This window comes from Fundulus heteroclitus, chromosome 19 (genome assembly GCF_011125445.2).
Source record: "Fundulus heteroclitus isolate FHET01 chromosome 19, MU-UCD_Fhet_4.1, whole genome shotgun sequence".
Classification (NCBI taxonomy): domain Eukaryota; kingdom Metazoa; phylum Chordata; class Actinopteri; order Cyprinodontiformes; family Fundulidae; genus Fundulus; species Fundulus heteroclitus.
In genome coordinates, this window is record NC_046379.1 from 22,970,408 (window position 1) to 23,042,496 (window position 72,089).

At 39.2% G+C, this 72,089-nt stretch overlaps 1 protein-coding gene across 1 annotated transcript; it reads left to right on the forward strand.

Moving 5' to 3' along the window:
- Positions 1-11,477: 11,477 nt before the first annotated feature.
- Positions 11,478-19,212, forward strand: LOC105932430 (MAP3K12 binding inhibitory protein 1). The gene is made up of 9 exons (XM_012871603.3): positions 11,478-11,635; positions 13,047-13,163; positions 13,424-13,630; positions 14,192-14,288; positions 14,653-14,718; positions 15,039-15,197; positions 15,504-15,601; positions 18,937-18,975; positions 19,060-19,212. The coding sequence occupies exons 1-9, from the start codon at positions 11,516-11,518 to the stop codon at positions 19,165-19,167; spliced, it is 1,011 nt and encodes a 336-aa protein (XP_012727057.2). The 5' UTR covers positions 11,478-11,515; the 3' UTR covers positions 19,168-19,212.
- Positions 19,213-72,089: the final 52,877 nt, after the last annotated feature.

Here is a 72,089-nt window from a genome sequence, read left to right on the forward strand (position 1 = left end):
AAACAAGTGCTGCTCCTATTGGCTGTTCCCTTTTTTTTGTCATTTATTGCTTGTTTACCTTCATGCATTACAGATTTCTCCTATGTTGTGGTGCATGTCTGGTGCTTGGCAGACAGCCATGACTCCAATGGGTCTCTATAGTTCTGACTGAAGATGTAATAAAAAGGAAACTATCAACATAGAGCCTCTCAGGGAAAGACTGCTGAGTGATTGGAGCACTCTGAGTCACTGCACTTCACTGCAGCCATTTAGGCTCCACTGAGTACCATCTCAGCTGCTTGGAGGACAACATTCGCAGACTGAAACATGTCATATGGCAACCTGGTCATTCCTCACTTAAAACATTGGACCTGGGCAGTGGAGGAATGCCATTTGTAGTGGATTCACATTAAAGATGTTTTTGAAACACTGTGTAGATTCACATGAGTACTTCCAATTCCCCTGCTTTTAGCTACTATGAAGGGACAGGCTGTGGTTTTGATTATCTTAAAATGTGGATTGATGACATAAAAAAAAATTTCATTTACTCTCACATACTTCTAGCCTCTATTAGTACAAGATCTTTCTTTCTCTGTCATGATTAGAGCGGCTCTAGAGAGGGGTTTCCTGGGTGGAAACCACTATTAATCTTTTTCCAATTTTTAGAAAATAAATTCAACTACATTAAAAAACTTTTGACATATGTTGCTACAAATGTAACCTAAACTATCCAATTATTCTGTTAGTTAATGTTTTCAATTACATCTACCAAGCTCAACTGATTTCAAAAGTCACCACAAACTTCTTTAGGCCGTGATGCTGTTTTTTTTCCTAGTGGTGTAATTCTCCCAATTTTTTTGCCAAGATACTTGATCCTGGTATTGTTTGAAAATCCATTTTCAAATGACATGATCTCTCTTTTGACATAAAACTGTTCTGGATATTTTGCTAACATGTCTGGTTTTATCCTATGGGGCTGAGTGACGATCTAAGAAGCACACCAATATGTGACACAAGCATATTTAAACAGGCAAAAAGGTAAATAAAAAAAAATTAAACAGATACAGCTTTTAAAACTTTTTACAAATAACAATCATGAATGTAGGACACGCATTTGTATTCCTCTGAATAAATACCTGCTACCAGAAACACTTTTTTGTGTAGCCTGTCTCTCTACCAGATTTGCACATCTATAGACATCCAGAGTTTTTGTTCATTCTTCTTTGCACACTAGCTCAAACCCAGTCAGACTACTTGGATATCATCCTTGAACCAAAAATTAAATTATTGCCACAGATATTCAGTTGGACTCAGCAATGAACTTTGCACCATTCTAATAAACTGATATGCTTCCATCTAAACCGTTCTATTGTATCTCTGGTTGTATGTTTAGGGTTGTTGTCTTGCTGAAATGGGATTTTCTTGCCCAGTTTTTAGTCTTTTGCAGCCGCAAACAGGTTTTCTTCAAGCAATTGCCCTGTATTTAGCTCCATCCATCTTCAAATCAGCTCTGACAGCTTTTCCCAGTGCCTGCCGAAGAGAAGCATCAGCACATCATTAGGCTGCCATCACCATGTTTCACGTGATGCGCAGGGTTAGTTTTCTTTCATACATGGTGATTTGCATGCAGGTAGAAATAATAGCATTTTGGTTTCATCTGATCAGAAGTTCTTTCACGTGTTTGCTGTCTCTCCTAAATGGATTTGTGGCAAACTGAAAACAGAATGTCTTATCTCTGTCTGTCAATAATGGCTTTCTTCTTGCCATTCTTCCATAAAGACTTTCATGGTTGTCTTGTGTACAGATTCTGCAACCTGAGCTGCAGATCTCTGGAGCTCCTCAAGAGTTACCATTTGCCTTTTGGTTGGTTCTCTGATTAAATCTCCTTTTCTGGCCTCTCAAGTGAATGACTCAGTCTTTGTAGATATATATTTGTACCATTTTCTATTTTTTTTGGACGATGCACTGAACTGTATTCTGCAAGATGTTTACAGTTTGGGAAATTGTTTTATAACCTAAGGGAGGCTTTAAACTTTTCCATGATTGTCTGACAAACATTTGAATCACACAGGTGGACTCTATTTACCAATAAGGGGACTTCTGAAGGCCTCTGGTTACACTGGAATTGTTTAAAGGTTTAAAAGTAAGTGGGATAAATGAAAATGAAAGCCAAACTTTCTAGACTGTTCTTAGCTAGAATTTCTCTTAGCAATGTATTATTTCCCTTCCCCTTTAACATTATGCACTAGTTTGTTGGTTTATCACATAAAATACCAAGAAATTACATTGAGTCTTGTGGTGATGGTATATTAAAAGGGATTTTTTTTTTTTTTTTGCACAAAACAGCAAAAAAAAAAAGTTTAAGTTGATGATCTCATTAATTGTCCCACGTGTGAAACCAACCCAGGGCTATAATAAAAGTGTTGCTTTTTCCTCCATCTGGTTGGAAAGGCAGCAGGGATAGATGTGTGCAGGAATGTAAAGCAGGTTAATAACATGAGGATCTTTAGCACTTTGTTCATATTATTAACGCTCTTGACAGTCAGAAGTGGTTTAAAGCAATCACCTGCCTACCACCTATTAAAGTTAACGTTCAGTGGAGGATGTACGGCAGCACTGAGAGTCTTGTGTTCCTTTCCACATTAACTCATTCATTGTAGATGAATGGGTTTGCCTCTGTTCAAATAGAAAATACTGGAACAATTGTTATTTGTAGCTTTGTTTATAGTGTTGGAGGTTAAAAAATGCAAAAGTCTTAAAACCTCATTTCTCTTTTCTTGTAGTGGTCTTTAGGGTCAAATTATGTCACATGATAATGACATTTTATAGATTTGATTCAGAACACCTTTAATATACTATCCTGTGATAATGAACTATTATATAGGATACATAAAATGAAAGGTCTGGAGCTCTTTTATCAAACTGAATTATATCGAGCATATCTGACCAGTGATGACATGTTTAGCCGCATGTCATCATTCAACCGCTGGTTGTCTAGGTGGTGTCCAGAAAACGACGTGGGCTACATTGATAACTGGAGAACTTTCTGGGGAAAACCTGGTCTGATCCGGAGAGACGGCATCCATCCTACTTTGGATGGTGCAGCTCTTCTTTCTAGGAATCTGGCCGGATTTATTAGTTCTCCTAAATGCTGACAACCCAGGGTCCAGACCAGGAAGCAGAGCCGTAGTTTAACACACCTCTCTGCAGCTTCTGTACTGTTACCCACCCATTATCCTATTGAGACGGTGTCTTTCCCACGGCCAAAACTTAACAGATCAAAAACTGATCTAAAAGGAACAAATCATAAAAACCTAATAAAAATCAATATGGTTTACCTTGAACCTAAAAATAAAATAATAAAATGTGGTCTATTAAATATAAGGTCTCTCCCTCCAAAGACTTTGTTAGTTAATGAATTGATTTCTGATAATCAGATTGATTTGTTTTGTCTCACAGAAACCTGGCTACAAGAGGACTATGTTAGTATAAATGAGTCAACCCCCTCCAGTTATTCAAATTTCCACATTCCCAGATCTGTGGGAAGAGGAGGAGGAGTGGCAACTATCTTTCAGTCTGATTTATTAATTAGTCCCAGGCCAACTAATAATTACAGTTCTTTTGAACATTTAACCCTCAGTTTCCCTCATCCAAACTGCAAAGCAATAAAACCTCTTCTGTTTGTTGTTTTGTATCGTCCACCAGGCCCTTACACTCAGTTTTTGGATGAGTTGTCAGATTTCTTATCTGATTTGGTGTTAAATACTGATAAGGTTATTATAGTGGGTGATTTTAACATCCATGTTGACACTGAATGTGATAACCTTAGTGTAGCCTTTAAAACTATCCTAGATTCAATTGGTTTTGCTCAAAATGTGCATGAACTGACGCACTCTCGGCTCCATACTTTAGACCTTGTGCTGACATATGGCATTGATTGTGAAGAATTAACAGTATTTCCTCACAACCCTGTCCTGTCTGATCATTTTTTAATAACATTTGAGTTTAATCTAACTGAATTCTCCACCCCCAAAAGAGGGTTCCATTATAGTAGATTTTTATCGGATAATGCTGTATCAAAACTTAAAGAGTCTGTCCCCTTCTTAATATCCTCAGTATTGCAGAAATGCCCTGTAGATGGCAGCATTGCTGTTTCTTCCCATTCACAAATCGATACCTTTGCTAACAATGTGACTTCCTCATTGCGTTCTGCATTAGACAATGTAGCTCCCTTGAAAAAGAAGGTGATTATTCACAGGAAGCTGGCTCCTTGGTTTAATTCAGAGCTGCGTTCCTTGAAGCACAATGTTAGGAAATTGGAGAGAAAATGGCGCTCTACACACCAAGAGGAATCCTACTTAATCTGGAGGGACAGACTATTGTTGTATAACAAGACCCTCCGCAGAGTTAGAGCAGCATATTTTTCATCATTAATTGAAGAGAATAAAAATAATCCTAGATTTCTCTTTAGTACAGTTGCCAAACTTACCCAGAGCCACAGTTTTGTTGATCCATCCATTCCCTTAGCTCTCAGTAGTAATGATTTTATGGGATTCTTCATAAATAAAATTGATGCCATTAAAAATAAAATAATTGGCATCCTCCCAAACATGATTACCTCGTCCTCAGTAAGTGAGGCAGCATTGGAGGAATCTTTAGAATCTGCGCAGTGTTTGAACTGTTTAGAAGCAGTAGAGCTTTCTGAGCTATCTAAAATTTTAGCTTCATCTAAACCTTCTACCTGTATGTTAGACCCAATCCCAACCAAGTTGTTTAAGGACATATTCCCTTTGATCAGTGGCACTATTTTAGACATGATTAATCTATCCTTAGTAAATGGATATGTACCACAGGTTTTGAAAGTAGCTGTTATTAAACCTTTACTTAAGAAACCTTCTCTTGATCAAGATGAGTTAGTAAATTACAGACCTATATCTAATCTTCTTTTCTTATCTAAAATTCTTGAGAAAGTAGTTGCTAATCAACTTTGTGAACATTTACAAAGTAATGACCTACTTGAGGAGTTTCAGTCAGGCTTCAGAGCTCATCATAGCACTGAAACAGCTCTGGTGAAGGTCACTAATGATATTCTCATGGCCTCAGATAATGGACTTGTGTCTATACTTGTCCTGTTAGATCTCAGTGCTGCGTTTGATACAGTTGATCACAAAATTCTCCTACAAAGACTTGAACATACTGTAGGGATTAAGGGGAAAGCATTAGGCTGGTTTAAATCTTATCTGTCAGACAGATTCCAATTTGTTCATGTTAATAATAAATCTTCCTCAAACTCAAGGGTCACCTGTGGAGTACCACAGGGTTCAGTCCTTGGACCAATTCTCTTTACTATATATGCTTCCGATAGGCAAAATTATCAGACAGCATGGGATTAATTTCCACTGTTATGCTGATGATACTCAGCTATATTTATCCATAAATCCTGATGAATCCAATCAATTACTTCGACTGCAGTCATGTCTTGATGACATCAAAAGCTGGATGACTTTAAATTTCCTGCATCTAAATTCTGACAAGACCGAAGTTTTAATCTTTGGGCCAGAGTCCTCAAAAAATAAACTTCTTAACCAATCACTTAATCTGGGTGGCATTAACCTGGCCTCTGGTAATAAAGTAAAAAATCTTGGTGTTATTTTTGACCAAGACATGTCATTTAAATCCCATATTAAACAGGTTTCCAGAGTTTCCTTTTTTCACCTCCGGAATATCGCCAAAATTAGAAACATTCTGTCCAGGAGTGATGCTGAAAAACTGGTCCATGCATTTGTTACTTCAAGGCTGGACTATTGTAATTCTTTACTATCAGGAATTCCACAAAATGCAGTTCAAAGCCTTCAGCTGATCCAAAATGCTGCAGCAAGAGTTCTGATGAAAATCAACAAGAGGGATCATATTTCTCCAATTTTAGCTTCCCTTCATTGGCTTCCTGTTAAATCAAGAATAGAATTTAAAATTCTTCTTCTAACGTATAAAGCCCTTCATAATCAAACTCCATCATATATCAGAGCTCTGATTACCCCGTATGTTCCTAACAGAGCACTTCGCTCTCAGACCGCAGGTCTGCTGGTGGTTCCTAGAGTCTCTAAAAGTAGAATGGGAGGCAGATCCTTTAGCTATCAGGCTCCTCTCCTGTGGAACCAACTCCCAGTTTTGGTCCGTGAGGCAGACACCCTGTCTACTTTTAAGACTAGGCTTAAAACTTTTCTTTTTGACAAAAATTATAACTAGTGACTCATGTTACTCTCAGCTACCTTTATAGTTTTACTGCTATAGGCTTAGGTTACTGGAGTATATCAGGATCTAATTTTCTCACTATATTGAGTTCTACTGTTCTTCAATTATGCATTATGTGTTGTCATTTCTGCTTTAACTTTCTGTTCTCTCTCTTTTTTCTTCATAGTAGGTACACCTGGTCTGGCGTTCTGTTAACTGTGACATCATCCAGAGAAGACGGCTCACCCGCTACTACCATCTAATGTAGAACAGATTACTAGATCAATGTGTGCTTCTGTGCTTTTTTGTTTCTCTTGTTGTGTCTCTGTTCTGTCTTCTGTAACCCCAGTCGGTCGAGGCAGATGACTGTTCATACTGAGCCCGGTTCTGCCGGAGGTTTTTTTTCCCGTTAATGGGTGGTTTTTCTTCCCACTGTCGCTTCATGCTTGCTCAGTATGAGGGATTGCAGCAAAGCCATGTACAATGCAGATGACTCTTCCTGTGGCTCTACGGTTCCCCAGGAGTGAATGCTGCTTGTCGGGACTTTGATGCAATCAACTGGTTTCCTTATATAGGACATTTTTGACCAATCTGTACAATCTGACCCAATCTGTATAATATGATTGAACTTGACTTTGTAAAGTGCCTTGAGATGACATGTTTCATGATTTGGCGCTATATAAATAAAATTGAATTGAAATTGAATTGAATAAGGTTGTGTTTGTGACTTTCTGATTAACATCACTGCATCTGTTTTATTACAAAATGTGCTATCATGATCCATTAAAGCCTTCTCTCCTGGTGTATCATAGTTTATTTTAAAACAATTATTAAAAATCGTTGAATGCCATACTTAAAAAAAAAACATGAACTCAAGTTGACTTTTGGGACCAAATGTTAGGATGACGACCAAAATCAGACCAAAATCAGACCAAAATTAAACCTATGAGGTTCCCGGCTTTTCTCATGCTTTAACTGTGAATCAGTTGAGTTGTCAGAATTCTAACTATGCTTTCTAAAAATAATGAACACGTCTTCACTGCAAACATGTTTACAAGTATCACTGTGACAAGCTCTGTCTCATAAAGTTAGTTGTATGACTTATGAAACGAATGAACTTAAAGAACTGTATGACTATTCAGGGGGGATAGCTCTTTCACAAACCTTTTGTCAGTAGAGTAGTCAGACTCAACCCCATAAGAAAATAATATTAATCATCCTCCTCCGAGTAAAACAAGGCAAAAGTTTTTTTTTTAAAACAGAAATTTTGTATTGCTTCATTGGTTGTTCTGCCTTTTGGTTAGATTTACCGTTTTGATCGATTGGTCTTTTCTTGTCCTTTTCTCTGGATAACATGAAAATACATTTCAACAGATAAAAACAAGAGATCATTGCATCTATTTTTTTAGACGACAAACCGATCACAATACTATCTTTTTTTTTTTTAACCCTAAGTGAACATCTGCTAATAGCTTTCTACATTTTCCTTCAGGTCGTTTCACTGGTTGAAACTTTGCATATAAAAAAACATAACTAATAATGAATTGTTATAAAGTAAGTGGAAAGCGTGAGATGGGGAGGGGCTTTTGCACAGATGTTTATTAGGCACCAAATTGATTGCTTTACCTCAGATGGCTTTAATATTTGTCTGACAGGGGTACAAATCTTGTTATATATTCTCTATTTTAAACATCCTTTGTCTAATATTGGTTCATGTCATGATTTAGGTTTTTGTGTGTTTACTTTGGACTTTTCTGGGATCAGCCTTCACCTCTCAGCCACTATCCAATCAGTTCAGTCTCCTTCCAGCCAACACCTTATTCTTACATTATCAAGCTGAGTTATGGAAAACAAAGCCATATGTTTTAGATCCCTTTATATATTCCTTATTCAAAACAGTACATGAGCCTTTTGTCCAACTGTTTGGGAAATGAAGATGTTCTGTAACCGGCACTCATCAATGATGTAGCAAATCATTAGAACAACTTGTCGACATGAGATTTACATCGTTTTACAAGTTCACTCAAAATCAAATTTGAAAGCCTCAGTTTTGTAATGACTAACACGTTTTGCATTTCTTTCTCAAACATTGGGTTACGCAGAATAGAGAAACTGTATTTTTAAATATCACTTTAAACTCAGTTGCTCAGATGGTGGCTTGCATTAATGTAATTGTGTCTTTAACTGTCAGAAAAGAAAATATATATTGAGTGTTGCAAGCAGAAAGGTAAAAGCAAAAGGGTTCACATATGATTCAAAGGAATTAAATGTCTCTTAAAATCTTAATAATTACATATTTAAAGCACTATATCAGCTATATGTTGAAACATCAGTAAACTAGAAAGTATGTTTAAAGAGGACTTGTGATTAAAAAGGACTGGTATGTCAAGTGGTACATAATGACATAAATATTACTGTTTTCCCTATTTATAACCAGATAAGATCATGAGGTGAAAGCCCTAGCTTGCAAATGCCTGCAATTTGGTTTTAAATGTTAAAAAATAAGTACAGCATATCAATTCATTCTTTAGGCTGCAGATGCACCTTAAATACCAGGTCTAGGAAAAAGAAAATCCAGCTCTTGGTTCTGCCACCAGGCAAATTAAAAGAACATTTTCTCTCTTTTTTTTTATTTCAGAGCTCCTTGCTGTGTGGGAACATTTAGCAACTGCTCAGCATGTCAAACCATGTCAAGTGTTACAGTTCCTTTCCTGTTTTGGGGTGAAAAAATATCACCCTGCAAATGAATTAACCGAAAAAGGGCTTATCGTCAGACCCCTTCCTGAAATGATTAACCCTTCTAAAAGAGCATTATTGAGTTTTGAGTGCATGTGCTGTGCCGTCTCTTTGCCTGTAATTGTTCTTTTTCTGTTGTTTCCTTCATCAGTCTCTCTCCCCATTATATGAAAAGAAGGGAAAAATGTCTGAATAGGGGAGGGAGATTTTCCCACAGTCACTCAACTCAGAGAAATACACCATTGTGGCCAGGTTCCCATCCCACTGCCCTGCTGCTCAGTCCACCGTTGTCAGAGGCACAATGTTCTTATAATTAAGTACTCATTCTTTCGCGTCCTTGAAAAGTATGTGATGGAGAATATAGTAAAATGCAGCAAGAAAAATTCTTTGTGGTCCAGTTAACAAGGAGCCAAGGAGTACATATATAATGTTGGGTGAAGATCATGAGCAGCTGTTTTCCTCATTGTACTGGCATAACAAATGTATTATTGCAGCTACCACATAAACCCTGAGGTAATTTTTTTAATCAAATTGGGATTAAAGTACCTTCTATTTTACTTATAATAAAACATTAGATTTTATTTCAATTGCTTTAGCGATCAAAGCTAACTAGTTAACGTGACAAATCTCTTAAAAAGTTATGCTATCATTTCAACTGGGCTCAGTTTTATTTGGCTTTTTTCATCATTGAATGTTTAAAAATATTTAAGCCAAACTGAAACATTATATGGTCATATTCATTACATTTTAATATTCTTCAAAAGTTCATTTATTTCAGTCACCCAATTCACTGAGGGAATCACATTATTAAGATTAACACAGACTGATGATGATTTAAAGCCTTTATTTGGGTTAATTGTGATTTATTTTATCCACCTCCAGCTAATAAAAACACATCCTTTAAGATTAGAATATTGCGTCAGACAAATAAAACAGCAACCTTTTTCCATGCAGAAATGGGGGCTTAATGAAAATAATGTTTAATACTAGCTTGAAACAAGCCTCTTAGAAATGCATATTCTAATTTATTTAATAGGACTATACAACATTTCTTGAGTAAAAAGTTGTAGCAAGAGGAATGCGTCTTACATGACATGGTTCTTTTAAACTGCAACAAAACAAGTACAGGTAGCGTATTTAAATATGTTTACAAAATCAACTTAAAAGGAAACATTTGCATACATTACCATTTTACATTACCATCTTGCTCAAGTAGTGTTATTCCTTAAGAATTAATAAACCAACAGGAGTTTGAAAATAGAACAACAGATAAACTTTTTTAAATAGTTTTCAAGATTTTTGCATAGTTTCACTCCATAAACTGATGTACACATCTAATTTAATGTAGATTACAGATACACACTTTTTGTTGATTTCTATCATTGGATGTTACAGAGATTCAACAAAATGTTGGGCAAAACTTTCAAACTTTTTGCCAACTATATGCCATAACTGAGAAAATATTACGTTTCCTCTTTCCTTTAAAGACTAATATATGTGACTTAATTAAATAGGCTTTTGTTAAGTTGTCTTACATCTACAATTTTCTTATCTGTAGATAAAATAAATTGTAGTTTTCTACTGCACAAAGATAATTAAAATATAACTGAAAAATATTTTGTACCAACACTGAGCCTTGTGGAACTCCACATTTATTGTCCTTCAGCTGCAGTACTTCACCATTAAACATTAGAAACATGGTCTTTATAGTTGTTGTTTACAATTTGTGTACATATTAAATGTTGTGTGTTTTATAATCATATCAAAAAGGCCAACCTTGTCATGTCTTGCAAAATTATCATACTAAAATAATGCATCCCTTAAACTAAACATAAAGCTTGCATGTATAGTTAAGCTATTACAGCACTTTTATATAGGCTTAATGTTTTTAAGTGTGCAATTCTGATAAACCAGAACCACGAGTAAGAGACAAAAGAATGGCTTTGTGTATTCTGGAAAGTACAAAAATAAAAGAGATATTAATGATAAAGTTGAAAGGAGAACCGGCATTATTTTCAAAAAGAACATCCAATAAACATCTGTGATTCTTTTTTAATAGAAAGACGATAAAGGAGCTTAAATTGTCATCATTGTGCATCTTTTCTCTTATACACATTCTGTGCTCTATTGTTAATTTTGACGTTTCTGATACTTTTCACGTGAGGATGTTTTAAAGCATTTGTCATATTTAAAATTCATTCTGTTTTAATTACAACACAACCAACAAATAAATAAATAAATAGCTAAACAAATTCTGCCGAGTAGCCTACTCAAACGGTGTCTAGTTTTCAAGTAGAGTTCGCTCAGGATTTTTGCAAAGGGCATTTTGAAAGGCCTTGTCTATCGCGTCATTGGCTTGATTTCATCTCCGTATAAATGAAGTATAACACATGATGCTGTTAATTTCCATTTACGCCAAAAAATGACAGCTTTAGAAATATCCTATTATCAGCAAGTGCTCATTCTTTCCCAGCTGTGGAGCTCTGACCAACGGGGCCATCCGTCACGTGACCAGTTTCGTGCTCTTCCAACCAATCAGCGCATCGTAGTTTGAGCTCCTCGAACAGCAATGGCGGAAACAACAAAGCTAAGTGGAAATGACGCTCCTCCCAAAGAGCGCACCGAAATGTCCAGCTACAGGGACTGCGTGGATGTGATGCTGAGGCTCCTTTCAGACTTTGGAAAACAGGTTGGTTAACAAGGTTTAAGTTGAGCTCACTCCGAATAGTGGGCCTTTCAGTACTAGCCGTTAGTTAGCCTCATGCTAATGCTTTTAGCAACCTGACGCTAGCCTCGCTTAGCCACCCCGTTCATTCATTGTTTTGATGCTGTTAACATGGTTGTTGCTTGGTTCTCCGTTGCCATCAGGAGTGTGGATTTTAATACTTGTAAATACTTGCAGTTAGATTTGTGTTAAAGATTTCTACACAAATACTGTCACTCAATTTTGTTGTGTTTTTTTCCCCAGACAGTCAACTTTGTAATAAGTACTCACATAATCGTAACCAGTTTTATCTGGAGCCGATTCTGAAACTCTTACTTTGTCTCACATACTGTAGGAATACTTGATTTTCGTTTTTGAAAAGGCGTATAAATCTTTTTTACTGGATTCCCGCAACATCGTCCGTCCAAACAACTTTGTCTTTCGCATTTTAAATTACTGGAGATTTTAATATTTTAAACAGTGAGTAAGAGGAATGTACACACATAGTACCTATTTTCAGGTAACCTGTCGTTTTTAGGTCATTCATCAGGTTGTTTGATTTTAGTGATGTAAAAGAATTGGCCATAAAATGATCAACGGGACACCATGTGTTAGATGAAAAAATCCGCATTGCAAACATACTTGTTTTTTATATTTTAAAGGAAAAATGCAATACACATGAAATCAAATGTTATATTACATAAAGTCTTATTTTTCTGTATACATTTAATACATTTTGTTAAGGATATGAGAAAACTATTTTGTTATTAAAGAAAGCTTGTGACTGGAGCAGTAAAAAAGGTTACCAGCAATCTAAGTGGCTATCTAAATGTATGCAGGGTACTTTTCTTTCAAGCAATTTTTATTCTGAACCGATCAATTTACAAACGATCAGATTATTACTAATGTTAAATAGAGTCAATTTTTTTTAGTGATGTTTAAAAAATGTTGTGTTGATACACCAATCAGCCAGATATTTGAAAAGGCCGATATTTACCTTGATCAGCAGGTCCTGCCCGGGAAAGGATTTTTTTTTTTCATTTATTTATTTTGCTTTTGTATTTGCATAAAAACTAGGAGTTCACTGTATTTTCGTATGATAAAAGCATCAATATGCCCCTTTTAATTAATATATATATTATGTGAGAGACATGGGGATGATCTTTTAATTCTTGCGCTTTCGGAATAAATCAAAACTACTGGCATTGTGTTTGCTCTGTAGTCTTAAAACAAAATTGGAATCAGCATGTCGGTCTTCAAAGAGAACTAGAAATCAGTATTGGCCAAAGAAACCATAAGAATTGTATGAATACAGTCTGCATGGATTTTTTTTTTGGTAAATGAGTGCTGTACATCTTTCGTTAAACTTGTGTTTGTCATTTGTTTTCAAATGAAGATCAGATTAGGGGATGCTGCTTTGAGGATAGAAGTCAACCACGACGCTGTGAATCTGTCGTCATCTTCAGAGGCTCATGTTCACAGCTGCTTGCAAGAGCACATTGCTAAATTACAGGTAAAACGGATGTGTGTCTGCAAGTTTGTGTAATGATACAACTCCGGATAAGTTGTCTCAGTTGTCTGTCTGCTGGATGAAAGCGTTTGCACAAATTGTTTTGAGCTGATAACTACGAAATGGTTATTTGGAGTGATGAAGGGTTATTTTAATATTCCATGGTGGGATTCTTTTCTGTGTTTAAAAGATACATGCATTTGGTTATATGTCAAAGTCATTTATTTGTAGTTAGATTGGATGTTATTTCTGTTTTACTTTAGGCTGTTTCAGAAAGCCTGAGGTCGCTCATGGAGTCTGAGGGTGTTACATCTTGGAAGGAAAGCACATCGGATAAAGCTGTCACGTCACCCTCACCCAAAGAGCAGACAGCTGCGTTGTCGGAGCACCGTCGGCCCGACTCGGAGCCTGCGGAGAGCAAGACTCCCACTGATGACGTCATGGTCCAGATCCGAGCCGGAAAGTCGGAGGTTGGTCCGTGTCAGCGGATCTGTCAGCTGTTCTGGCTGTGACATTTTAGAGCCCTTAACACTCTGTCAAGCCAAATGAATAATCATAAGTAATTGCTCCCGAGGATGTGAGCATGACGTGCAGCGAGCGCTCGATGGAGACCTGATAGACCGGGTTCGACAGAGAATGAGGGGCGCTTTAGTGCTGTGCTGGGGTAGAACAGACCACATTGCTGGAGGGTTTTGAGAGAGGGCCAGGTCCTTGATGGATTATGAAGTGGATGCTCATTACTCTGAGATTGCATGTGGATGAAGGACAAGAGGCGGCATTCTGTTGTGCATTTATTTTGGTAGCCAAGCAAACCGTATTCATATTCCATCATGTAACGACGGAAGAAATCAAATTTTGTTTCCAGCTGCCGGGATTAATTTATTACGCTGCATTTCTCATTCTATGTAATATAAATCACCACATCACCCTGTTCCACAACATTAAGTAGGAGAAAAAAAAACATTGCATTCTTCAAACCGATCAGTACCTCATCAATCTATTGTGTCCTATTATCTTTGTTGTGTCTCCAGATTGAGCGAAGAATATCTGCATTTATGGAACGCAAGCAGATGGAGATCAATGAAAACAATGTGCGCGAGTTTTGCAACGTGATCGACTGCAATCAGGGTGAGAACGGAGGAGAGGTTGGGGGTGGGGGGGGGGAGAGGTTTGGGGGCAGGGTGGAGAGGGAGCCTGCACACAGATTGCCAATGTTTGGGAGAGAGCTGATTTCCACAGGCGAGAGGTCAGGCTGAACTGCTCCAAGAGTGGGCCTGAAGTAGCTAACACGCTCGGCCTTAAAAATGCAACCCGTTCTGTGCAGAAAAACATGAGACGGGGGACCTGCTTGAAATTCAAAGCCTGTCTGAGACACCAGTAACACAAAATCAGGAGAAGCTGCAGTTCTTCTGTGATATATACTATTTCAAAAGAGATTTCATTAAAATTGGAAAATCTGAATGCCAGTTTTGTGGAATCTTATCCTCTGTAGAAAACAGCTGCGCGAGGACAGATGCAGTCTTCACTCCCTACCCAGGTTTTAAAAGCCATGTAAAAGGTAAGAACGTCTGAAATTTGGCTGGCACCACTTCCACTTAACAGAATATTAACGCATGCAGTATTTCTACATGAATGGTAAAGGTACGTCCAGCTGGCTAGATGTATCACTTGCATGCAGAGCGTTCGTGCATGTCTATCGATGTATTGCCGCCTACCAAATGTTGCGTTCGAGCTGTCGTTTGCGAAATTGCACACACTGATATGTGATAGCAATTGTGATTCGATATAGTGCGATATAGTTTGCTCTCCTGAAATTGTTCACCTCCCACCAACTTGCCCTGAGTTGCAGCCTTATTTTTCTGTTTCTTGGGTGGGCAGTCACACGAGTAGTAAACACTTATGGGCCTCAGACTCGTACCATCGGGGGCCAAGGAGAGGCCGGGGAGCATCAGAAGGGGCCAACGGTCAGAGACTGTGGAAATGCAGCCACAGAGGAGCGGCTTCAAAACATCGAGGCTCACCTCAAACTGCCGTCAGGTGAGAGAACCATAAGAAACTTTAATTTATATATATATATATATATATATATATATATATATATATATATATATATATATATATATATATATATATACACACAATAACAGACATACAGGTTTTAAAAAGTGAATTGAAAACTAGTAGTTGTACTGTCATAAAAAGTAGAAGTTTAGACAGCAAGTTTATATAGCAACAATGAAATATTTCTTGTGCTGAAATTGCCAAATTAAAGCTGTGATGCAAAATATCAAGTATATAAAGGTATTCCTCATGTTTTTCTTTTTGCTGTTTTCTCTTTTTCAGTGGGGCCAGTTCCTTTAAATGTTTACCAGAGGCTCAAAAAGCTGGAGGATCGCATCCTAGAGTTAGAAGGACTCTCGCCCGAGTACTTTCAGTCCACAGTGAGTCTTTAGGATATTTTTGAAGAGAAAGCCTTTTCCAATTAATTCTTCCTATTAGGGCTGGGCGATGTGGCCTAAAATCAATATGTTGGCAGCTTTAACTATGTCAGACAGCATAACCAAAACAAGACAACAACTTTTAATTATTTTAATTTTTTTTAAACACAAAAAATGCCAACACTTTTCAGTTTATTGCCCAGGTCTACTTACTATTAGTACACAGAGAGTAAATATTTATTTCGGGGACAGAAAGAAAATGTATTTAATTAACTTAATGTATAAAATGTAGTTTCCCATGAATACAGGTTTTCTAAAGTTTGTGGAGAAGGTACAGTTTTAGACCCATCTGTGTCTGTTGCACACAAACTTAAAAGACAAATCTGTGAACTGAACAACAACAGATTTGGCCTCTATTAAATGGCAGCAAAGTGTCTTAAGAAGCCTTGTTTTCACTGTGCCAAAAGCCATGTAGAAGCAGACATGTGGAAGGTGTGCTGCTCAGATGAGTCCAAACCTTCTTGTGCATGTGTCATGGAAAAAACCATGAGCATACAATCCCACCATGGAACATGGCGGCATCATCATCATGTTGGGGGGGGGGGGGGGGGGGCAAATGGACAGAGCTATATACAGAGCAATCCTTGAAGAAAACCTGCCAGCAAAATCCAGAACGGGGGCAAAAACGACGTACAGCCAGATTTTCAGTGGAGTGGCCTAGTCAAAGTCCTAAATCAGACCTAAATCTAACTTTGAATCTTGTTGCTCACAAATTCTCCCCATTTTGTCTTGAGCTGTTCCACAAATTATAGGCAACAAGTTTAGCTTCTGAAAACATGCAAACCCATCCTCAAAAGACTTTGACTGAACACAAATGTGCACGACGCATATCATTCTCCTTCAAAATGCAGAACCACTCTCTGTTGGTCAGTCACATGAAGTACGCTGAAGCTTGTGGCTGTAATGAGACAAGACCGGAAAACGTTTAACGGCTATGAATACTTTTGCAGGAGCAGTAAACGTAAGGGACTGTGACCTATTTTCCCCATTTAGCGGCAGCGTTTAAATCACACATAGCACATTCAGATGTACCTTCCAGCAGCCACTCCACGTTCCCAACACTTAACCGTCCTCCTTTAGGAGCCCAGGTGTCTATACCGTTTCATGCAATTAGCACAGCTTGTAGTGTCGCATCTTGTGTTTGAGCTGAGGGTCTTTGCAATAGATCATCATAGTGTCACTATATATGTGTATATTACTGCGATTTTTTTCACCTCCATGTTCTTTTTTTTTTTTTTTTTTTTTTTTCTGAGCCCATTTAGCCCACTTCAGTCTCCGCTATTGTCGAGCGACAGTCACATGGCTGCTCGGATTTAAGTAGTCAGCCGGTACATTTCACCTGAGAAACACGCTCACTAAGCTAAAGTGATGTCGCTTTGCATCAACTTTTACCTAACATAGTTGTTTACCTGACATGTAGTAAGGAGAAACTTGGAGATTTAGCGAACAGCTAAGCTGGGCATTTAGATTTTGTATTGACAGTGTGCCGTTGTGTGTGAATGGAAAATGACAGCATATGCAAAACTAGGCAAGGACAGAGATTCACTGCGTTGAAAAGATGCTTTTAAAGAACATTTCCAAAAGCGTGTGATGCCCAAATTACTATGTGGAGTAGTGGTTCACATTTGTTTCAATCCGAAATCTACTCACTGAGAGGAGTTTGTGTGAGACGCTAATGGAGTTTACTCTTTTATCCTTTATTACTTCAACACATTTCAGGGCTTAAGTTGTGCTTAGGTGGATTACAAACAAAAGGCGTTTGCTTTATTTCGATGTACTCAAACATTAAGGCCAATGGCAAGTCAAGTCAGCTTTATTTGTTCATGTGTCAATCATAAAGTAGTGTTTTTAAAAGAAAGTAAAAAAAAAAAAAGAAGTAAAGTACAAATCCAAAACAACAAATGAGGACTATTAAACAAGTAAATGTTTTTTTTTAAAACGCAAGAAACATCACATAAAAAATCCAGAGAGTAAAAAGATTAAAAAAAATACAGCAAAAATAAATACAATTTACTAAAATATAATAAAATGAAATAAAAACTTTCATTCAGTGAACTTTCCTGGTGACGGAGTCCGATTTTGAGTTGATTCCCTGTATAAGGAAGAAGCAGCGAGTTCAAGTGAGGTTAAATAAAACCTTTCAGGTTACCAGAAAAATGCAAGAAGAATCTCTGTTTTGACCTCTGTTCAACTTCAGGAAGATCCTGGACAGTCAACCCTGTTACTTCTGAAAGTAAATGTGCAGAGTTACTCGAAGTCAATTGGTTCTTTTGATGCTTTTCAGTGAATGTTATTCAGTAGAACCAGATGTGACCAATGGCGTTGGTCTGTGAAGGGCAAAATGGGTATAAAAGGTTTATATCCAACAGCAACATGGCGAATAGAAGAGAGCTAATAACTCAGCCATGGTGAACTCCATGAGCGACAATAATTTGATCAAAATTACCAATAAAAGCTGAAAATCTTCTCCTAATTTGCTACTAAGATAGCCAACATAAGTAAAATTAAAGACGCTGACATGCAAAACATCAGCCTTTGTTTTTGGTGCAGATTCTCAGCTGATTTATACATCATATTAAACCTGTGAGAGTCCATCAAACTTTGATTTCCTAAGCTAAAGGAGTCCATCCAGCGCATTAGTTATCCAAGTGTGCTTGAGATGCTGCATGTCTTCTTACAGTAGTATTTCTCGGCACAGCATGCTGCTTCTGTGCAAGTGCTGCTCTCCATCTGCTTTTGACTCGCTGCATGTTTGTGTGAGCGGAGCAAGAGATGTCGAGTGTCTATGAATAAATGGCTGAAGATGGGGAGCTTTTATTTTCAAAGTCTCCTCCCCCATCCCTCCTCTTGTTTTTTTCCCTGCTGTAGTTTGGTGTTTAGTGAAAAGCGGCACACAGTTGGCCCATGATTTTAGGAACAACATTCTGATACTCGGCATGGAGCAGGCTCCATAAGCAATTCTAAAGGATTTTATAGACGAAACGAAGCAGAAACCAATTGCTATGAGCAGTAGGATATCTTTTTTTTTTTCTTTTTTTTTCTCGACTGTAACTAAGGATGCTAATATTCCCCAAACTCAGCCTATGTTTTTAACTCCCTCTATGGTTGAAAAATCCAATAAAAATAAAATATCATGGGGGGTTTTCTCATACATCACATGCTGTGCCTGTTTTCTTTAAATAAATCCCTCCTTTTTGTTTCGTCAAGTAGCTTAAAGTTTGGATTCTGTTTAGAAGTTGCACAAATCAACAAGTTTCAATGTTTGCTTGCATTTGCAGACTCATCTCCACAAGCGGGCGAAGACGTCCCCGGCCCAGGTTAGTACGTTTCTGCTTTCTTCTCAACTGCAGTATATTTGTTAGTGAGCACATTTAAGCGTCTGCCTTGCTCTCGTCTTTCAGGCCTGCACTCTGACAGAGCTGGACGAGAAGATTAGTGAAGTGAAAGCAGCGCTCCTCAAGAGGGTTTCAGAATTTGGGCCGGGATACGGGACGGATTGTCCACTCTGATGCATGTCCAACCGCAATAAAACCATCGTCGTCCATTTAACATAAGCGTTGTGTGCCTTTTTGTTAATGCTCGCCAAGCCCTCAGTATTGTTACCATCACGTCAAAAACATTCCAGTTTGTCCTGCTGACTCTCAGCCCCCAGGGAACGGCGCGTTTATTGGCCTACTGTTAGATTTCATTCACTGAGTTCAACTCTGAGGTTTGTATTGGTCCAGAGCACAAATAGATAGATATATAGAATCAGATCCAATTTCAGTACATTACAATTGTATCTTGAGGTTCTGATCCAAATATACACAGTCCAACTTAATTCTAAATTATGATCAAACTCAAAGATCAGTTGAGCATACAATTAATCTGTAGAAAGTAAGCTTTCTGAGGAAGCCCAGCTGATTGCATTGAGTCACTGACTTTGCAGCAATCCCTCACCTTAAGAAACCATGTGGTAGTAGAATTGCTGGCTCTTTTTTTTAATGTTCGGATTTCTGGTGTTTAAGTTAAGTTTGTGATGGCCCTAAACTGGATCCACATACTTTTTATTTGTGCCATTATGTACCAGGTGTGATGTTGATGTCTTGCCTTTTGATTCATACTTTTTGTGCCTTTTTAGTTTTTATTTCTGAAAATAAAATAAAGTTATGAATACAGTTGTCATCAGTTGGGGCTCAAACCTGAAAAAAAATTACATTTTTGCTTTTTTTAATTTTTAATATAAACTATTGCATTTTATTAAATAGTTTAGTTGCTAAAATACACTCCTCAAAAAAAAATAATGAGGCACTTTTTAGTTGGAGTATTGCCAAGCCAACTTTATTTATAAGCACTTTTTGGTCAGCCGTGCTGTTTTTAGTGCTGCACAGAGATATGTAGAGCACAAAAGATGTTATAAGCAACTACAGTAAAACACAATAGATGCTTTAAATAACTCGAATACAATGCTGTGTCAAGAGCTAATGAGAAAAGGTGGATTTTCAGAGCAGGTTTAAAAATGCAACAGTGAAGAAGCCTGTCTGCGTGTGATGGCAGTAAGTTCCAAAGCCTTGGAGCTGCTGCTCACCTGAGTCAATGCCCTTGCAAAAGCTCAGAGAGGTAGGGCGGGGCCAGAACATTTAAAAACATAATATAGTCTTAAAATTAACCCTAAACTGAACTGGCAGTCAGTGCAATGAGGCTAAAACATGAGTTTTGTGCTCTCTGATGTACCAGTGAAGAAGCGGGCAGCTGCGTTCTGCACCAGCTGGAGTTCAGACAGGGTTGTCTGTGAGACTCCATAGTGTAGAGAGTTGCAGTAATCGAGGCATGTTGTGATTAAAAACATGGATTCCAGTTTCAGTCCTGTTTTAAAAGAATATGTTTCAGCTTCGATAAGTTGTCTCAGTTGATTAAAACTGGATTTCACCCCTGAATTGATCTTCCTGGCAAGATTATAATCAAGCATCAAGCCAATTAATCTTCTGGGGTATTGATCTAGTCAGTTAAGATACAGATTGGTTATCGGTATCAATGAAACTAACAACAGGTGTACTAAGTGCTACAATGGGGGGGGGAAATCCTTTTACTGGTGGAGACGAATGGCATTTTTCTTTCTCCATCTTCTTTGATTGTTTTACATCTGCCAAAAGTAAATGTCACGTCATGAGGGAACCCCTGGATCCTACTGAGGTTGCACAGGTAGTCCACCAGGATGCCACGTACGCCATTGCCAGAAGGTTCCCTGTGTATCCCAGCATTGTCTAAAGGTCAATGAGAAGTTAACTTTAGGAGGGTTGGACAGGGATATAGGTGGTTTTTAAGCTTACATCATGACTGGTATCTGTCTGTAGAGCATTGTAAGAGCCCCTATGAACTGCTCTGACCAAATAATCAGTCCTCCAGTGGGCCCTGTCCTCACTGTCCACAACCTCTGGGATTTGCTAACAAATATATATAAAAAAAAAAAAAAAGATTTTGAGAAGTGACATCAGTTCCACCCTGAGCACACATACAGACATGAAAAAGTCTGGAGAACACAACCAAACATGCAGCAACTACAGCAGCATGTTTGATGTTTGGTGGTGAGTCAGTGATGGGTGCTCTGGGAAGGTACGTCCATGGAAGGAAGTGAGGACTTCTAAAGGTTGAGGTATCGGGATGGAATCCTTTCACCCATTAACGGACTCAACGCTGGTGCAGCAGGTCTTGGGTTTCACCTGGAGTACAGCAATAACCAGTTTTAAGAGAGAGCGTGCAGATGGGTCCTGGAAGATAAATGAATTGATACTATTGTCTGGCCCCGTGATCTAAATGGAGCACCTGTGGGACATTATGTTTTCGTTCATCCCGAACCCCCAGATTGCACTTTAGACTGTCCAGGAGCTGAGTGATCTCCTGGTTAATATCAGGAAAGAGAGCCCTCTGGCTTTTATTATTAGTAGTATCAGTAGTAGTAATAGTATTATTATTAGGGTATGGTAGGGTCTCAATAAGAGCATGTCTCAACACTCTCAGGCCTTTAGACAAGCCATTGAGCATATTACTGAGTACCATTTGGAGTTGTGTTGATTAAATCTGTTAAAATGGTCTGTTCTGACCTGCCCTATCAATATCATTGGGATGTTTTTTTTAATTCAGTCCTCTGTTGCAGGATAATTTTCATTTCCATCAAACAACACGGCATCACTGCCCTCCAAACACATTAGTCTATATTACTGTAGATACACCACTTGATTTTTTTTTTTTCATTAATCAGGTCAGATGCATTTTGAAAGGGTTCCTTTAATTTAATTGAACAGTGTAATTGTTAAGTAATGTTTTTAGTTTGTCGTTTTTCTTCTTTTTTTTTTTTTTTTTTTTTCTTTTTTTTGCTTAATACCTGGAACATCTAATTTAATCACGATTTAGGAATAACGACTGAATAATTTAATTTATTCAGTCGTAAAATAATTAATTTAACTTTGTTCTTATTTTTCCTTTTAGCCATGTTGCCCAGAAACTATTTGGAAATGGTTAGAAGGCCATCAATGTTCAAATTAACACAGTCAAGTGCATTATTAATATTATTGCTATTATAATTATTATTTTTATTATTATGTAATAGATGCAAAACCACTCAATATTTAGCGTGCTGTATAATTCATATTAAAAGCCTCAGGTTTGGTTTTCAGTATTAAGCATCAGTTGCTTCAAATTAAGTAATTTTGTTAGTTTAAAGAGAAACTGTAACAAACCAAATTAAAACACACCCTTAAATAATTCTGAAAATGCTTTTTTAAAAGCAAAGGCTTGGTAATTTAATCTTCAGTAATGATGGGAAGGTTGTGTGTATGTGTGCGCGTGTGTAATCGAGATGAACCTCTGTGAGAGAGCACCTGATTTATCTTCCCGACCGCTGTGTGACGATGATCACCCCTAATGGTTGTCATTATAACAAATGACCTGATTACTGCAACTCTGTTTGGAAAGCATACTGGAGACCCAACAAACCAGCATTAAATGGGACGCCGCTGCGTTTGACACTGTGACATGTACATAAAAGGCTTGCGCGCAGAGTTTTGACTGAGCAAGTCGCTGAAGGAATAATTATGCATTTCCTCTTCATGAGAGAACCTGAAGAGCTGCTGTATGTGTGGCCATAAAACTTTCTAACCCTGACTGAAGCTCAGTTCTGATGATTATTTTTAGGTTATTTTACTTGTTCATTCCCAGCCAGAACATTCACTTCGCTAAAGTGTCACATAATGATTTCTAAGAAATTGAAGAGAGTTGAAGGTTCATCATGAACCATTTTACCGCTTTAATGAGGTAATTCTTTGGTGGAAGTACTAATGGTCTACATACAGTACCCTCCACAATCACTGGAAGCTCGGCTATTTGTCAAAAATATCAGTGGCAGGCTGACTTGGTTGGAGACCAAAATACATTGGCATAGCATCCGATACATAGAAAGTCAATGTTAAAATTAGATTACGCTCTTCTTTACTCTGTGTGATGGGAAGATGAACCTTAATCTTCATCCAGTCATGTTTGTTCCGGTTCCAGTTCTTTTGACTACAGGGGCAAAGTAAGGCGAGTAGCTGTTTTTGTAATTGGCCATTTCCTGATTTATGAAGGTCAACTCTCTACTTAAGTGTCATGCTCTCTTGTTTTTTTCCCATTTTAAAGAGCAAGTAGCAAGGAATTGTGTATCTGTGCCACAGAGGGAAGAGGGAAGCATTGGGGGGCATTAATTAAGTTAATATACATTGTGATGAACTTAAAAGGGTGCTCGTAGCTGAGGCAAATTCAACATAGTCTCAATGTTGTAGTTTTCCAAAAAAAAAAAAAAAATCAGGGTGAAAATATGTTACTGCAGTAAAAGATAAAAAAAAAAAAGTTTTACCAGTGATCCCAAAATCAATCAAATCAATAGAGTAGCCATGGAGCAGGTTAAAAGAAGTTTGCTAGAGACCACTCTGCAGTACATTAGGAGTAGACCTACTCAATTTAAAGGTTTGGTCTCTGTACAGTTTTGAGTTTCCTATTGCACAACTGCATCTTTACCAGGGATTCAAATAGTGCAGATTTAAACCCAACATTGCTATTTTGGGTAATACCATATTCCAAACTAATTGTCTCTACAAAGCATTTTGTGACAGTTTACTCAGCTTTAAACAGATCAAGACAGGCATCTTTTACTCATAAATTAAACTCAAACCTGCATAACCTTTAGGTAACACATGACTCATGTCTACTTGTATATTTTCAAGCGGTTGTCATCTAATTTCCCCTTTGTCCTTTGGTTTTTCTGTATGTTAGTCACCATTCTTGGAATTGGGGGAAGTGGGATTTATTTAAAACATGTATTTTCTCTTTATAATTTATCAGAGTTAGAATAATAACAGCTTGTACAAGTACTCAAAGTACATTAACGCATGGGGCTTAATCACTACACCCCAGAATATTTTTTATTGAGCAGACATAATAAAGGCAAACCTGCCTTCTCCCTGAACAACATAAAGTTGTCGTTGATGGTCAAAAAGATATATCTACATACAATCACTACTGATGTGTGATTATCAAAGGGTGGTTGGAGTTGATCAAATTAACTACTCAAACCTGGCTTTTATCAATATTGTTTGACCCAATTGTTTTTTAAGAATTGCACATTTTCATTGTATTTTGGGGTTATGGCTGTGGGAGGCAAGGAAAAACCTCATGTTTTATGTCAAATGCATATGCTGCCAGCTGATTCATTATAACAACAGAAAAAGTAATTTGAAACATATTAATCAGTTTACAGTTGACAACCAGAAGCCTGGCTTCAGGCAATAACTTTGACTCTTCTTGGAAGTTAGTTGTACTTCATTAAAACTAGTTAAACTGTTTCTAGTAATAAAATGTACTTTTTTTAAACGAATGATGCTGCAGGTGTGGCAAACTGACAAGTACAGAGAAGTCCACCCTCCTCACGTCTTTGGAAATTACTGTAACTCCCCTTCCTCTTCTTTGTCTTTGCTCTTTTTACATCCTGTCAGGATTTATTTCAGACTTGATTGATGGAGTGACCTGAATAAAACAGAGGATCTTGCATTGTGATTTTTTTTTTTTTTTTGGGAAGATATTTCATTCTTGAAGCGGAAATGGGGACGTTTCTTTTCACCCCGTCTTTCAGGTGTACCCCGCTTGTTGACGGCTCTGTCCGTCTCTTGCTCATAGAGCTGGAACCCTTGGAGCAACAAGGGGGCCACATTGTGGGGAGAAAGGGGGGGGGAACACTTGAGCTCTGTCGATGTGAACGTGGGGAGAGGGTTGGGTATTCTCATTGTTCCCTGGAAGCTTTTGTCTCAGACACAGCCCCCTTATGAGGGTTAATGAGGACAAATTGGTCTGAGTGTAACAAATGGATTATGGTGCGGCACAAAAGCTTGTATTTGGTGTGCTGCTTTTGTTGGGATCCACCCATCATCTGCCTACTGAGCCAAATGTGCAGACAGGAGCCTGCAACGACATGGATTGCGAAAAATCCTATTACCTTTATCCGGGCATATTATGGAGGATGCATGTTGCATGAGACTTTTTGAGGTAGATTTCATTAAAGTGTAATTTAAACAACAACAATATAGTGTGTTTCCTCAGATTTTTACCTATGTTACTGATTTCCCAAAGTCAATATGTCGACATTAGTGTCAGTGGTTAGTGCTCCAGGGTTGGATGTGCATGGGGTATCCTTTTAAATCCACAATGAGCCACTCACTTCGTATTGACTCTATGTAATTCCTGTCTGTCAATCAGTCCCTCTTCTGCTCCGTGTCTTGAAATGTACTTGGGAAGCTCAGTGAAAAGACACAGAGGTGTTCCTTGTCTTCTGTCCGTCCAGTTGTATTTTTTTTTTTTTTGTGGGGTCGAAGGAGAGGTTTCATATCCATTCATATCTCACAAACTCTTAATGGGCTCCAAGCCCTCCAAAAAGAAAGCTCTTTCCTGTGACTAGTCAGCTCCAGTCTTTATTCATCTGTGGCTCCGTGTCAAAAAAGACTGTTGCTCGTTTGTGCCCCGAACAATGAGGAACAAGGCTGAATCTCTGGCTGGGAACAAAAGACGGAAAACAGGCTTTTCACTCTGCAGAACATTAGATTCTGACACATTTTGCCATGGCAGTTTTTTTTTTTTCCCTCCCCATCCTGAGTGCTCTGGCTCCAGTCTTATAAAGAGACCACCTGTTGGCAACAAGCCTGTTCTTCATTACTGACAGGCCTATTATCGCAGGATGAGGAGCACCACAGGCTAACTTTTTTAAGTTAACCCTGATGCAGTTTCTAAACCTCGCCAATTGGGAAGCACAGATTACGTGTTAGCACTGGAAAGTCTATTTCTGCTCATAATTTTGTATTTCGCGCATGAGTAAGGGCTGGGAGGGAAGTACTTCATTCATGTCCTTGTTAGTCACAAATGTTACAAACAGTGGGGCTCGGATGTGGACGGATTAAATCGACCACAGAAAGATATTTTGAACCACGTTCAGGGATTTTGGGTGATTCTTTTCCCCTTTACAGCTATTAAAAACAAAGGAAACATCATCACTTAGCTACTGTTTCAGTATGCTAAAGAGTCCTTATGCTTATGACTTTTTCACAGTCTATTAGATTACAACAACAAACATAAGTTTGTTTTTTGAGGATTTTATCGTATGTGATGGACCAACACAAAATAGTCCCTCCCCTCTATCCCTCAGGGCACAAAGCAGAAAGGACTTCTTATGTTGTTGTTTTTGATTCTTTCTAATAATCTTCCTGTCAAAAGATTTTCCCACCTGAGCTGTGAATCGCTGCTGCTCCTCCAGAGTTACCATGGGCCTCTTGGCTGCTTCTCTAATAATCATCTTACATGTGATAGCATCATTTTCTCCCTGCCCAGTCAGGAAGGCGCCGAATACAAATGTGTGCCACATTTTTTTTTTTATTGACTTGTTTATAAAAATGGAAAATTATATTTTCTTTCCACCTCACAATAATTTGCTACTTTTTGTGGGCTTATCACATAAAATCTTATTAAAAGACAGTTTGTGTGGGAAAAAAAAGTTTGAGGGGTTTGAATACTTTTACAAGTCCCTGAATGTACAATGACAAACACTGCGATGGATATAGGACGCAATCAAGCATGTAGTTGTTTTGAACTGATTCTCATAAATACATTTTGGTGGAAAGAAAGACATTATTTCTTTGTCTGATTGTGTGAAGGTTTCAGGGTTAAATTATTTGTTTTTACAGAGCTCTGAAAAACCAAAGACTTTTATTGGGTGACGCATCGAATTCGAGTCTGGTTGTGGCATCAAGGAAACCCAGGGAACTGTTTATTCCCTGAAAGGCACCGTTAAAAACACTGAACACCTTTGTCATGCTCATGTCAAAGCACATCCAGCCCAGTTGTTGCTTTTTCACTAATATCCAGAAGAACGCGGGCGTTTGCACCTGTGAGCATCCCCCAAAACGCAGACAACACAAGAGAGGATCCCCCTGCAGCCCACAGGCTTACAACAAGAGGCAGTCAGCTGTGCGCTGTGGCCCTGCTGCATGGTCTCCAGGCACTCTGGAGTTAAATGTTCCTGTGATATTGCCAGGAGGGAGCAGCGGGAGTTGAATTCAGGCAATTACAATCAAGTCAGGGCATAGTTAGTGCGTGGGCCCTGGCAGCACCTGAGCTGGATGCTGATGAGACACTTAGCCCTAAACCCTCATGCATTGGCCCAGGCACTGCGTCGAGCAAGCCCCCCCCACCCCCAGCTTCCCCTTCTCTCGCTCTCCTCCCACAGCAGCAGACCCCCTACTGGACACTTCCACTTCCCTTCACCTCATTTAGGCCTCTAGAGCTCTCTCACCCTCTCCCTCTCTGGCCCTCACATTGCAATACTTCTGCTTTATATAGGTGGCGTGGAGTACTGCACTCAATCACTCTTCATTCATTCACACTGTACAATAATAGACTACTACTTCGATATTGTCCTTCAAGCACCTGTGCATAGCAGAGCTTCAAACCTGTGCTGTGTCATTGCACGTTCTTGAGAAACCCTGTATGTGAAGAGTTACTTCTCTTAACTGTGCATAAAGCAGCAGGAAAATGTAGAAAGGAGGAGCCTCTGATCATTTCAGTTTTACCACAGGGCGCACGAGAAAAGACCTTCCTGGAGATTATCCCTGCCCGACCCTGTTATTTTTCCTCGCCAAGATGTGATACGCAGGACCCGTCACACATTGTATTAATTTGCAGGTGCCGGGTACAGATCTGCGCACCCCACCTGATGTGCTGCAGCAGCAGAAACAGGGAGAACAGGGCGATGCTCCTTGAAGGTTCAGCATGCTGTCATAATACAATTGCAAACTTCATTGTATTTAATTAAGATTTTTGGCATACACCCACACTAATTCTTGCGCAATTATGAAGTGAAAGGAAAATGTTGTCCTTCACAGTGAACTAGGATGTTTTTAATCATCCTAGTTCACTGTGAAGGGCAACATTTTGGTGTCATTGTAGCTACAACTCTTTTGAATTATGTCTCTATCACCTTTGCATATCTAGAAATTGAAAATTTTTCCATATTTGACTTTGCAAATTATCTCCAGTTCAGATAAATTGGATGAAAGGCACCTAGGCACTGCAGTTTTTAAAGCAATTGGATTGGATTCATGTCTGCATTTGGATTTGGCCCTCCTGTCACGGGGATCTTTTAAAAATCTAAACAATTCCCGTCGTAACGCTGACTGTACGTTAAAGGTCTTGCTTCCAGCAAAAAGCCCATCCCAGTTTCTGTTTTTTTGCAGCCTCTAAAGGTGTGTTCACACCAAACGCAAACAAAGTGAACGGAGCGAGTGATTTACATGTTATCCCTATGTAAAGGCACATAAGGAGCAAGTTAACGGTTGGCGATGTGAACGATGCATTTCGAATGATGCACAAATTGGGTGAATACAGTGAAGGAAAACTGTTAACGGTGCAGTGGACGCACAACTAGAGCGGAGCTAAATTTCACTTGAGTTCAACAATCTGAACTTTACTGTGAATTCTCATCATGTTAAGGGTCCACCTCATCCATTTGTTCATGGGCGAACATTTTATTTATATGTTACAGTTTAATTAGGCTATATTTGAACGCTGATCAAATATAGCCTCCTGGCAGGTGCTCTCCAGCGGGGATAGAGCATCTGTAGTTTGTGTCCCAGAGGGTCCCGTCCCCCCACGTGGGGAAGCAGGTCCTCATTCTGGGTCCTGGACAGACGGAAGTACCGCTGGAGGCAACCGTCATCCAGATGCAACTCTTGGAGCAGGTTGACACTCGCCAAACCGGGTGCATCTCTGGAGGATCGGGCGGACCCCGGTCGCTGGAGCCAATGCGCCACATTACATGCAGCACCGTGACTCGCTCGCAGTATGTACATGTGTATATTTTTACCTAACTTGTAATGTTTGTATCCTGTAAAGAGAAAAAAAAAACAGAGGTTGTGATAAATATTTTGTGTCACAGCTCTTTAGCTGACTACTTCCCACAACTTCCCTGTCTCTGCTGAAGAAAGGCATCTCCACATCATTATGATGTTAGTCTTCTGCCACATAAAGTATGGCATTTTGCATGTAGGTCAAATAATTAAATTTTAGTCTCATCTGACCAGAGTTCTTTTCTGCACATATATTTGCTGTGACCCCTACATGGATTGTAACAAACTACAAACCAAACCCAGTGATGCCCTTCCTCTTCTCAGTCTTACATAAATACCTGATTTATGGATTGCATGACTAAAAGTCGCCCTGTCAACAGATCATCCCACCTAAGAGGAAAATCTCTGCTGCTCCTACAGATTCACCATTGGCCCGTTGGCTGCTTTTTTATTATTATTACCGTTCAGTGGTCACGTAGCTTTGTAGTTGTGCCATTCTCTTTCCATTTACAGATGATGGATATGCTCTGTGAGACGTTCCAAACTTTGAATATTGCTTTTATACCTCAGCCCTGTTTTAAACTTCTCCACAACCTGACTTGTCTGGCATGTTTCTTGGTCTTTATTGTTTGATCACTAATTACTGAATTTTATTTATGGATATCAGAATAAAGTGGGGGGGGGGGCATTACAAAAGCACACTAGACTCTTCTACATAAAACAAAAATCTAACATGTTTACTATCCAACCATTTCACACTCATGCACTACTTAGTGTTGATGTTTCATATAAAATCCCACCTAAGTACACTGGTTTGTCATTGCAATAGGAACATATATGAAAGGTTCAATGGTATACATACTTGCGCAAAGCACTGTGTCTTCATTTAAAGGTGTCGGATACAGAACTGCATGTCTCACCTGAGCAGTTCTTGAAAATCAACGAACCAACAATATGGAATCAGGTACTGCAACAGCCACACTCTTAGCCCCCTTTTCCCCCCTGATAAGATGCTCTCAGCTCTTTCTGAGGGAAAGCCTCCCGGTTCCCGCCCTCTCCCTGCCACCACACTTTGCTGAAGTGTCATTAGGATTGTAAAGGACAGGCTTACACAGAACTTGGATCGCTACAAATGTATGGATTCATAGATAAAACACAAGATATTTTGTATGGGGAGATCTAAAGGTGGTCTCTGAAATGAGGGACCAAAGGAGATATTTCACTCACTGCTTCTTCATCTATTCTTACTGTGTACATGCATCTTTCATGTGTCACTTTAGTGCTGTTTCTCGTGAGATTGCTAGCTTTGCTCCTCAATCTACTACCATTGCCCATGTGCGGCAGTGCTTGTTAGTTAGAACTGGACGTAGTATTTGGCAGATCCGAGGGGAAAGGTTGGACACCCCTTTCACAAATTTTGTCACAATGGCTGTCTTTTGATTTTTCCTGGACTTTGATGACTAGCAGGGATTGTCTGTTTGAAATTATTACATTTTGGCCGTGAAAAAAGAAAATGGATTGTGCCGATCCTGTTTTGTTCCTGCGGGAGGGGACGGGAACAGGGGTGGGGGGAAGGCTGCAGTATTATCCCGAGCTGACATGGGTGGCGAAGAGGCAATCACAGTGGGCCCTCGCTCTGACAAAAACACTCCATCTGCAAGGAGAGGAGGAAATCATACCACAATGATGTCTGACTCTTCTGCCACACTCTGGCAGCTGGGCCCTGGGACCCATGGACTGGCAACCGCCTCCACAACGGCTTCTATACAAACACACAAACACCACACCACTAAATCAGCAGCTGTAACATACAAAGGCAATGCACCTGCCTTTACACAACAACAAGAGCAGAGCCCATCTTTGGTCTAAAAGTTTCTTTCATTAGTCAAACTAGTTAGAATAGTCATTTCATTAGTGATACATACAATATATTGTTAAAGCTCTGCTTAAATGTGTGTCATAGTAGAGCTGAAGGGTCATATAGTCTCCATTCAAATCTTTAAAACTCACACTGACAAAATTATCTTTTAGAATTTAGCTAAGAAATTGGTGGAGCAATGTGCATTTTTTACTGGGGTAAATTGTAATCAATATTTTTTTAGCAGAAATGATGTATGTTCCACAACTACAGCACATGCAACAAGTTAAGTTTTAGGATAGAATATCTTACTCTATTAATTTTGGCTACAACATAGCCAGGTTCCTGCAATTCGGTTTTATATTGACTTATACTTTTACCACAAGGATTTTTTTGTCCTATTTTTATCTGTCCAAAAAAAAAAATATATATATATATATATATATATATATATATATATATATATATATATATATATATATATATATATATATATATATAATATTATATAAATATAAATATATAAAAATATAAAATGTGGTGTAGTTTAACCTTTTCCATGAAAACCTCAGCTAATATGTGCTATTTATCAGAGACGACTGCCTCTGAGTTAAGAAGCCCAGCTAGTTAGCAACTTTGATTTTAGCATTAGCATTGTGGCTAAGCTATCGAAAGCTGGATAAGTTAAATTCTTGCTCTAATTCAGAAACTTTCTTAACAGCAACTCCTCTAACAGCTCTTAGCTTTTTCTTAAGTGATACATAGATTAAAAGTTCAGCCAACATGACATAGGCAGAGAAAAACATAAAGATAAGTATTTGTCAGGAATGTTGCAGCAAACCAAAAAAAAGATATTTTAAAAGTACAGAATAGCTGTGTAAGACAATATGAGCAATGGAAGTATATGTAGCAACAGGATGTATTGCACCAATAAACCATTCATCAACATGTTCAGTTAAATTCTAATCAGGGTGTGTAGGTAAGATTTCTTACCAAAAAAAACTTTGTTTGTGTTAGAATTTAACCAATGTTAAATATGACATTTAGGAGTGTAAAGACGCCTCCAGCTCATAAAGCAAAATGATTTATGATAGGCTAGACAATTCACAAGAATAAAATTAGACAAGAGTTTAACAATGTTTTGCAAAACAACAGTTATGACCCTTGTTATGGTTGTTTTTATACCCATACAGCATTTTTCCCCCATAGATCATGTACTGTGTGTTTTAAAGAATCTATTCATGGGGGAAAAAATGTCATTTCAAGTTTCACTTGTTTACATATTGTGATATTTATGCTCACCTAATTCTACGGTTGTCCTAATACCAAAGAAACATTTAATTTTTTGACCCTCTGTTTTGGCAAAAATAAAAAATCAAATCTGGTCTGAGTAAAATCAGCTATGTAACGGCTGACCAAAGTGTTTAGTAAAATTTTAGACCACAGCTGATCAATTGCTCTCCAAACTCATTAAACCGTAATATAGCTATTTAGCTTAGCACTGATTGGAAGCTTCCGATGCTAACTTTAGCATTGTTAGTCCGTTCCTGGTAACCAGAAAGCTGCTAGATAAGTGTTTATGTAATAAGCTGTTTTTGCCAAACCTGCAATGTCTTTTTAGCTAATTCTGCCAACACAGAAGGGGACAACTCAAGAACGACTACCTTGTAATTCAAAATAAGAGCCCCATACATAAATAAAGGGGTCAAACTTTGATAATTTGGCTTCAAATCTAAGGCGTAGAATATATTTAAGCTCTGTTAACAGAACCCTTTTGAAAGTTTGGTTGCAATTCTTCTGTTCAGGTACACCACAACTGTTCGTGCTTTATTTGAAAATGGCACAATTTGAAAACGGGTTATAGAACGTTTTGAAAACATGCCGGTCTCTGTTGCTGTTTACCAAGAAAAATGTAATCTTTCTGTATGGGGAAGCCCTGGCACATGCGCAGGATGACTTAGTGGCTGCGCCTTTTCAAACAGGAAGTGTTTGTTCGCATGCACATGATGTAGAGTTTAAAGAAAATACCACCCACTAGTGGCGTGGCAGGAACATTGCATCGTTTTTAATGATTTTACTAGTATTATGTGCACCTAATGTTTCTACTAGTGCCTTGTAGATGAGTTAACAGAACCAGAAAACAATGCCGTTTTAATGGATGGTTGAATGGATTGTGTAAACAGGCTTTTAGCTGCTCTCACTATTATGTGAGGACAGAAAATAGGTTGCGCCTCAAGTGACAAGCTTAACTTTAACGTTTTCCTTTTTCAAATGTGTTTAAACTGGGGCAAGAAATAAAACAATGTTAAATTTAAAGGGAGAAAAATCCTTTCTTTGGCCCTTCAGCCAAAGTCTAATTAAGTATATTAAGTGATATTTTGCAAGTTACAAGTTGTTACAAGTGAATAATAGTTATTACTCAGAATTTTTGTCACGTAAATGTCTTATATTTGATACAATCCTACGTTCCTTTTTTTAAAATGCTGTTTATTTGTTTGTGGATCACCAAGATCATTTGGATGTGAAGGGCACAGACGCAGCAAGAACAATAAGCATGTTGCACGACCTGTTAGCATTCTGTAGTGTCATCTCCTTCCCTCTGTGGCCCGTACCTGGGGATCAAACGCACCTCTTTGTGAATAAGGCCTGACCCCCCGCTATTAGCAAACAGAGAAGAGCCCAGCTGACACCACTCTTGAGATGTGCCATGTAGACGGAGGCCTGTGATTACGGCACAATCCTGAGGAGACTGCCCTCCAGCGCGCTCCAGCCCCACCCTCAAACCACACACACGTAAAATTCACCTGCCCCCACCCCCTCCTCTAATACAGACTCACCCACCTCTAGAATAAATGTTAATCCCTTTCCCAACTGGCTGCTCGTGAGCGCTCACTCGTTGACACATATAGAGCCATCCCTTAGCCATGAATAATCAATGAACGTATTGCCAGAGCCGGTAATTTCTGGTCGCTATTACAGCAGCAGATTAGAGATTGGATGTTGTGAGATCTGTGGGGGGGAGGGGGGGGGGGGGAGGAGGGTGTGCTACATATGGTTTGTTTTTGCTTCGGGTTTTTTTTTATTTTCTGTGTGTATTTTTGAGTATGGATGGAGAAGCTCTCTAAAATACAACGTGGCACAGAGGAATATGGGGGCTCTCGGGTGCCTTCATAGTGCCACATGAAAACCAATGAAGGTAAAGCAAGAGTGGGGATTAATTTGTTGTGTGAGAGGCACAGGCTCAAGTGGGTCTTCCAATAGCAAATTAGCGAACCCTCATTTCAAAAACCCTCATACATGCTAGAGAAGAGTAATGCACAAAAACAAACAGCATGCACATGCATTCAGTGTCTTTCTTCAAGGTGAAAGACTAACAGCTTGTGCACACAACCTTTTTTTTTTTTTTTTTTTAGTTTTTGGAAAAATGTTTCCTGTTTTCTCTTTTCTACACCAATGTGCACAGACACACACACACACACACACACGCTCACATGCGCACGCAGGGACACATGCACGGAAAAGCAAACTTCAATTTTATCTGCGGGGGCAGAAATCAATCTCACATCTCTTTAGTTAATCCGCAATGACTCTCTACAGATTCTGACACTAATAAGGTATTGAGCAGGTGAGGCCAGGGTCTGAGGAGGAGAACAGAAGGAGAGGCCTGGAGTCTGGGGCCCCGACTTGGCGGCTGGCACCGTTCCAGCGCAATTATGGGAGTTGTGTATGGGAGAGAGGCAGCAGAGATAGAAGGCAGAGAGGGAGGCACAGAGAAAGAGGGAGATAGAGGAGGTGGTGGGGGGAGTGGGGTGGGGGGGGGGGGGGGGGGAGGAGGAAAAAAAATCGATCCCATCTGTGGTATGATGGTTAATTAAAGCAGCTCTTGAGCAGCCCAAGGATGAGAGGCTTGGCTGGGCTCCTGGAGGCACAGCTCTGATTACTCACACAGAATGGATGGTTTCTTAGCAAAGAAAGGAGGAGGCCAAGAGCTGCCTGGTGGGGTGCACAGACAACGTCAAGGAGGAGAGACATGTGCACACGTGCAAATGGACCCATGCACAAACTCATGCATGTATGTTTTCACTTGCAAATGCTGTGAAAATATCCCTCACAAACATTGGTGCAGGCCCTGTCGATGTAAACCTAAATGTTTTAGGACAAACAGGGACGGAAATGAAACAAACAAGCTAAAACAGATTCTTTAAATTAACGTTTAAACTTCATGCGGCGGTGGCTCTGTGCGGTCGTCTCTTACAACTTTTAAGCCTAGCAGATCAGTCAAACGGGAAAGCTGTAATATTTTAATAGAAGTCTGGATTAGCTACCGTTTCATTTTCATCTCCTCGCCATAAAGACTCTGAATATTATATTTAGATAACCCCAAAGCCAATTACACCCTCCTCGTTGACTTTCAAGGCTCTCTCATATTAAGAGGGCATGAGTGACAGCGGTACCACTTTGGTGTGACCCCACCCCCCTATGGTGAGATTTGGTATTGCATAACATGACACAAAAAAAAAAACGTCTGCCTTTTGGGTCCATCAAGAGTAAGAGGAGGACACTAACATTCACGTGTGGAGAGATTTTAATGGACGATAGGGAGATTATAAGTCTCACAATCACACATTTTACACAAGTAACAATCGGCGTGACCATATAAAAAAAAAAAAAAAAAGGGTTCTTGAAAGATGTTATGTAGATATCAGGAAAAGAGTTGAAGCTGACATATAATCATACTCTCACACTCAGAGATGGCTTATAATAAACCGGCAAATCTCAGGTGTATGAATTATGTATATGGCAATGATTTAATGGGAGCAAAACAGAAAAGGAGCATGCGAGCTGATTGAGGCGTGCCACGTGGCGCATCACTCAGCGGCGTGTCTCATGGTACAGACGTCTGAGGTCAGGGCCCTGTGCTAATTGGTGTCGGGCCAAACGCTTGTGAGCTAAATGAGAAAATTACACGTTCCCGGAGGAATCAGCTGCAGTTGTTGGGGTGCCTTTTTACAGTACGGCTGCAGTCTGCATCTGTGTGGCAGAGACAGCGTCTGGCTGTGTTTGCAAGAGACGGGGGTGGGGGGGGGGGGGTGGGGGTGCTGATTAGAGAGTAAACTTTAGTGTTTTAAAGGTCTATCTGGAGGGTAAAGTTTAACAACCCAGCCACACCCATCGGATATGTGAGGAATAAGCCGACCTGACCAACGTTACTTAATTAGTTACGTTTAGTGCAAATACAGAAATAAAAAAATACATTATTATTGGCCGTAACACTTAGACTTCTTTGAAAATCCAAACCGGAATTGTATCAAGTCCGAGTGTTAAAGTTATTCATCTTTAGCATTTACAAATTGTTGAAGTGTAACATCTTGAGACTTTAAGTACAGTTTAGTTGTTTACTGATGAAGGTTGCAGACTGAGTGGATTAAAATAGATAAAAAATAATAGTTTAAATATGCTGTAGTATAACAACTCTTTTACAGTTTGCCTCCAACTAGTAAGGCTTTCTTTTAAGTCACTAACAATTTGGTTTTAAAAAGATGTCAACAGAAAGCCTGCTATAATGTAGATCAAGGCTTCTCAAACTTTATGTTAGAGGTGAAAATCCCATTTCTTAATAAGGTAAAGGCCTGATGAGTGGATGAGGTCAATTTTTTTATATTTGCATACAAATGATGCGCAAAAGAACCTTAAAACTAGATTAACAATCACTTTGTGTACCTCAAAAATAAAGTTGTCAGCAACCAAACAAGAGAATATCAACTTTTGTTTTATTTTTTTCCTTGTTTTTTAGGGTTCAGAGTTATAAGAACCTTATTTAAAAAGCAACGCACCAATATTTTGTCCCGAAACCCCCCAGAGTTTCTGGACAGACTTTTCAGATCCGATGAAGGGATTCATTTAGTTTGAGATGGAGGACACAATTCCTCAGCATGTTGCAAGACCATTTCACCTCAAGTATGTGTAACATTTTCATTTATTTCCAGAGGACTATCTGACTTGGGAAGGAAAAGCTTTTAGTAAATGCACATCTCGCTCTGCTGAGGATCTTTGCACCGGGGAATGTTTGCGAAGATGCTAGGCTAATGTTAATGCCGACTCTGTTTTGATATTACTCATCGACAATTTGGCTCATAGCATGTTTTGAATGAGGCTTCAGGTAATTATGTTTAGACAAAACTTTAAATATTTCTTCTCCAGCTGTGAGCAAGATCAAGTGTTTTGAATACAACTTTTAAAATTGCCGATTGTTGTGTTATGTTAGCATGCTACGCTGTGTTAAAGTCCGAGAAAGCTGTCGGTTGAGCCTTAGATGAGCCTGCCCCTAAAACAAGATGTGGACCGGGTCCAGATCTGGATAGAAGTCCTGCCACAGCAAAGCCTTGCTGGAGTTTTCTTCGTCTCTTCTTAAAAGACGCAAATTATTTTTTTTATTTTTTTTGTAATGGTGGGGCGGGGGATGTGTTATCTGCTATTAATTGGGTTTTAGGCTTGACACCTCTTCTTTTGCCCTCTAAGTGTCCACTCTTCTCATTTTAAGCACACAATACTGCACAGTGTGCCACCATAGTTGTGCACAAGGACTGCAAAGGAGTGAAAAAGCTGCCAAATTCCTCTCAGAAAACTTTTGACCAACACAAATTTAAAGAGTTCAAGCAAGTTTGGTGATTTTCAAGCAAAACATGAACATGTTATTATGACGCACAACAGGGAAGTTGACCTGAGGCAAGAAAGTTGGAAATCTTACTTGCAGGTTTATTTAGTTCTGTTTGCCAAGGCCAGGGAGAGAAGTGTTAATGTTGATTTTTTTTTTTTATTAATTTTTTTTTTTTTTTGCATAAACACCTCTGCTTAATGTTAAACGCACCAAACAGTTACCGGCGTTATTGTTTCTGTCCTTTTCTGTTCTTCAGGAAACACAATCAAGATGATTCGTGTAGCATGAACCGCAATATTCTTTGTTTATATCTGAGTCATAAATAACAGCTGGAGCGATACTGTTTTATTCCACTCAAACCAGGTTTTTTCTTTATCCTTTCCGTCTGTCTTTGTGTCCAGGTAGAGGTGTACCTACACGTGTCATTCAGAGCCTGGGCAAATTATTCACTTCTCAGCATAGCATTCCTCCACTCCCCAGGCACACCCAACAAACAGACCAACAACAATGTGGACCAAATGATTTAAGTGTTAAATAGCCTTCCTTTTGTTCTTCCCCTTATTTCTCCTTTCTGCTTGCTCTTTCTCTTTCTAGCGCAGGCTCCTTTGGTGGTGAGCCCTGTTGATCTTAAGTAAACGCCATTAACTGTTTGTTCATATCGCCCAAAGAAAGTATGCTGCAGCCTCCTTTGTCTCCCTATCAGTTGTTTTAAAGAAGGTTTGTGCCAAAACGGCGTGGTAGGTCGGGCCAGAGGCTTTGATGTGCCGTCTCATGTGAAAAATTAACTGCTGTGACCCCTGAAATCTGACCCTGAAGTTGCAATTTCAGGAGCTAAAGTGGCAAAATAACTTAAAAAGCACTATTTTGAATTTCGAGGCTTTATCATCAATAGATGGTGTAATTACTTCTGGATGACTTAGCTGTTTGAAGCTTAAATAATGTTTTAGGCCCTATAGGGCAAACAGGTGCAACTGCAGGATATTAAAGAACAGTTTTATATTTGTGTAATTGCATAAAATCACCTTATTTCTGCAAAGATTATTGTAAAATGATGCTGTTTTTCCTTTCCCTTCGAGACAAAACACAACCAAAGGTGTGCATCATTGGTCACCTTATAGTCTATTTATCAATACAAACCATTGACGTCAGAGAAGCAGTGTTAAGTGGACAAGTTTTAATGATGACTGTTTAGAGGTTTATTAACTAAATCTACTCATTCCTCTGACTTGCAGAATCTCATGCAACATTTTAATCATACTCTGAAAATGGATGAAATAGAGTGATTTTCCTCACCGTTTTATTGCCAGTTTAAAAACTTAGACGTGTATTCTTTAGGTGTGCTATTTGTCATAGTGTTTCGTTACATAGACTGGATGGTAGATCATATTACTAGTCAATGGTAAACAAGTCTATTAAAAAAAGTTGATCTTCTTAAAATTGTCAAGGACTTTGTTTGGATTTTTTTGAGAAAACTAAAAAATTTGTACCGGAGAATTTAGGAAACTAGCAGTTGAGATATTAGCAAAAAAAACAAATAAAAAAAAAACAGCTGATATGATAAACTACGTTCAGACTTTTTTTCTTCTCTTTTTTTTAGCAGTAACCCATATTTATTCACAATGTAAAAAACATTGGTCTTCATAAACAAGAATATTAAAAAAAAAAAGGTTATCACAGAAGTAAAAGCTTGGTTGTAACTTTACATATTTATTCAACAGGAAAAAAAACACTGTGGTGTATGAGAAAATGCTCAGAATCTTATTTATAAGCACCGCAAAATGAAAAATAGAGAATTAAGAGAAAGTCCTTAAACAATGCTCATATATTTTCATTTATGTCAAACACTTACACATCCAAAAACTCACCCCATCCCCCACCCTTCCCTTTGAACAACTAAAATAAAGGACACATTTTTTTCTGTAACAAAAATATCCAATAGAAAAATGTTTAATTGTCAATAAATCACATTGAATATTGAAATAAAAAAATGTCTTTCCTGAAAAAGGGCTGCTCAATGACAAAATTAGCATTATTGTTGCCTTTCTGCGAGAAGGTCCTGGGTTCTAATCCTGGCTTTGGGACTTGATGCATGGATTTTGCATGTTCTTCCCCATGCATGGATGGGTTTTCTCTGTGTAAACAAGCTTTCTCCCACAGTCTAAAATATGCCGGTGGGATGAATTAGTCCTTCTAGATTGGCTTTAAGTAATCTTTCAGCCCCAACAGAGAAAACTGAATACAGATTTCTTTAAGTGCCACAATAGAAGTTGAAGTGCAAATACTTCTTAATTATACTTAAGTAAATTAATTAAGAATTTGGATTTTACTTCAATAATTATCACTTGTCTTCCTTTTTTAAAACTTTTTACTAAGGATTTATAATCATGGGAATCTTCACTTTAAACATCAGTACTAATTATATATTTTAGCACCTTTTGAAGCTCTTGCACAGCGACCTTTGCTCTTGCTCACTGCTTGCAAACACAGCCCGTCAGTGCAACCTTACATCTCCTTGCTGACACTGACGGTTAAAGTGGTGTTTGCAGTGCTCACAGCGACCTTATTTCCCTCTATAATTCGCAGCTTTTATGTTCCCAAGCCGCACACAAAAACATCCACACCTCTGCACACCTCCACATGATCCCATTTCTCTGTCAAAGGCCCCGTGCGTCATATTTACAGAGCAGATTGGCAACCTCCCTGAATGTCACTTGACATTCAGGCATAAGAGACAGACAGTCCAACAGCCGAGCGAGGGGTGGATGAAAAAAGAAGCGAGGAAAGCTACAGTGCTGCAGCTAGATACTAGGGGATATCTGTCTGGTTTTAATGTAAATAATGGATGCTGCTGAATATTTCATAATTTCCACCATTGTACACTCCGCAAACATTGATACCGATTTCATATGTAGGAAACTAACTTTTATAAGTTACAGTCACCTCCACAAAAGGTTGACCTCCCAGTGAATGCATTGGCTTATGGCAGATCTAACAGCATAATGCCATAACTAAGCAGACATTGAGAGGCTATTAAATATGTCCATGACAGAAAAAAAAAAAAAAAAAAAAAAAAAAAACCAGGGGCTGATTACACGGATGAAAGGCAACCAGACGACACCGACTTATTCGAGGGAATCGTTTGAAAATCAAACACCGTGAGAATAGCTGGAGGGAAACTACTTTGTCAGTGCTGATTGTTTTCCGAGCCATACATGTAATTTGTAATATTTACATCCAGAACATTCCTTCATTTCGAGCAGTTAGCTTTGTATTCACACAGCAGGCGGCATTTTGCACTCATACCTGAAAGTAAGCGTAACTGGTGTTACTTTTGTTTTACTGCTGTTTGTATAAGTATAACGCATCTACACATGGCAGAGACATTTACTTTCAAATAGTAAAATAGCTTGTGTACTTTTGCTAGATTTGGGCTACATGCTTGGCAAAGGTATCTCTGAATTTTCTCCCTTTTTTTTTGTTATATCCATAAACTTTGACGCATTTCACTGGGGTTTTGTGTGACAGACGAATGCAAAGTAGCAGATAAAAGTGAAGTTGGGGTGGAACTGATTTGTATTGAGCTGTGGATGAGTGCAGCTCCTCCAGAGTTAGCATGAGCTGCAGTGTCTTTCCAGGTTTGCAGCTCCACCAAAAACTCTCAGATGGGAGTACCGATCAGTGCTTTGTCAGAGGTTTGGTTGTTGTCATTTTGTTTAGTAACCTAACACTGCTTCAAACATCAAGTTTACCCTGCAATGAAAAACAGTTCAGGGTATGTTTGACTTTTAAAAGGCGCTGTAGAGATTGCATTTTGTTTCCTAAGGAATTATCAATACAGAGCTTGGAAACTGAAAAGGCGATTGTTCTAAACTTAGATGTGAATAGAATTTGTATGTCATCTAAATCCTAAAACAGAGCTCATCTTTATCAGGTGTAACCTTAACTTTATATCATCGGGAGCTGTGCGACCAAAAAAACAATACTTTATTCAGAAGAGAATATGGATCATTCAACATTTAACATCCTTTACATTTAACACGCAAACAGTATATCATCATGCTTATGTCATCTAGATGTTTTTTAAGGATGAAAAAAAAAAAATCCATAAGTTAGACCCAAAAATGCACTCTTCTAGAGATGTTTGATCTCCATTTTCCTGAAATTGCACTAAGTTGATGCCCCAGCCATGGACCCATTATACCAGGGATTTTGGTGACCTGGGTGAGTAATGGCAGCAGTGCATTAGGAGAGAAAGGGAGAGAGAGATGTGTGATAGGCTGAGTTGTGAGTCAACATCAGAGGCCACAGGCTGACCCCACGGGGGATTACACACTCTGATTTAAGAGCATCTCTCTCCAGCTCCTCTCCTAGCTGTAGCTACCACCTCGGCGCATACGACGCCCACAAGATACAGCCTAATGTCCCAGATCACGTACACACACACACACACACACACACACACACACACACACACACGCACGCACAGAGTAGTGTGTGGGTTCATTCTCGTTATACCCTCATTCTTAGTCCCGCTCTATCTTGTGTTATCGGGCCGGGGCAGAGTAGGATCATATCAGGGTTCGTTTCCTGAGAAAGAGGGAGAGAGATCAGAGCCCCTGCCGTGGTAAGTAAATACAGCCTAATGGCCTCTGATTAATTCTACATTGCTCTCATCGGGCCAGTAAAAAGAGATGTAATGACCTGCATCTCTCTCCGTCTCCTTCCTTCTCCCTCCCTCCCTCCCTCCCCCTTCTCTCAGTCTTTCTCAATTTCTCCCTCATTTGCTCAGCTTTTGATTATGAATTAAAAGGGATTGCAAATGGTATGCTGTTGGTTGGCCCCCTGATTGCCATATTTGATTAAGAAATGTCAGTGTGCATGTTTCCCATGCCCGTCTTTTCTTAGCCTTTCTGGTCGGTGTAACATTCACACATCCGCCAGAATCACAATAGCGAACTCAAGATTAAGCAAACTTGCTCTAATCAAACACATTCTTCCCTCTCCAATTTCTTTTTCTTTTTCTTAGCCTCTCTTCTCTCTCTCTCTCTCTCTCTCTCTCTCTCTCGTTGCCTTTTTCAATACTCACTGGGTTTTTTTTTTCTATTTGTTGCATGAGACACATCAACAAGGGAGAAATCACAGACAATTAAAGAATATTGAAAAAGGCAGGTATATGGAGAACAGAAACTATGAGAACAGTTCGTAAAGATCCTCGGTCTTTCTTTTTTTTTAGCAATAGTTAATCTGTTACTGTATAATGTAGTCACAGTGTGTTACATGGTAGGATTTTGATTCATTTCCTCAAACTATACATCAGTTATTAGATTTATACATTATCTAGAGCCCATGACACCCGGTAAAAAAAATTAAATATGCTGGTTTGAGAAAATATTCTTTCTGTATTTAGTATTTCTTGTGAAATAGGTTTTTGCTCATTTTAACCATGTCTAAGGCCTTAGGCCATCTTAGTTAGTTATTATTTATATGATAGGCACACATAGAAAAGAAACTCAGATCACTGTCACAAAAGCAATCTGATGCCAACATCATAGTGTTCACAGCCAGAGGCTAATTTGCAAAACACCCATCCCTAGAATTACTTTTAAAAGCCAAATTAAGCGTTAAGCGATGAATAACAGTAAATACATTAAAAATAACCAGATAGAGTGATAAAATAAAGTTTTTAAAAAAGCTTATCTACTAACAAGGTAAGTAACATATTTAAAAATGGGTACAGTTCTGTTCTGTGTTTCATCAATTCTTAAGTCTGAAAGTGGACGTTTTTACATCAATTATTGTCTTAATGTCCAACGGCAATGAGTTCCAGATCTCACAACTCTGAACAGCTTAACTCTTGTTAACGCTGGTGACAGGGATCGGAGGATTTTTCACTTGATCGGCCCCGATCAGTAATTGGTTGGTTGACAACTACTGCAGGCAGGTCATTCTGTGTTTATTCTCTTTCTTGGAAGACACATTTCCTGAGTTCCCAGCCAGACAAGAACACCCAATAATATCAGTATTCCTATCAGGAAAGTAAGCACTCACCAAGCAACCTCTAGTGTTGTAGCCAACATGGCTGTTGTGCATTTAGAGTGTAATAAGTTGCTGCTATTGACTATTTATCCACATTTCTGGGGGATTATATGTCTGTAAACCAGTGGCCCACATTGTGCTGTAATATATTTATTTAAAATATGGTTTCCTTTTCTGTGTCCTTATGTAAAGTGAAGAGAAATATAGTGTCATGAGTATGTTTTACTCATAGTAGTCAGTCAGCTCCAAAAATGGCATATACAACTGTTTTGTAAATTGCAACCAGAACGCTCGATATTACGTCGTTATCAGCCCTGATGTCCAACTTCCACGACAAAGCGGACGTAGCACATAGCTGCTGTATAACCTAAACAAGCAGGATAAATTTAACAAAGACTATTTTGACAAAAAATACTTTAACAAGGACACCAGGAGGGTACATGACGGTAAAACAATAAATAAAAGCTTTTAAAAGATGAAACTCTTGGATACTTTTTGTCCCTTAATATAGATTTGAATCTGTGCAAAGTTGGAACCCAAATTTACACTAATTGCTGAATTTGCAAAACCATTTTTGGATATTTGCATGAAATGTTCAGCAAAGTGTTTGGTGATCGTTCTACATTTTTATAGGTTAGATAAAAGTCAACTACTTGAATTGTAAAACAGATATTATTCAGTCAAAACGCCCTGTTTCTTACAGTAGCTTATGTTGTTTTCTAGCTTAGAAGAAGAGTAAGAGAGGATTCTGCCTTAAAACAACAGAATAAAAAAAAATCAAACCTCACAGGTAAATTCTAAAATGAAGGTATACATTATTTTTGGAGGCAAATTAAGCGAGTGTGGGTGAATCACAAAATGTGATTTTTCTGTATATAAATAATTGAAAACATTAACTGCCTATAAGATTGTCTTGTTGAACCAAAACCTCAGCAATAAACTCTGGCTATGTCGTGGAAAAAAAAAAAGACAGGTGATGATCTGGGTATGTTTAGTTACGTTTGAAGCATTGCCTCTGTAGTTATATTGTCTTTGTTTTAAAAGAATTGTAAAATCCTGTTTACCTGCAAAGATGTGTGTTAAACTCACCTCTTCCACACTCACTATGACATCACCTCTGCTGCTAACATAACTAACTCACTATGGATAAGAGAAAAGCATTGGTGTTATTACAATAAACTAATGGAGGAATTATTCAACAATCTAACGCATACAAATCCAACCTTTTTACTCTGACATTCAGTAGGACTACAGGACATCCTAACGTCTTTTTTCACTGCAACTAAATGTTAGGTTGTCGAGTATCTAGAAAACTGCTCAAACAGATGCATCATTAGCAGCAGTTTCCTTGCATGCGATGCTGTTTTGATGCAAAGCAATGATGAGAGCACAAATAGACAATAAATTGCACCACATCTCCTCTGGCTTTGTAGGAATCTATCAATGCTTATTTATGTGTTGCGCTTTCAAAGCTTTATCTGCACTCATGATATTATTGCTAACTGATCATTTTTGAACGCAGCAAAAGTGCAGCGAACATGGGTCGTTGACATGATTTTATCTTTTTACCTTAATAAAATGCATTGACAAGCATTTGATGGCTGTGCACGTAAACAATGTGATTTGTCACCGCGGACCAATAATCTGCAATGTCTCTGTCGCTGTGAAAACCTTTGGCCGTGACTGCAAATGTGTGAGGAGTTCAACTTTCAGCATCAAGGTCTTTGATCCAATTTTCCAGTGACATGAGCAGATCACCTGGCAGCGGTCTTTCCCATCCCAGGTGCGCACAGCAAAAGTACCATCACAAACACTTTCAGACAAATGCATCTGTTTGGAAATCTGGAAAAGTTTAGGAGAAACAGACCACATTCAGTAAGCAACAAAAAGAGCATAGTTGAGATCACATATTTACAAGCACTATAAAGAGACATAACCATTTGTTCCTCACATTATCAGAATAAACCTTTCCGGTTTTGGGCCAGTTAAGATTACCAAAATGATGTCTTTTTGTTAAAAGGCAGACCAAACAGAGAGAGATGTTTTTAGAACTGTTGTATTTCTTGCTTCAAAGTAAGACATTTGGTGAGATTGCTTTGCCTGGACCAGATAACAGTGACATGGTTTTGTAACCTTCTAATTAATGTAATTTAATTAGAGGCACACGTTTGAATGTATTTGAAGGGAACACTTCAAACACGCAACTTCCTTGTGTGACAACTTGGAAAAATAGGAAAAAAATCAGATGAGGAATCAGCAATGGAGAAATAAAGATCCACTTAAATCAGGTTCATCCTGTGGTTATAGGTAATTTTCAGATGTCTAAACTTGGAATACTTGTTTCGTCAAAGTATGCCAATATACAATAACTTGGTCACTAGAAAATATATTGCCATGTTGTTAATTATTCATCATGCCACAATACTGACAATTGTCAGATTTATTGTGTTGATTTTTTTTTCAGATCTCAACCAGTTGCCTTCAGAAGTCATCTAATTAGCAAACAGAGTGCATCTGCAATCTTAGTAAAAATGCTGTCCACCTGACAAGGCTGGGTAAGGAGTGCATTAATCTACAAAGCAAACTAGTATCCCCCTGGCGACTCTGGAGGAGCTGCAGAGATCAACAGCTCAGCTATGACCATTTGTTGACAAGATAACAATGACTTGTATGCTCCACAAATCAGGCCTTGATATAGGAGTAACAAAATAGTTGAAGTCTTGAAAGAAAGCCACAAGAAGGTCCCTCTTCAGTTTGCTGGCAGCTATTTAAGGAAAATCAGCAACATGTGAAAGAAAGTGGTGATGATGGTGGCATCATGCTGTAAGGACGCTTTACTTCAGCACGGACAGGGGTGCTGGTCAGGGTAGGTAGGGGGATGGATAGAGCTAAATACAGGGCGTTCATGTCAGAAAAGCTGTAGACTAAGCTTTAAACCGGGATAGAAGGTTTAATTTTTAGCATGGAAACAACAACTGGATGGTTTAGAACACTGTATGTTCATGTGTTAGAGCGGCCTAGTCAAAGTCCAGACCCAAATCAAATTGCCAATCTATGGGGAAAAAAAATGAAAGCAGCTGTTTATAGACACTCTTCATCCAATCTGACTAAGCTTTTGTTATTTTACAAAGAAGAATGGGCTAAAACGTCAGTGTCTCAGTGGAAAACCAGAGTATGAAGTTGTTGTAAGTACCAACTCACTCTCTTTACTACGTTTGAAAACCCTGTATCAGTTTCACTCAAAATCCCTGTATTCATATCCACTAAAGGCACTCTACCTTGAAATCAACTGAGAATTGGAGAGCTTGGACCTCATTTAGGCATTTATACAACTGAACTGGATTAATAATAATATTCGAGTGCCACTTGTTCAGATGGATTTTGTTTATATACCTTTAAGGCTGGTTTAGATGCTGATGTTTAGGAGAACCAGAGGTAATCTGAACGCTTCATACATATTTCTAAGTGTAACTATGTTTGGCAACTTTAAATAACTCCACAAAAAAAACAAAAAAAGAACAAAGGGAACAAAAAAAAAAAACTCCACATTTTTGCTTTTGTTCCTGTATTAATCTCATTACCTCTTTTCCAAATTTCCCCCCAGCTTAGGTCTCTCCTGACTGAAACAGTTCTGTACTGTAATCATTTCCGGCCTCTCACAGCTTCTGCCTCAGTCACAACAGTCCTCACTTGTATTCTGCACACATTTCACAGTCATTACATTTAAGTCCCTGTATGCATGCACTTACATATATTTAAGGAAAATGTGTATTCACGGCAACATGTCTATTAACCCGCCCTGGTGTCCCTGTGGCAGCATTTGCGCATGAAGGACCATGTGAACAAATGCACATATTGTATGAGGACATGTGTGTGAGCCTGTGTGATAATGGGCTGCGTCCATCAGCACACAGAGCACGAGGCCTCCGTGTTGGGCTGGAGACACTTAATGCCTGTCACAGGGTTAGATCAAGTGTGCACAAACGAGAATTGATTCCTTTGAAAAACAGAATCCAACCAAGGACAGTTTTCCCATTTGCCAAGGTGTACGAATGAGTAAAGAGTGGAGAAAGAAAATGGGAGAGAGAGAGCGAGAGAGAGAGAGAGAGGCAGAAGGTGCACGCGGGAGAGAAATGTGTTGATCTTTGGAGATGAAAAGCTCTACTTTCACAAGCTGCAAAATGGAATGGTGGACATAAAGTCCAAGGCTTTGAGAGGCGGATATCAGAGGATGGCTGAAGGTGACCATATATAAACCTTTTCTACATTAGCAAGAAATGAGCCTCCCCTGATACAACTAAAGACGCACATACAATGCCTCGCAAAAGCATTCACACGCCTTCTTTTGCATGTTTTTCCTGTTACAATAGAAAACATAGTCCGTGTTGTTGGGACTTTTTGTGATAGAGCAACACCTAGTTGTTGTGGGAAGAAACGATACGTAGCCATGATCTGATATGAAGCTCCCCCTGTGTTTGAAACAGTTGGTGGTGCATCTCTTTGCCCTTTCTACTCAGTGAGTTCGCTGAAACGGAGCAGGATTGAACAGAGAGCGTCTGTAAATAGCACTTTTCAAGTCTTGCGACAGATTCTAAATTGGATTTAAGCTTGCTCTCTGACACGGAGCTGCCTCACCCCTGAATATGTTTTTATCTAAACCATTCGGTTGTTATTCTGGCTGCATGTTCCGGGTTAGCTGTGCTGCTGAGAGGTGAACCTGCACTTCAGCTTTAAGTCTTTTGCAGCCTCTGAGGGGTTTTATTCCAAGGTTAGTCCTGCGTTTATCCCCATTCATCTTCCCGTCAACTCTGACCATCTTTCTTAGTGGCGAAGAAAAGCGTTCACCCAGCATGATGTAGCCTTTGTCATGTTTAACCGTAGGAGTGTTCTGGCCTCATCTGACCAAGGGCAGCTTTTATAGTCCCCTAAACGGCTCATGGGTGTCTTGAAAACAAGAGGTTGGTTCTGGCCTCTCTTTTCCAAAGGCCGGTATTAAAGAGTGCATTACTGGTAACAGATTCTTCCGTCTGAGCTGTGGTTCTCTGCAGCTCCTCCAGAGTTAACATGGGCCTCTTGGCTGCTTCTCTGTTTATCTCATTTGAGATTAGACACAGCTGGACACTATTTACTAATCTGGTGGCTTCTGGAGGCAAGTGGTGGCACTGGATTTTCATAAAGTGGGCTAAAGGCAGATGCATGTAGTACTTTTCAGAATTTTATTTGCAAGACGTTTTGAACACCCCGTCTCGTTTTCCTTCCGCCCCACGGCCATGCGGCACTCTGTCTTGGTGTATCTCGTAAAAATTGCAACATGATTCATTGCGGTTTGTGGCTGAGATGTGTCAAAATGTGGAAACGTTCAACGTGCATGAATACTTTTACAAGGTACTGAATGTGACAAAAGAGCAGAGGTGGGGGTGGAACTGCAGTTTGAAACCAACATATAGAAGCAGAGACTGTTAATAAAAGGACTCCGCAGGATCCGCTGCGCTCTTTTTCTGGAAGGTGGCCCCTTTCGCATTATATTCTTGACTTGCCTCCAGAAGGGCCTAATGACGCTCCCCTAGGATGGAGAAATGGTAGAAGAGGAGGAGGGGGGGGGGAGGATGACACAGTTCGAAGACGTGCCCTAAAAGCCACAGAGGAGCCGGCCAGGAAAAGAAAGAGAGTACCATGTCCCCACTAGAGAGACAAGCGAGAAGGAGCTCTTTTTCTCAAGACTCTTCATCTGCCCATCTCCCTCTCACTTCAACCTCTCTCTTCTTCTCCGAGTCACCTCTCCACCTCCACCCATCCTCCCGTTTCTTACTCCTCTGTCCTGCGGAACAGGTTGGTAATTGTCCCGGGCAGCCGCACGATTTTCCATTAACTTAAGTATGTACAAGGAGCTGATCTCTAACTGAGCTAAATGTGGATTTAGTTGTGCTTTTGAGCTCCGTCGCAGGGAGGAAGTGGGACCGTTAGAGGCTGCTGCGGAGCGTAGTGGTACAAGTCAAAAAATTTACAAGAATCTTTCCAACAGGTTTATTAGCCCCATCCAAAACAAATCCGTAGCCCCACACCCATCTACTCCTTCCTTTCCTCAAAGATGGTGTGAGTATCCATAAACAAAATCAGAGGGTACAGTAAGGTCCCTAATCAAGGCAATCAGGGCTGTTTTCAGTGGTGTACAGCAGAGCCACAGCGCTGGTCTCATCTTTGTCTGCGGTTTAATTACTTGCTTTTGCGTTTTGATGGAGGGGGGTGACGGGGTGATTGTGCCTTATCACCTATCTCCAAGGATAAAAGACTACCCAATTACTTTGTTTGGATGCTAATGATTGCATTTCATTAGTAGCCGCTCTTAGCCCTCCTCACCCAGTAAATGAATGAATATGCAGTAATTTCAATTATTGAAATTATGAAAATTGCTTTTAAAAAGACGGCACGGGTATCATCAGCTTTCCACTGTGACATAATGCCATTTTAATTTCTATAATAGTTTTAATTGTCAGTGTGCCCGCTGTGCATTAATCATTTAATTGTATTGTCTTTTTCCGCGCCAAACACCTACACGCCCACGAACACCCACTCGCTTTTCCCGCCCCGGCTTTGAAAATACGAATCCCAATCAGCACTATCATCTTGAGAGTGATGAGCCACGGAGGAGACAAAACCAAGTTGATTCGAAGTTCGGCGATTGTGGCCAAAAGTTCTGCTTTGTTGGAGGGTTTTATAAAGGGGGATGAAGATCTGAACCACACGTAACCTTGGAGAGCTGACATTCTGGTCAAGAACTTAATGACAAAATTAAAGAGACTTTGAAGAATGGGAAAATTAAGGGAAATGAGACGGTTATTTTAGTTCTGGTTTTCGTAGCTGTAAATTGTCTGTTGTCATATGAAAATTGGATATATTTGAAGATAAAATGTTAACTGTGCAATGTTCCACACTTTAAACAAAACCATTCGATCATTCACTTTTAAGCATTTGCATTGTTACCTAAAAGAACAACTCTATCATCGGAGACAGCATTTTGTTTAGTGGTATGTTTAATTTAATTTCTCCATGTATGCATAATAAATATTTTTTACAGAGAAACTATCAAAACTTTTTAAATGTGCTCAACCAAATTAAATTAAACCAATTTGGAAAGCAATTTCCTAAACTTTAAACACAAGCAGAAGTGTGAAACCCCTGCTCAGTAAACAATAAAGACAAGATGATAGGATGTATAAAGCAAAATATACATTAACACCCACAAGCTCAGATCATTTCATGCCAAATGGCTGCAGGCAGTTATTCTCACAAACAAAATGTGTGAGTGGCAACACATTTGGGCAGATAATTGTCACAATTTTAAATATCTTTACACTCAGCAGCTCAACAACGCCACCCTGGGAATTTCACCAAGGGAATATTAGCCTTTTTCTTAAAGGGACAGTGTGTAACTTATTTGGATTTTAGATAGCAAAAATCAAGTGTTGCTTTCGTAAATACATATTCTGGCAAAGTCTAATAACCTCACATAAAAAAATGAACACGTTCTCATAACTTAGAATTAGTAGTTTATAAATACATAGGTGTTGGTGCACCCACTGGGAGGTGCCATGTTGCGTCGCTATTTCTGATTTCAGAAGCCGAAAGGGAACAATCTGTCACCCTCACGCGTTTTTCCCTATCTGTCTTCTATATGAGGACGTTCTGTCGGTGGAGAAGGAAAATAAACACGTAAAGATGACCGTGGATCATTCTATTTGCCGTTTTTCTGTTGAAATGGAGGACTACCCATACTCTTTGCCCAGCGAGAGGGAAGAGAAAGCAACCAAAAAAATAAAAAGTAAGGGGGAAAGAAACGAGAGTCTATATTAGCGTAGCTATTATTACCAGGTGGAGTGGAGATAATTCTGAGGGAACGCAGACTTAGAACTTATACGGAGGTTGTAGGCTTTCTGCTGGACAGGTAAGTGAATTTAATATAACAGTGAAGTTTTCATCCATCCATCCATCCATCCATCCATTTTCTGATCCGCTTAATCCCTCATGGGGTAGCGGGGGGTGCTGGTGCCTATGTCCAGTGTTCACTGGGCGAGAGGCGGGGAACACCCTGGACAGGTCGCCAGTCTGTCGCAGGGCAACACAGAGAGACAAACAGGACAAACAACCATCCATGCACACACTCACACCTAAGGACAATTTAGAGAGACCAATTAACCTAACAGTCATGTTTTTGGACTGTGAGAGGAAGCCGGAGTAACAGTGAAGTTTATTTTTGGTATTATGATAGAAACAGGGCAGTGTAGTCCAGCAACTACTCTGTTCTTTCGGCAGAAAGGGGTCGTTTTGTTTGAACTTCTCTCTCCCTCTCAGGGACACAAACAGTGTGCAAAGTAAAGCATGGAGCATCCTATTTAAGCACTCACATTGGCCATTCCGTCTTGGGTGATATAGGGTGACTTTACAATGCCAAACAAGTTACGCAACTGCTTGATAAGCAAACTTTCAAAGTTATGGCCCTGGTCAGAATGCAACCGGGCAGGAATACCAACTCCCAGAACCACTCATACACCAGAACCTTAGCTACAGTGGCAGTGCACTGATCCTGAGTAGGGACAGCAACTATATATTTACAGTAAGACGTTTTCCACACCATTCTGAGTAGGCTCTAGAGTAGTCTAATCAATGGCCAAAACTTCATTGGGGCATCATGCCAGTAGATAGCCCATGTAGCAATGAGCTTTTGATCTACGTCCTTGACTGCCTGGCACTTGTTACAGGCCTGGCTAGATTGGCCTACATCTAAGGCCATATTCGGTCAGTAACACCAAGACCTCAGGAGCACCAAAGTTCACTCCACTCCCTGGTGCCCATGTTCCTGATGGACTTGGGTCAGAGCCTCCTTAACACATTTGGCCAGCACACCATCAGCACCATCTGACCAGAGTACCTTTCGATACAGAACTCCATCTCTATCAGAAAACTGTCCCACTGCCGAAACAAAGCCAACCTAGGCTGGGACAATTGAGCTCGTTCCTCTCGACTGGGATGCTGGCCTTTTCCCAGAACCCCAGTAGTTCTTGTAAAACAGGATCAACCAGCTGAAATGCACAAAACCCATTGGTGGTATGCTGTGGCATAACTGCAACAACAGCTTGGGTCGCCCAATGAGGTGCTGCCCAGCAGACCAGGGAATGTGCGGGCAGGCGGGGGTGGGGCTATTTGAACAAGGAAAAAAATTTAATAAATGCAAAGCTAATAAAGCACCAACCTGGAAAAAATTAGAAAAATCACAAAGCTCACTATTCCAGCTCAAACTTGCTGCTGAGCCATGAATGAGATGGAGCTGCTTTCATACACCACAGCGGCAGAGCTACTGTCAGTTTTTCCCGGTGATGTCACTCTTATGAACCAATATTCAAAATGAAAATGCCTTTACACCCTCCAGACATGGAGGGCGCCACACAGGCAGTTTTAGAAGCAAAAGTAGGATTTCAACAAATTTCCAGTAATATGTCAAAAATAATGACCTGTAAATACATTTTATTTACAACAAAAAATCTATTTGGGGATGAGTTACCCTTTAATATTGATCGGATATATTATGTGGCTAAATAATCACGTCATCAGAGTGTGATCAGACGCCGACAGGAGCAATGCAATGGAGTTGGCAATAGAGAAAGCCACGCACATATGCAGGCAGCGGTTGCCATGTTTGATTTTTCCATTGTGACTCTGAATGCAACAAACATGGAGGCAAGAGAGCAGTACAGAGTTTATTGATGCGTAGTGAAACTGATGGCAGGGACGATCGGGAGGGCTCTGGTCGCTGACTGTGGAGAGGAAAGCAAACAGGACTGAGCACCAACAGCAGGTAGGATAGTGGAATACAGCTGGTGGAGGCTGACCAGTGGTTAGAGTGAATAGTGGGGTCCAGGGGAATGGTGAAGCGGCACACAGAGAGCTGCAGTTGACAGACTGACGGATGGCTCATGGTGAACTGCTGATGGTGGAGTAGGTCGGAGGATGGACATGCAGACAGTAGTTCAGCAGAGCGCTGGGAGCATCTTCAATGTTTCAGGAGCAGTGGATGGCAGGAGTTCAACAGAAGGCTACTGTGGTCACGGTTAGGAACCAAAACTGGAGTTCTTTCACAGAGGACAACAGCGAAAAAGGTCCAGGTCAGGATCCAGATCTGAGTCGACACCTTGAGGAAGGAAACAGACTTGGATGAGTCACAGAACATGAGGTCAGGAAGTAACAGGAACAAGGTACAGTCAGGTTACCGCTCTGGGTGAGCTAATACTATGATGCCTTCGGCCTCCTTAAATGCTCCTCTTTTTTGGTGCCGATGGAAAACACCTGTGGCTGCCATCCACCTGTCACACCCCACTGGAGAGAGGTGAGAGGTACATCACGCAAACCAGCAGACAGATCTGAGTACCTGACGATGGCACGCGTCTTTAAACAGCAGAAATCAGGACACAAGACAGCAGCTGGCCCCGAATCAGCTGGCTAGATGTTATGTGACCTAAGGAATTTAACCAACTTGTCACTGTTATATCAAAAGAAATGGAGGATCGCCTCTATCACAACAGACGCATGAAGTCATGTGGCTTAGCCTTCATGTTGAAAACAAAAGAAAGCTAAGAACTCATTTGTGATTAAGGCATAAAATGCTACAGAAACATAAATACACTTTTAAAATCAATGGCTTCCTCAGGGTTAAAGAAGCTGAGCTTGCTAGCTTATGCACAATTTGTTAAGAAAGAAAATTAAGGTTACAATAGACTGCAACCATTAGGAACATCATATCTACCAATGTGGATTATAAAGGTAAATGATTTTAATGGCTAATATTATCACTCTTCTAAATTCATCGTATAGTGTACTTATCCAGTTCAATGTCTTAATTGTTTTGTTTTTTTATTGCACAACAATATTTATGTTCCCTCCTTTGTTAGCGGCCAGTATAATGTTGGATTCTGCTTTGGGGTTTTACACTTCTTTCAGAACAAGCTGATACTTAAAATAGCTCGAATTAATGTAAAACATTCCAGGGTCCCATAAACTCACAGTGGAAATAGCCGAGTGTCGCTAACTTCTATGTGTCAGAAAATGCTGTTTTAATGTAGTGCTGGCTTTTTTAATTGCTGGTGTACAAAATGAAACTTAATATATAAACTTTGCTTCTGTTTCCTCTATTGCCGGTACATGCATTCTATGTAACTGCTAATTCTAGTCCTAAATATGTAAAAGTATAGAACCATGTAATTAAGAAAGAAAGCCTCAGGTAAGTACATCCAGGAAACCTCCAAACCATAAAAAATCTAAAAGTTAATATGACAATTTATTTTCTGCTGTAGCTGTGAGCGTCGGTACAATTGAAAGAAAAATAATTAAACACAACTATGAGGAGCTGGCGATTGTCTCGTTGACAGGGAGAAGCTCGAGTGCAGCATCTACAACAGACCTGTGGATGCCTATGCAGAATGCGTTTCTAGGTCTTTCAGTCACCGACGGTGTCATGAGAAAAAGCTCAGAAGTCCATCAGGGGTGAACTTTAGAAGACAAAATTGATGGTTGGGACATTTAACTTCCCAATCTTCAATTAGTGTTTGCTCTTTGTGTCTTCAAAGCAAAATTGTGAGAAACAGATAGCACAATCACACAGCGATGTTTCTTAGCATGGTATTCAAGATGTTTGGAGAAATTTTCTTTAATCATATTAAGTCAAATATTTTACTCTTTAATATATTAACGTATGTTTAAGTGAGAGGTAGCACTCAGGGAATAAAATGGATATTTAGTCCCATACAAATCACAGCATAGGGCATGAATCAGAATGATAAAGTAGACCTGCACGCTTGTGTAAGAAATCTTTAACAGGTTATTACTTCATGCATTGACTGTATGTTGCTGCCAGTTAAAAATGGTACTACAGGCCCACTTGAGATCAGCTGGTGAGAAAAAAAAAGCATAAATCCCTTTCTCCACAAACTGGAAGCTGTTTTCTTAAAGTAAAAGTTGGAAGCAAACATCTAAAATATTGTCGACTTCACGTCCTTTGCTGCTGTTAGGTTGTGAAACAGGGGGTTTAAATACACCTTAAGTGTAAGCTCAAGGTTTATTTAATTTTTTTCAACTTTGATACTTTGACAAAATGCTTTTAGTTAGGGATGGGAACCAAAAACCGGTTCCTGTTCAGAACCGGTTCCGTGTGTTCCAATTCCATGGCACCGTTTGGCAGCTCGCTTAACGATTCTCTTATCAATTCCAGGCAGCACCATAGCCAGGCAGCACAACTTCAGTCACGTTTTTTATGCAAGTTATGCATACACCATTCAGTACGCAAGTACGACGTGACCAGGCGTAAGTCTAGAGAAGCAAAACAAATAAAATGGCGCCCCATTGGGTAAAGCGATCGAAAGTTTGGCTTCATTTTAAAGGAGAAGTCCGATTGACAAGGAAAAATCAGTGGATCATTAGCTATACCTAAAACGAATACGTCCATGGTGATTTAAGGAATTTAGCGTTAATCAATAAGAAAATAAAAGCATAAATTGTCGTCTCAATCACTGTGTATGGGGGCGGTCATTATTCCCATCACATTCTGTGACGTAATGTCACGGTAAGGCTCTACAACAACAATTATCTCGGATTTACAGAGAACTTCACCATTGAAATTCGTGAAAGCTATTGTTGAAGCAACAATGCTCACGTGCATGGCCGTTGGATGTAACAGTACATCGGGTAAAAGTGGAAAAAACATTAGTTTTTTCACCTTTCCGAGTCATGATCCACCACAGTTTCATTTGTCGGATTGCCTACTTGCCATCGAACTTCTGGCCAGAGAGAAAAAACGTCGTCTGTAGCCAACATTTAGAAGAAGAATGTCTTCAAGATCACATGAGAGCGAAACTTTTTGGTAGGTTTTTCTTTTTCATAATGTAGAATTTGCCAAAACGTTTGTTTACCCGATCAGACCGGCGGAGTGATATGACACACTCTGAAAGGATGCTCACTGTTGCGAATCCCACTTATTTTATGCGACTTTGGTCTTCTTTCTAAAGTCGCTTGTAAATTTCATGAGTTGTGGGGTTGCAGTTTTTTGGGCCTGTTTCTGAAAGTGAAGTCGCTTGTTTGGGCTCTAAACTAAGTGACGCTGAAATATCCCTCCACCACATAACACACTGCAGCTCATTCTGACAGGAGGAGAGTAAAGTCAGAAGGAGGCGCTCTGCCCATATTTTCTGCAGTTCACGGTTGCAATAACCGGTGATAACTGCTGAAAGTAGATTAGGTGGTGCAGATCACCATTTTAAGCAGACATTGGTTCCAAAGATGAGTTTTATACTCATCTTATAACATTGCAGAACCCAACCTATAAACCGTACTTTAATGTTTATTTGTTGTCTTTTTATGTCTCCAAAATGTTAAATTAGTATTACTTTAAATTTAAATGCTTAATACCATGTCTATCTTTGTTTAAGAGGTAAAAAATGTCCCCAAATTGGAATCGATAAGAGAATCGATAAGGAATCTTATCGTTTCACAGAATCGATAAGGGAATCGGAATCGTGAAAGTCTTTTCAATTCCCAACCCTACTTTTAGTACAAATAAAAATTAATTAGTAATGGAGACTAAGGGTAACAGCTGGTACAACAGCAGCTAATACCAAAGTGGACATCTAAAATGTTAGAAATAACTCTAGTCTATAACTAATTGACCTAATATATGGAATTTGGCAGCATTTTATCACAACTAGAATGAAATTGGAAAGTGTGAAATTTAATTTGTATTTGTCTACTTGACGGGAATGATTTGATATGATATTTCTGTATATAAATCAAATTTGTTTGTCTCATATTTTCCTGATGTTACACTTGCTGTGAAATGATCGAAAACATTGTCATTGGTGACGCGCCGCCACCTTGCTCCATTTTTTATGTAAACTTGCATTAACCACTGTGCAAACATGGCGACGGTGTAAATGTTCATTAAATAGCATTTAGCCACGGTGAGTTGTTTTGTTTTTTTCTTAAATTGGAGTTGTAGGTGTTGATTAGTTACTTAAGTGAGCATAAAAGGTCAGTTAAGAACAAGGAAACACCAAGTTTGTGTGTGCAAGGAAGAATTTGAATGAAAATACATTTAAAAAGCGTCCAGATTTACACAATCACACAATATGATTCAGTAAAAGAACCACTGTTTTTCCTTTTTTGCTCGAGGCCGTGACATTTTGCAAACTAGTTGTCACCCTCCTGGGGTCAAGAAGTCTTTTATACCATGCAGTGAAAAAAAGAAGCTGGTTCTGTTTTATACAACCATTTGAGGAGCAAGACCTTGGTTACAGAGTGTCTGTAGAGCACTTAGGCACCGTGGTCCACGGCTGGCCTGTGTCCAGTTCCTACACAATTGTGCCACCTTCTGGAGTAAATGGTAAACTTTAGCAGGGGCAAGGAAGAATTCAGGAGCCACTTAGGTTGAGAGTTTCTTTGTGCTCTAAGTCCCTTCTTTTTGTTTCTTTGGTCCTATTGGTTGAATGCCAGGGAGCACAGGATAAAAAGTTTTATTTTTATTTATCAGTCCGTTCCCCTTTCTACCATTAACCATGTTTTTTTATTAGTCATTGGGAACAATTGTCATTTATTTTTTGAGCCCATGTCAGACTTTAATTCTATACATGAACAAGTTGTAAATTCGTAACATGGATTATCTTTCAACCATCAAGGCTGTAAGCTTCGTAAAATCAAAGATTGCTCCAGTTTTAAGTCTAAGAATAACATTTTGCCAAGAAATTTATAAAAGCGCCTTGTTAAAGAGATAATTACCAGAGAATATCAGTGCATTGTAAACAGCCTGAATCCCTTTTAGCACGGTTTGATATTGCCCCGGTTACCCTCATGTTTTGCCGGGACGGAGGTTTCTCTGCTTCTATTTTATCATAATTGAGGTTTGCAGAACTGTCACAGAGAGGCTGTGCTGTTTCGCCTGCATGTTGTTGGTGCACTACAGTGAAAGGAGGCTGTACACAGACGCGTATTTGGGGGCTGGGGGACGAAAAGAGAAGATTGGGGAGTGATTCAATCGCCACACAAATGGATTTGGCTAATAGAGGCAGCCTCTGATCCTGACTGGTACACAGCTGGAGCCCCCCTAATTGGAGAGGGTGAAGAGTGGAGAAGAGAGTGGATAGGGAAGAGAAAGAGAGAATATGGCCCCAAGAGAAAATGCACCTCTGCTGTAATACTGCTGAGTCGACGTGGCTCATGGCAAACGTTTGTGTCCAAGGAAGAGGAAACATTAAAAAAAAAAAAAAAAAAGGCATGCGTAGGCTCATCATAGCTCATTTTTAGCATTCTCACCCCTAAAAGCAGCTTTGTGTAATCATTTCTGGTATTCTAAATATCTGATGAAGGGTGGTCTAATAGCAAAAAGTGGCCCACTTCACTGCAGTAAGGACCATTAGAGAAATGCTACAACTATTTATCAGCTCTGAGTACTCTTCCGTTTTTTCTAAATTGGAGTCATTGTAAAATGTGTTTCTCTGGAATAGTTGGATGTAAAAAATGCAAAGCAGATGGAGGAGAGTGAAATGATGCTTCTCGTAAAAAGGAGTGAAAGTCAAATTCCTCCAGTTATTTTTTTGCGATGTGGTACTTCTCCCAGGTTTTTTAAATTGTATTTCTGCATAATTTTGTCTGAGCCAAGAAAAATGGCATAAAATTTGAAAAGTTTGAGTATTTTGGGTGAATTAGAAATCCACCCCCTTCCTTTCAGGTCTTTCATGAAGGGTAATCAGTGATCCTTCACCTGTTTTGTGCCACTGACTCACATTCAAAATGCATTAAAAATGCATGCTAACATTGTAATATTTTTTTTCCCATTGTGCCAACTTTAATTCTTTTCAAAATGTCATGTTTAATTGTCCAACAATGTAAGGATATTTGTTCATATAAATCCATTTACATGTAAAGGGATGGAAATGGAACAACATTTTATTGATTCTGCACAGAAAACAAAAAGGGACTTTAACTTCTTATATTGGCATTTAAGGAGGTACAAAATTTAGAAAATTGATTAATATGTGTTATGTATGGTAATATATGGTAATATTTAGTGTATACTGGTATTCATAAAACAAATGAAAAAATATTGTACGTTTATACGCAATGTTTCTATGGCAATCTTATCGTTTTGTTTTAGTTTCTAAGGTTTATGCAGGTATGTGAGATGGAGAAAAAACTATGTTGTCCTTTTTAAAAAGAAATAATAAGGAGGTTTAAGTGGTTTAAAAAGAACAGTAATTCTTATTTATTATTGCTCGATCTGAGCTTGTAGGGTTTAAATCTGTGTTAAAGACGATTATTCTCGATTGGGAAATTGATCCTCCAGTGTGGAACGTGCGTAGAATGGTAAAAAAAGAAAAATGTAAAGTATTTCCACTAAGTTAACAGGCTGATATAGAAAATTAAGGTAATTAAAAGATTAATAACATTGTGTTCAATTACACTGGTATAATATTTGGTGGGAGGTTCACAGCTTTTACAACTTTCATTTCCTATCTAAAAGATCATCGGCTTCTCTATAAAATGTAAATGTATTAATGGAAAAAACGTTAATTAAGTAACATTCACATAAGCCACTATGACAGTTTTGAGATTGCCGTTGTTCTAAGATGCTAAATGTCCTTAGCTTCAAAATAATCTGAATTTATAATAAACGAAGACACCAAAAGAAGTATCTACTGCAAATAAGATATGAACTACTTGGGAACCTTTTAACAGAATTCATGAATCCTGAACCACTTCTTTAAGAAATAGGAGCACAGTCAAAGGAAGAAACACTAAAACTTGCAAAAAAAGTAATTAATAATAATAAAAAGATAAGCAAGCTGTAACCCACTACTGACAGGCCATAAACATACCTTACTTACTGTATGTTTCAATATTTATTCTTTTAACCAAAATTTTTGCATTGTTGAAAAATACCGTGAGAAACATTGCACCTGAAGGGACATCTTTTAAGTAAAAAGACAAGCAATAGAAAATGTTTTTACATTGTTTATAAAATACTATCTGACATTCAGGTCTGTTAGCATTCAAACTTGTTTAGTTTAACTTTAACCTTGTTCAAAAGGTGTTTAGGTCTGTTGACAATGAGACTGCAAAAAATCTATGAAAATGCTAAATCTGCATGAAAAAGTTCAAAATAAATTAAATCATCTAATTTCATGACACCATTTCTTGATTCAAAATTAGGGTATCATGTAAAGGTGAACACTTTAAACAAGACACATTATCCAACATTTTTAAAGTTAAGTTTTTTATTTTTGTAAGGACAAAATAATTTGCTGTTTTGCGAAGAAAAAACAATTACAGGCATCTCACATTTCCTTTGCCATAAGAAGAAGACGACGAGATTTAAACTGTGTTCCTGAGAATGTACGTGTGTGTGTGTGTGTGTGTGTGTGTGTGTGTGTGTGTGTGTGTGTGTGTGTGTGTGTGTGTGTGTGTGTGTGTGTGTGTGTGTGTGTGCGTGTGTGCGTGCCTGCGACTGGACAGAGTGCAAAGTGGGAGAGCTCTTGTGTGTATTCTAAAAGTAGGAGGTCTCCTCCAATCGCTGTAAAACACAAAGAGCTGCGGAGCAAGAACTCACCAGGGAGGCTCTTAGGAAGGCCATCAGCTCACAGGGAAGGGGCAAAGGAAAGGGTTACATGTAGGAAACAGGCTGTAAAGGAGAAGGATTTTACGCACACACGATCTGGCACTTATCTCCTCATGAGGGCATTTAATTGTCCCAGATATAGAACCAGCTGTTCTATAAAGGCCTCAGAGGTCTGCTGGAGAACATTAGTGAACAAGTAGCGTCATGAAGACAAGGTATAGAGCATCCATTGACGGGCAAATGTGAGATATGCACTAAACAATTCTGCACCTTATATATATATGTGTGTAAAAAAGTAGCGAGGAGTATTTTATTTCTGAGCGAGATGCAGAAGAAGTCTCATTTGAAAAGGCTTTGGTCAGAAGAGATAAAGACTGTATCTTTTGACCTACATGCAAAACACTGTGTGGCTGAAAAAAAGCTGCATATCAACACACCAGGCCCATCAGGAAACATGGCTGTGGCAGCAGCATGCTCTGGGGAAGCTTTTTTTTTTTCAGCAAGTGCATGGAAGCTGGTCAGAGTTGATGGGAAGATGGATTGAGCTAAAGACAGGACCATATTAGAGGAAAATGTGTTTAGGACTCCAAAGGTCTTGAGACCGGGGAGGAGCTTCACCTTCCATCAGCACAATAAGCTCAACATGCAGCCAGTTGTCAGTCTGCATCTAAATCAAATTGAAACTCTGTGGTAGCAGTGGGGACGGAGTACAAACGCACGGCATACTTAAAAAGCATGTACGTGGCATTTATGTACTGCTTTGTGTTGGTCAAGCCTTTGCCCTGATACAATCATTGAAAATGCCCTAATTCCATTTTTTCTGAGTCCAGTCCAACAGGCAGATCAGAAGTACAAACATGTCCTCCAATTTTGCCTGAATTCAAAGAGTGGAGGGGGGAAAAAGACAAACGATAAACTCTACGCCTCATTTGTTTGTTTTTTCAAAAGCACACACCTTCACGTTCTGCGGGATGAGACACAAAGGCAAGTGTTTACGGGCCGACGCGCAAAAGGAAATAATTGGCTTCGCGCTCTTTGCACTCTACATCCGATAATCCCCCCGATCGCCGACGTGTTAATGTACAAACACAGACAAATTGTCAGATCCTGCGGGTCCACGTACGCACAGAGGCGAGCCGACTAACCCTCCCACCGTGTTTCCTTTGTGCAGACCATTGTAACAGTTTTGTCTGAGCCATATGGGCTGGTTAAGGGATGTGGACCCCCAGCAGCTGAGGCTTTGTCCTCATGTCATAGAGGTCAGTGGGATTGTGTTCCCCGCTAATTCCTTCTTTCAGGGACTACAGATCAGAGTCTATAATGATCTGGGCGGCCTAGGCGGGGATTACCGCTGCTGGCAGACATCAACAGGCCTGTGTGTGTGTGCGTTTGTGTATGTGTGTATGTGTGTGTGTGTGTGTGTGTGTGTGTGTGTGTGTGTGTGTGTGTGGGTTGGGGGTGTTTTGGGGGTGAAAAACAGAGAAGATAGAGAGGGAGAGATGACATCTTAGATGAAACACTGTTGCTACCCTCTCAGCAGGAATCAATTGATTCCTCCTCTTGCTGGAAACCCACCCACCGCACCGATATGGATCCACCCCACCTCCCAAACACACACACACACACACACACACACACACACACACACAGACACACACACACACACTCCGTGTTTTCCACCTCATTTCCTCCAATCCAGTTTAGGCAAACAATATTAGCAGAGAAAGTGAAACCAGTGAAGGGGACGTAATGGCTTCTGTTGTCTTCCCTGACCCATTGTTGCCATGTGGATTACACTTTACAAAGTACTGTCTGCCCCCCCCCCCCCCCCCCCTCCCTCCTCCATATTGTTTTAACATTCATTATATAACAGTATTTTACCAAGGATAAAACAAAAAAAAAAGTTTTGCAGACCCCATAGATTTTACCTCAGTGGAAACTGGGACTGGACAGTCGGGTAATTCTGGAGGATAGACCTGAACAACACTGATTTAAACCCAGTTCATAAGCCTGAAGCCATTTGTTTTTTATTCTTTTGTAAGTAAAACTTTTCTTTATATGTATCATACCATGACCAAGACTAAAATTCTTATAGACTGCAATTTAAGCTCTCTGATCACCCATTTTCAACTCCACTTGGGGAATTTTCATATAGTGTTTCCAGTCCCTTAGGGAACCAGTGCAGGTCAATTTATCTACTCCATCAATAATTATTATTCTCATTTCATCTATAGCTCTGAACATGTTGTTGACATATATTTGTTTCTCTCAATCTTAATAAACTTCCAGCTTAAAAAAAAACTCCTTAGAGAACATTTTGAATATTCCCACAGCTCCTTCAGTGTTGCATTTTGGCAGCCGACCAGTTTCACTGTCCCATTTTCATCAAGTCTACAGAAACGAGTGTTGTTCGTTTTTGTGTTTGTAATGTCACTGCTGTGGCATATTCCACATAACACTGTGAGTGTTTTTTGACCCTTCTCTCAAATTCAATTCAATTCAATTCCATTTTATTGATATAGCGCCAATTCATGAAACATGTCATCTCAAGGCACTTTACATAGTCAAATTCAATCATATTATACAGATTAGATCAGATTATACAGATTGGTAAAAATGTTCTATATTAGGGAACCAGTTGATTGCATCAAAGTCCCGACAAGCAGCATTCACTCCTGGGGAACCGTAGAGCCACAGGGACAGTCGTCTGCATTGTCCATGGCTTTGCAGCAATCCCTCATACTGAGGGACTGCCATTGTTTAAAGATTGTTTACATCTTTAAACAATGGCATGTTTGTGATCTTTTGCAACCTGTCTGCAAATGGTGGTTTTAGCTAGATAGGACAAGAACAAGCAAATGTGAGAAAAAAATCCAACTAGAGCAGCTGAATTTTGTTTCAGCTTCATATCAGACTCTCATGAATTGATGGCTGGTGTGAACCGAAAACGACTAGAATGTGAAAGTGAATCAACAGGTGCTACAACAAAATATTAGTTTAAGGGTGTTTGTGATTTTGATATATTAGAAAAAAAATAGATTTAGCAGTAGTTTTCAGGGGCTTGTTGAGTAGGATGTCATTCACTTTTCCTAATTTTAGGTTTGGAAATTTTTACCGTTTTTGTGAGGCGCTTTGAGGCATTAATGCAGAATGGGGGGGGGGGGGGGTACCACTGTGTTACTCTATGCTCCATACAGGTGGATGGCACCTGTTTAACTCCAGCAGTGATCGGCAAGTTTGGTTTTTTTTAGAGATGTTTCTCTTTTGACCCAGATCACTTAGGAGAACTGGCTCTTTCAGGTCCAAAGTGGCTCTCCATTCGGCATCTCTAGAGCCTTCTATTTTAGCTTAATTTAGGTATCATCAATGGTTTGTGTGTTGGTAACTTCCTTCCTTCCTTCATTCCTTCCTTACTCATTTACTTCCTTAAACCTTAAAAGGACCAAGTCACATATTTTGGCCATAAGACACAAAGCACACATATTTTTATCTTTAAATTAAGCAATATTTGCCAAGAGTTGATGCTGCTACTGTTACTTACATAGTCCTTTTTGAGCCTGAAAAGAACTTTGCACGATCACTATATCTACACATAAACATTGTTGGGTACCATCTGCCGGCAGTACCACGGAGCTTTCAGAAACCAAGATGGCAACGATTGACACAGCAATGCCAAGAGCCACAGACCGTCCTGCAATGCCTGACAGTAAAGTGACAGTAAAGTGACAGTAAAGTGACAGCTCAGCAGCGTCGAAGACCAACCTGATCTACACGGTTAGGGTTACTTAACCTCTTTCTTTTCACACCTCCGCTGGACGTTGATGACTCACTCCTCTCCATCACAGACGTATATATGTAGACGTCTCATTGAGTGTCGAATCTCACGTCGACGCTATATAGTAAGTGGCAAAGTGGAGCAATTCGGAGAAGATGGCTCATTGGTGTGCTGCGTGGATTTGTACCACCCGATTCATAGTACAAACCAGATCAACTGGCATCATCTTTCACAGGTAAGAATGAACATATACTTCTGAGTGTATTTATCATATAATTTACAGAGCAAGCAAAATGTTTATTTATCATCAATTATGTAGATCAATTCATTTTGTTCTTGCCCAGGGTGCATCCTGTCTTTTGCCCAATGACCGACCTCTAGAGATGGCCATCAGACACTCAGGTATAGATAATGGATGACAGGAATCTATATTGTCAATTACAGCCAACTACTTCATTGCAACATTAGTGATTAGTAATGATAAAATCTAGTAAATGTTTTATTTTTCAATTATTTAGGGTTAGAAATGGATAGAAATAATATCATAACGACCATTTTGCTAAACTGATCTGAAGACTATAACTAAAGTGTAAATACTGGTGGAGCAGAGGCCAAAAAAAGGAATCTCTAGATAACATTAAGTGGAACTTATCTTACAAAATACAATACTCAATGTGAACAATTCACATTTGTTTCTTATAAAAAGTATTTTTGCCTAAACCACATAAGAAAATACTGAGAATAAGATGTGGCATAAAATATAGTATGAATGAAATGAAAGTCAGTCCTTTCAAACACAAACTGCAACTTTCATTGAGATCAAGAGCAGGAAATCCAGTGTAGATGAAAGGCATACAGCAACAAGAGCCTTTCAGGAAGAAAAAAACAACGTTGTCACTGTACGGGACTTTAATAAACAGCGCTGGTCTCTCAACCTTACTAATAAGATACGTGTTCTTCAGAAGAAAGACGTCTGCATCCTAAATGAAGAGTAGGAGAGCAAACGCGGTCCAAAAATGAAGCATTGCTTAAAATAACTAGTTTTAACAGAGCAGCTGGGAAAAAAAAAACCTAGGCTATTTTCCTTCATCCCACTTTTTATTTTCTGCCCTAATTTGTTTCTGTTGACATTGCTTCGTAGTCGTTCCTCTTCCTTCTTCCCTCTTGTGAAAGGGACTTTCGTTGTAATTCATTCTCTCAAGGACCGGTCCCCATGCAAGGCCAGGCAATAATAGGGCGACCCATTTAGCCGGCAGTTTTATTTTGTGTGTGTGTGTGTGTGTGTGTTTTTTTTTCCCCCCTTCCTTTTCCCCCTTGGCTTCGGACAGATCACGGTTTCTGTGAGATGACAGCTGTCTCTGTGGCATTAGCATTGCAAATTGATTAATTAATGGAGGGGGGGAAAGGGGAACCTCCGTTTGTTGGGCCACAGGTCTTTAGGCTGCTGGTTTAGGACAGAATGGACGGGAGTCCTGGCCAGATGCTTGTGAGAAACGGTGGGATGAGGAGCAGCTGAGAGAGCTGCAGCCTGGAGACACAAGGACAATTTGCAGCTTTTAGAAATTACATTGTTTTGCTTTGGTCCCTGTAAATTTCACAGATGACTCAATATATTTTGTCAGTCATAATTAGGCATGAAAGATGAAATAAAACATATACTTTAAAAAAAAAGGTATGTCCTCTCAGGTGGACATCTTTCATTTAGACGTATAAATAAATACATGTAACATAAGGAAATGCATGAAAACTGATCTTAAACATACTTATTTTTACTCGCTTGTAAACCCTACATCCTTTAGAGAAGTATTCACCCTCTTTTTCGTGTGTTGTTGCCTCACAACCTGGAATTAAAATGGATTATTTGAGAGTTTTCACCATTTCATTTACAGAACGGACCTACAACTTTAAATATGTATTTTTCTTTTTATTGTAAAACAATCAACAAATAGGATCATATAAAGAAAAAACATGTCCTTTGCAGTCCTACAGTAGGGAAAGTTGTCTCTGCGTTTAACCCCTCCCTTAGGGAGCAGTGTGCTGCCACAATGAGCGGCACATGGGGAACAATCTGTGGCCAAGGATCTTGCTCAGGGACCCATACTGACAGAATGGGTTTCGAACCGCCAACATTTGGGGCCCCAGCTTTCTCTAACCATTAGTCCACCTTTCCCACTTCAGCGTGCATGACTGTTCACCCCCCCCCCTGAAGTCAGTACTTTGTAGAACCATCTCGAGCAGCAATTTCAGCGTTCAGTTGCTTTGTGTCAGTCTGCATGATTTCGTCGCATCTGAACTCTGGGATTTTTGCCCATTTCTCAGGGCAAAAAAAGTCTTTCTCCTTGATGTGATAAGGGATAATGTCCGACGAGGTATCCATTATCAGAAATGAATGGACTGAGTGGCGTGAACTATCCGAGGAGAAATGGAGGTAGGTTGCTTTCACAAAGTTCATTCATTTCTGATAATGGACACCTCGAAGGGCATTATCCAGCTCATACCATGGTCACTTACAGAATAAATAAATATTAAATCACCTGTTAATACTTTAATGTTTTTTTCACAATAAAATTGTACAATTTTTCACAAGAAGTGGCTGAGAGAACTATTTAATGTCTTTGTGAAGCATTTCCAAGGTAACTTGTCTTACCGTTACCAGCTAACGTTTCAGCCAACGCAATAGTTTAGAACTATCAAGCTATTTGACATGAACTTTTTGATTGATTTTTATAAGAATCGAGTATTCACCCAGACCATGGTATAAAAAAAATGTATAACCCCACCCTGACTTGTACTCCTAAAAAACTTTGTCCCTGACTTGTCTGGAGAGCTCCTCGGTCTTCATGGTGTGACGCCTCCTGCTTAGTGGCGCTGCAGCTTCTGGGGCCTTTCAGAAAAGGTGTGTTTATACTGACAGATCACGTCACACTTAGGTTGCACACTTAGGTTGTACTTCATTTCACTAAGTATGTGACTTTTCAAGGTAATTGGTTGCAACGAAACTTTTTAGGTGCTTCATAGCCCATGCCAATTTTCTGTTCATTTTTAATTAAATTCTTGTTTTATGCGTATTTTTTTCTCATTTCCATTAACCAACTCTTTTGTGCAGATCCATCACATAAAGTAAGATTTAAAAACATTTAAGTAGGATGAAATGTAATAAACGGAAAAAATACATACGGTGAGTGAATACTTTTGCAAGGCACTGTAAATCTTGCTGTAAGTAAATTGAACGGATGAATGCTATCTATGGCCAGTCCCGTCCTTTTAGTATATTGACCTTAACTAAGGCAAGGGTTGCTTACAATATTTTAGACGCAGTTCTGAGGTCTTTTGTGACTAACTGAATAAGTTGCCATTATGCTCTTGGAGTAATTTTGGGTAATCTGGCAGGTCAGCCTCTCCTGGGAAGGTTCAGTACTGTTCCATGCTTTCTCCATTTGTGGATAATGACTTCGCTGCCATTTTTCCTAATTGATAGCATCTAATAATCACAGTCCGACTGGAATAACAGTGGACTCCAATTTAAATGTCATGTCACAAAAACAGTTTAGCGGCGGCTCTCTCAGTAGAAGCCCACTCTCCTCTCAGATTTGTGTTCCACTGCATTCATGTCTGCGCTCACCTCTGAAGAAACTGGAAGCTTGAGGCTCACTGTTTTCCATGACAACCCATCTCTCCAGGGTTCTGGAAGAATCACGTTACTCTATTGCTTTTTTTTTTTTTTTTTGTTATAAAGACAGCATCAATAAGATTTGTCCTTGGCAACTTGACACGTTTTGGACATAGATGACAGTGTGAATGACAAGCTCGAGAAGCCATAGTAATCAATTCAGCTTTTTAATAACTGCATTCATTACAGGGCAAATGTAAACACCATTCCCCTCTGTATCTGAGGCTCTTTACACTCAGTATGTGCAGCATCCTTTTCATGCTGCCTTTTTGTCAATAAGACTAAACAATGATCCATTGACTGAGTACCTGACCGAAGAGTAATGCTGAATAAATAACCATCATGCAAGCTTGCAATGTGCATCATAGTGAAGAACCTGTGAAATATTAAGTATTTTAATGATCACCATTAGTCAAAAACAGGAAATGGAATAACATTTTAAACACAGCAAATTAATCATTTCCACTCCCTGAAAATCAGTAGATGTTAACCCTACTGCTCCAAGTCTGTAAAAGAGTAGGTTTGCTGACCTATGCTGACTTCTTAACTAAACATCTAACATCCAGCCCAAAGGCAAGTTTGAACTACTTTTAGAAAAGGTTGAACATGGGTGTTGTCCTTTGGGATCTGGTACCGGGCCTGTCGGGCTTAAGGGGTGGACATCATTCATCACCTGAATGTCAATTTTACCTAAAAATTTTATCTGGTTTGTTCTTGAAAACATTTGCACAGGAGTAAAGTTTTTGCCTTACTGAAAATAAATGATTCTAGACAATTAGTTACACTGTTTTGAAAACAAAAGAATATTTCTACAGGTAAGGTCAGTTGTGTGAAGTACAGTTAACGTATTTTTTGTTTTGTAACACTGAAGGGTAGTGCATGACATCTAGATCTGCAAATTAGCCAGGTGAGGGGGTGACAATCACTGTGCTTATGAATCTCTCATTAAAGAAAGTATGGGGACATAGTAGAGGCAGTGACAGCAGATCTGAAAATGCTGAGAGAGCTACGGACGCTGAAGTAACTAAAGATGCAAAGGAAGAAGAAAGCAAAGTATCAGAAACAAGGAATCTAAAAAATATGTTTCAGTCAGATTGTCATTTGTACTGACAAAGTTGTTGATATATGTAATTTTCTTGTGCTGTGTCTTTTTCTTTGTATTGTTTCAAAGTTTTTTTATATATATTATGAAGTTGTTTGGCACATACTGTGAGACAGAGATTAGTTGGATAACTGCCTACCAACTAAAGAGCACATGATGCAATAGGAAACACCTATTAAGAAGACATATCAGTCTCATTATATATAACATCCTTTTCATAAGCGAAATATTTGAAAATCTTTTTTTTTTCTGAAGTCTGGGGTAAACTCTCTTTTCCAGGGTGCCAAAAATCCATCAAAGTAATGACAGGAATAGCTCCTGGAAATGCATTTAGTTTCAGAATCCCAGTACTAACATTCAATTCTGAAATGATTTTGAAAGACCCAATTGTATCTAGCCACAAAACAAATCATAATCATACTAACAATGATTAATTAACGAACAAGGCATAAACAAGCAATTGTGAAACATTAATACTTATAGCAAATTCTTAACGAGTTAAGTAATTAATAATTCAGGTTTTCTTTTGGAAATGAAGGGTTTAACCTTATCTAAAGGCTCCTCTTAGAATAAAAACACACAGTTTAATTGAATAATTTGGATTTCTAAATACCTGTCCTGAGTCTGGGGGAAAGTCTGGAGGAATTAAAAAGAGGAGTCCCCTAGGTCAGGTGTCAGACAACGCATAAAAGGATAAAGAGTTCTTCCATTGTTCATTTTCTCAGAAGCCGCTTGGGTGTCCTGCTCCAGGTTCTGTCAGGTCTCTGGTAGCTTTGCCTCTTTTGGCTGACAAGGTTCATCAGCAGTGGCAAACACCTGTGCTGTCTGTCCAGAGAGTTGATTCTGAGACTGGAAGGTTCTTCCTGTGCTAATATTCAGAAACATAAGCAAAGGGGAAAACTATATTGCTTAAATAATCTTCTGGTGGAAAAAAAAAAGAAGGACAGAGGTTAAGCAAGTGGATCAAACTTGTTTGTTGACTCAAATCTGGGTTTGTGCATGTCGGTGGTCAGAGGTGGATCATTGGGTTTGTCTCTTTGTCTCTGTTGGCTATCTTTCCATCAATCACTCTTCACCACTTCATTGCACTTCACTAAATCAGCTCTCAGAAGCGCATGCAACTCAGACTTTTTACCGAGCCCACATTCGATAGCCATTAAGGAAAGACATTTCTCCTATTTTTTTTTTTAACACCTACTTGTTTTCCTCTTGAAACAAAGAGTTTGTAGCATGCTGAATCACCATGTGGAGCCAGTGCATTATTTAAAGGTCTGAGACATGCACAAAGATATTCTCGGCAAAACGGTAACGAGGTTACATTCTACTGAGAGTTTTAAGTTTAGCAGAAAAATATTAAAGATTATTTAATAAAATCACTGTTGACAGGTATTAACATTCATTTGAATTATACAGTAGTGAGATTTTTTTTAACATTTTATGAACACATCTCATCACTCCATGAAGACCAAGGAGCTCTCCAAAGAAGTCAAAAAGGGGTTAAAGAAAATAATATCAAAATCGGTTATTTAATTTTTCTTATAGCAGGTTGCAAAGACGCCACCGAAAAGGTGCTGGCAAAATTTGGGCTTAATTTTTGACATTGTCAAAGTGTTACAACTGATTTAAGTTGGTTGATTACTAGACACGTCTTTTGAGCATAGTTTGTACATTTTCAGTGGGGATGAGGTGCAGCTCATTCCAGAAGCGTAATGCTAGCTTGATTGTATTCAGCATTTGGGGTTGTTGTTCTGTTGGTATATCCACGGTCATTCTCCTGAAACAAGCCTTCACCCCGAAATGAAAGAAAATTCATTAGCATGTTCACCAACAACTCAGACACCACCAAAGCTCAAGCCTAACAAAAACTGGAAGCCATTGAACGACCCTGTTCACAGTGAAGTCAGAATGGCACCAGAGTGTGCTGACCAAGACAGACATATTTTTTTTACAAAATGAACAATTTCAAAGTGTCCACACGGAGAAACCAAAGGCCGTATGGAATAAAGATTGAGCTTTTTTTCATCACGATAACCAGAAATGCTTTGAGTCGTCAAGATGAAGTTTTGAAACCTTAGAAGATTGAGACAACTCTTGGTGGTAGCAGCATGGTGGTAGCAGCATCATATTTGGGCTCTGTTTCACTGTAACCCCAATTCTGTCCAAGATATACGGTCTACGAACAAAAGCAGCCACTGCCACGCAACCGACCAATTTAAACTAGTTTCAACATTTCTGATAGGAACGATGGTCAAATAATCAAACTCAAACTATGCCAGAAGCTTGTTGCTAGC

Excerpts from the sequence above, each read along its gene's own strand:
- LOC105932430 (XM_012871603.3), top strand. The coding sequence starts at position 11,516 with ATGGCGGAAACAACAAAGCTAAGTGGAAATGACGCTCCTCCCAAAGAG. Across the intron at positions 13,164-13,423 it reads AGCACATTGCTAAATTACAG|GCTGTTTCAGAAAGCCTGAG; the intron begins GTAAAACGGATG and ends GTTTTACTTTAG. Across the intron at positions 15,198-15,503 it reads TCACCTCAAACTGCCGTCAG|TGGGGCCAGTTCCTTTAAAT; the intron begins GTGAGAGAACCA and ends TCTCTTTTTCAG.